This window comes from Corylus avellana, chromosome 9 (assembly GCF_965113065.1).
Source record: "Corylus avellana chromosome 9, dhCorAvel1.hap1.2, whole genome shotgun sequence".
In the NCBI taxonomy this organism is placed as follows: Eukaryota; Viridiplantae; Streptophyta; class Magnoliopsida; order Fagales; family Betulaceae; genus Corylus; species Corylus avellana.
The window spans coordinates 16,655,958-16,725,811 of NC_142498.1; the positions used below are offsets into that span (position 1 = coordinate 16,655,958).

At 34.8% G+C, this 69,854-nt stretch overlaps 3 protein-coding genes across 3 annotated transcripts; all 3 read right to left on the bottom strand.

Moving 5' to 3' along the window:
* Nucleotides 1-20,065: 20,065 nt before the first annotated feature.
* On the bottom strand, nucleotides 20,066-21,099 carry P1R1 (transcription factor). The gene is made up of 2 exons (XM_059605244.2): nucleotides 20,979-21,099; nucleotides 20,066-20,786 (listed from the first exon to the last, which is right to left on the bottom strand). Exon 2 carries the CDS (start codon nucleotides 20,783-20,785, stop codon nucleotides 20,219-20,221), a length of 567 nt encoding a protein of 188 aa, XP_059461227.2. The 5' UTR covers nucleotide 20,786; nucleotides 20,979-21,099; the 3' UTR covers nucleotides 20,066-20,218.
* An 18,444-nt stretch (nucleotides 21,100-39,543) lies between these two features.
* On the bottom strand, nucleotides 39,544-44,888 carry LOC132188996 (uncharacterized). Its single transcript, XM_059603461.2, has 4 exons — nucleotides 44,396-44,888; nucleotides 44,155-44,289; nucleotides 40,314-40,532; nucleotides 39,544-39,760 (listed from the first exon to the last, which is right to left on the bottom strand). Exons 1-4 carry the CDS (start codon nucleotides 44,553-44,555, stop codon nucleotides 39,717-39,719), a joined length of 558 nt encoding a protein of 185 aa, XP_059459444.1. The 5' UTR covers nucleotides 44,556-44,888; the 3' UTR covers nucleotides 39,544-39,716.
* Nucleotides 44,889-51,398: 6,510 nt separating this feature from the next.
* On the bottom strand, nucleotides 51,399-57,048 carry CER3 (Fatty acid hydroxylase superfamily). Its single transcript, XM_059604534.2, has 11 exons — nucleotides 56,507-57,048; nucleotides 56,177-56,409; nucleotides 55,844-56,076; nucleotides 55,544-55,763; nucleotides 55,282-55,409; nucleotides 54,300-54,556; nucleotides 54,083-54,190; nucleotides 52,547-52,753; nucleotides 52,329-52,439; nucleotides 51,951-52,124; nucleotides 51,399-51,854 (listed from the first exon to the last, which is right to left on the bottom strand). The coding sequence occupies exons 1-11, from the start codon at nucleotides 56,555-56,557 to the stop codon at nucleotides 51,681-51,683; spliced, it is 1,896 nt and encodes a 631-aa protein (XP_059460517.1). The 5' UTR covers nucleotides 56,558-57,048; the 3' UTR covers nucleotides 51,399-51,680.
* Between the last annotated feature and the right edge of the window lie 12,806 nt (nucleotides 57,049-69,854).

Sequence of the window (69,854 nt, forward strand, 5' to 3'; positions counted from 1 at the left end):
TACAATCAGTAGTCACGCAAATATAATAATACATTTTGAATATATTATAACATTCCCCTCAAACTCAAGGTGCTAATGTAGATGTTAACGGGATTCGAAACAAGACCATAGAAACATCCCGGTGAATGCGCTTTGGTGAAGACATCAACCATCTGACAAGCAGATGCAATTAATAGGATAAAGGCGGAGAGTTCCCTACAAGAGATGGTAGCGCACAAAATGGTAGCCAATCTCAATGTGTTTGGCGCGTTCATGAAATACATCATCATGTGCAATCTAAACCGTACTCTAATTGTTGTAGAGTATAGGAGAGTTATATGTTTGAGGAACACGTATATTCTGTAAGAGCCAACGTAGCCAGAGTAGCTCAAAGGTCGTGTCAACAAGGGCACAATACTTACCTTTAGTGCTATAGTAGGCAATAATAGACTATTTCTTGCTAGATCAATAGATGAGGGAGTCACCCAATAAAAAACAATACCCCATGGTGGAATGGTGGTCAGTGGGATCACTTGTTTAATTAACACCCAAATGTATATGTAAGTCTAAAGATGTGAAAAGAGAAATGCAAATTGTGAAACAATGGAGCTGAATTTGGCAAACCAAGTACGCGGTGCCTATTTCATCCCAAACAACGCATGGCAGAGCCGACAAACTTTATGTGGAGGAGTGTACCAAGGAGGAAGCTACATATAAACTTCTTCATTAAAATCACAATTGAGAAATGCATCTTTCACATCCATCTGAAATAGATTCCAACGACGTACAAAGACAATTGTAAGGAGCGATCAAATAGAGGTAAGCTAAGCCACCAATGCAAAAGTCCTTATAAGTAATTCTACACACTTGAGTTAACTCCTTAGCTACAAGATGTGGCTTGTATTGCTCACATTACTCATCATATTTGGTAGTAATCTTATAGACCAATTGCACCCCACAACATTTTTTTCTGAAGGTAAATTCACTAAGTCCCAAGTGTGAGTTTTGATAAGAACATTAATTTCTTCAAACATAGCTTTCTATCAAAGAAGGTCAGTACGAGTCTCATGGCAGGAGTAAGGTTCGTGTAAAGTAGCAATAGCAAAATAACAATGATAACCATGAATATGAGTAATAAGGAGGAGAGAGGTCAAGCCATGAGAGGTAGTAGGTGGTGTTAGTGAAGTCTCTGCAGTTCAAGAATATTCCTTGGATGATTCCTTGAATAATCCAGCAAAGTGGAGATATTAAGGATCTCGTAAATGAAGAAGATAGAGATGCTATTGATTGTCTTGCCAAAGTGAGTAGTGATACTTTACTATCCAAATACAATGAACAGCTTCAGCCAGCAATTCCTAGTCTTGTGCTACGTTTGCCTTATTGGGATTTATTTAAATCCCTTTACTTGTATAAACTAGGAGTAATATTCTTTCCATACAGACTTTTATGTTAGTTGTACATGTTAGGGGTATGATCTTTTTTTTTTCCTTTGTTGATCCATGTAATTAGTGTTTTTCCTTTATTTGATCTCTGTAAACAAACTACAAATAGAAATACAATTGCTCTGTTTTGGCATCAAGTAACCAAAAACAGTTTTCCCACTTTCCATTTCATGGTATCAGAGCCTCAATAGGCTAACGCCTCTTTTCTTCTCTGCAAATTCAATTCAATTCTCACCTACTTCCATCTCTATGGCTTCCTCAAGTTCTAGCTCCAACCCTACCTTTACTCTTCCAACTCTACAGTTCAATGGAGTCAAACTTGAAGGCCCCAATTACTCAGTGTGGCTTTCTCAGGTTTTACCTGTTCTAAAATGTCATGATCTTATAGGCCTTGCTGATGGATCTGAGCCATGCCCTCAGAAGATCTTGAAAGATAAGAGTGGTAAGGAGGTTCCAAATCCAGAATACACAATCTGGAATAAAAAGGACCAATTCTTGCTAAGTTGGATCAACATCACTCTCTCTGAGAAAGTGCTTTCCACAATTTATGGATTGCACTCTTCAAAGCAATTCTGGAGAACCTTGGCCAGTCAATTTGCTTCACAATCTCGTTCCCATATCTCTCACTTGAAGCACCAAATTCAAAGCTTGCAGCAGGGATCCAAAACCTGCACAGAATACCTTCAATTTGCTAAGACTTTTGCTAATTAGTTGGTTGTGGCAGGTAAGCCACTTGATGATGAAGATCTTATTTCATTCATCATCAGTGGACTCAATTCCTCATTCAACACCTTTGTTACATTATTCTCTTTTGCTATTAGAGAAAAGGCACTAACCTTTGAAGATTTTCAAGATGAACTCTTAAGCCATGAGATGTTACTCAACCAGCAGCAAGCAGCCATACCTGATGCAAACAGTTTTGCACTTTTCACTTAGCGACAAAGCAATAGGAATTTTACTCCTAACATTGCTCGCAAAGGCAAAAATCAGCAAATCTCCAAAAGCCAGCATTACACCAAATTTTCTCCAAAGACAGGAAATTCAAAACCTGCAACTACAGGGCTTCTGGGACCACAACCTGCACTATCTACTGGATTTCAAGCACAACAGCAAATGAATCGTCCAAATCAGTCAGCTCCAACCAATGCCTTTCGTGCTCCTTGCCAAATATGTGGAAAGAGCAGTCATCAAGCTCTTGACTGTTTCCACAGAATGGACTATGGATATCAGGGTAGGCACCCTTTCACTCAATTGGCAGCCATGGTTGCCCAAGCAAATGTAGAAATTGAAGAACAACAATGGTATGCCGACAATGGTGCCAATGCACATATTACAAATGAGCTCAAAACTTGCAACTCCAACAGCCTTTCCAGGGTACAGATGCAGTAGCTGTGGGTAATGGAGGAGGTCATACCATTGAAAACATTGGTTCTGTTACCTTACACTCACCTATTTCAAATTTTCATCTTAGAAAAGTCCTTCATTGTCCAAAAGCTACTACTAATCTTTTATCCATCCAAAGGTTTTATCTTGACAATAATTGCTATTTTATACTCACACACTCTCATTTTTTTGCGAAGGATATGCAGACCCATACACTGCTGCTGGAAGGCATTAGTGAGAACAAACTTTATCCATTAAAGTTTCAACAAAATTCTCTTAAGAATAACTGCCAATTTACTGCTTTGTTTGGAATAAGGACCAATCTCTTCGGTTGGCATTCTAGATTAGGCCATTCATCTCATGTCATTGTATCTCGTATTATTCAAAAACATCATTTGCCCATTGAAAGTGGTGATTTCAATAATAAAGCTATTTGTGACTCTTGTCAATTATGTAAAATCACATGTTTACCCTTTTCTGCTTCAAATAGAAACTCCACTCATCCCCTTGAACTTCTCCATAGTGATGTTTGGGTATCTCCTGTTACTTCTATAAGTGGATGCAAATACCATGTTATTTTTGTAGACGATTACTCACGTTATACATGGTTATATCCCCTTCGATCTAAAGTTGAAGTTTATGACTACTTTGTCAAATTTAAAACTCTAGCTGAAAATCAATTCTCTCAAAACATCAAACAGTTGCAGACAAATGGTGGTGGGGAGTATAACTTGATGTGGTATTTTTGTGTCCAAAAATATCAATAATAAAAATAACCACTCGCAATAGGACGATCTTTGTAGGATACGGCTACAGAGAGGGTGTCGAACCTCAAGGACTGCAGGGGTTTAATTATCAAAATTCGAAAGATTAAAATTAACTTAATTAAAAGAGAATGAGTTGTTTGTGTGAATTTAAAGTGCATAAAATAAACGGAAATAAAAAGAGTAAATAGATGAGAGAGAGAGTAGGGTATTGACTTCACCTCTATCCGCACAACAATGGCTAATCATAATTAATCCCAGAAATTCATTTTATGCATGTTATAAATAAACAAGAAACTACCTTATTAAAGAATAAGCATAATCTATCTTCGGTTGGCACGGATCGTCCACCTAACCACTAAGATGCGGTACGACCCGTCTTCCCTAGGTATAAATTATCAAATTCTTTAACAGGATACACACAATCAATGAATAAGCATAACCCATCTTCGGTTGGCACAAACTGTCTACCTAAATTACACTAAACTAGGGTGTAGTACAATCCGTCTTCCCTAGGCATGGCCTATCAAATCCTATTGATCATATGTCAATTAAACCCATTGTATAACCATCATCCTCATAATCACAGAAAACAAGAATGATTTGATTTCAATAAAAGTAAAATACTTTCTAAGACAAGAGAAGAATTTCACAAATATTGATATTGGAATTTAAGAACAATTGCATTTAATAATTAAGAACATAAATCAATTGTAGCAATCCTCATAGTTATACAATCAACATGCATAAATTGAAAATCTAGAAAGTAAATACAATCAAACCATTGTGCTTGGATAGGGCTACATCAACACCCTATTACAGAATTAGCCACTCATCGGGGTGCTAAAATGGCCTCCTGCCATGGATTATCTCCTCTTCAACTTGTCAAGCCTCCAAGAAGATTTTTGTATCTAAAACTAAGCACACCTTCTCTTGAAGGTAAGGGTCTATTTATAGGGAGCAAGCCAGTCCTAGAAGCCCTAGGAAACCTAGAAATTTCGGAGATTTAAGTCCAAGTCCAATTAGGATAAAGAAAACCTAAGTCCAAATCGGAATAGGCTTCGCCCAGAATTGCGTTCCTATCTTGCGGGGCGATTTTGGTATTGCGGCACTCAGAATTAGGAAAATTATATTTCATAATGATTTGTAGAAATTTGAGTTAGCTTTCCAGTGCCGCTTGAATCACCTCAATCGGATATTTGAGCCGAAAGTTATGGCCAAAATACCGAGACATATGCAGAATCCAAAATTGAATCCAATCCGATTTTGACTCCAATTTGAGAAATTCCGAATTAATCCTTTTCTTTATTTGATTTAAACTTAACCATGATTGGTTAAGTTTAACCATATCTTCTAGGTCTTCTAAAAGTGTGCTTTTAAGCCCAAAATCAATGGAATTAATTGCATCTTGATTTATAACCTGAAAACACAAAAACAAAACAAAATCAAACAAATAACAATGCTAAGGAATTAACATATGTAAATTAAGGGGCTTGAACGTGCAACATTCGACGCTTATCACACCCCCAAAACTTACATATTGCTAGTCCCTTAGCAATACAAAACAGAAAATAAACTGAAAAACAAAAAGATAAGTCCATCTTTCGTGGGATGTACGATTGCATTTAGCGTATGCAACAAGCCTTTTAAACCCCTAGGCATTCCCTAGAGGACGAGTGAAGTCTCGTGAAGGTTTTCCAGGAATGATACCCACAAACATTGTCATCATTATGTCATTCAAAAGGATAAAGTATCACAAAAATAATGGTTCTCATTCATTAGCAAGCTTAAAATTATAAACTTCATCTTCAAAATTCCAAGGAATTTACAAGTCAAATCACTTACAAATGGCAGATTGAGATACATAAATTTCAACTAGTGCAAAGTGAACTAACACATAATCATGAGGCTCCAAAATAATTCCAGTATGAATGAATCAACATCTCAGAATTTATTGGGCTTCATATCAAATGAAACAACCAAGGCATACATTTTTTTTCTTTTTTTCTTTTTTCTTTTTTCTTGTTGTAGGCTTTGCAATGCTTAGCTCCCTTAAGCTTTCTAGTTGACCCATGTATCGAGTGTTAGGCCAATGTCTCCCAAACCAAATGGCTTTAGGGCACTAGGTGTAAAGACACCCCTAAGGACTTACTAACTCGAGTAAAAAAGGCTACGAGGCTAAGCTAGCCATTTTATTAATCAATCCAAAAAATTTCATTTTTTAACGCGAACACTCACTGCTTAATGAGGCAAGAGGTTCGGTTACTCAGTGAAAAATTCAAACTTGAATTTTTATTTTTATTTTTTATTTTTTTCTTTTATTTTATACATATATATCATGCCAAAGTTATTCATCCAATATGTCACCCAACAAAATTCAAGACATTGAAAACAAACATAATTGGTCTCAAAATTCATACCTCACAGACATGTGCTAGTGTGCTCAAGATAGATTTAAATTGAAACAAGAAGCATCTCATGTTGCCAAAAGTAAGTAACAAGACTTAAAATCCCTAAGTCATATGATCATGTGTTCATAACTTTAAGCCTATCAATGAAATTTAAACCAAAATCAAAGCTCAACCATATGCTTAAGAATGACATAACAACAAAAATGGACTGTGTTTTGTTTTTCCATACCCCCAAACTTGAATCATACATTGTCCCCAATGTATGTATAGAACTAAAGAATAAGATCAAGAGTACAGAAATATCTGAATGAGCAAATGTGGGCATATCATACCCCCAAACTTGAATGCAAAAACACATGTCCTAAAAATAAAGTGATACTCCAACCAAATACCAATCAAGTGCACACATTGTTTAAAAAGATAAACAAAGAATGAAGCAACAGTGGATAAAATAAACCTGGATGGAGATCATATGCCCTAGTGGAGTGAAGGGTCAAGCGCACAGGGCCTGCACTTGATCGTAGGAAACTGACTCATCTAGTCAAAATATATGGAACAGAATCCACATTCTTTATGCGCGCAGTGTTCTCTGACCCTTAAGTTTAAATTTGAAGCACCAATCTTTTCTTCTCTTGGACCAAAGAGAATAAATTTTACCCACAAATGGGTAATTCCAAATGTCAGCATATCGAGGTAGATCCTTCTCTATGGTCACTTTTTCCTCGTCTAACTGCCCTAACAGACTACCCACCTGGCCTTGAATAGGGGCTCGAGGCTCATATGGCATCTCAGGAATAGGAGGTGATGGTGAAGAAGCCTTAGTGCTCGCTTCTTTGCTTTTTTCCCGATGTAGATCCTGTGGGGCCTCAATTTGCTCCTCCTTTGGCTCCTCCTTCCTTTCTTCCACGTGGTTGCCGACCACCTCTCCACTCCTCAATATGGTGATAGCTTGCTCATGACACAAAGTACTCTCTTCCTCCATGTAGTTTTCATCAGGAATGGCCACCGGGTGACTTTGAAGTTCTTCTTCTTCCATCCTATTGAGGTGGTTGACGATTTGTTCAACATGAGCTTCCATCCTGGCGTCTATCTCGGCGAAGAATTGAGGGGTATAACGTTCCTGTTGAGATTTCACCGTCTGCTTTATCTCACCCGTTAGCTCACTTATCATTTTTAGTATCCGATCCTCAAAATTAGAATCTGAGGGAGGTGGTGCGGCCTGGTATTGTTGTTGTGAAGGCCAGTAGATGGGAGATGGCTCCTCTTGATATTCTTGAAAGTCAGAACCCATCGGAGGAGGTGGTTCGGTTTGGTATATCTGTTGTGGAGTTGCTTGATATGGAGGAGAATAGGATTGATCATTGAATTGAGGATATGCCTGATGGTACAGTTCATGACGTTGTGGAGCATAATTCCCAGGAGCTTGAGTTTGCCACGAGAGATTAAACTGGTTGCTCCACGCCAGGCTATAGGAATCAGAATAATGGCCATTCCCCGGTCTAGAGAACGGTCTGTTCATATGCTCATAAGAATAATTAGAAAATTGTCCCGCTGTAGGACAATCTCTAATATGATGATAAGGACTATAGCAATATGAACATGGTCCATGGGGTGTTGGAATGCCTCCCCACATGAACTAAACTAATATAATTAACATGAAATAACAATAGAAAAATAAAAATAAATAAAAATAAAAACTCACAAACGGCCTTTAGGTGCCCTGGAAATTTGGAAGCCGACTGCTGCTAATGCGTTCGATCGCATGGCAGAGTACGCTCGAGCGTACTGCCGCAGATGGGTGTGAGCACAGGAGTGGAGGGATTGACCGCAAAAGGTGGAGTGCGTACGTGCGCTCGATCGCACACGACCTGCGCTCGATCGCAGTCACAGTGAAGGCAGCTACGGACCTGTTTGCAAATTCTAACATAAAACAAAAACACAAACACAAACAGAATTAAAATTAGCAGAAAAATGAATTATTAAGCTAAAATCAATCCTTAAATTGTGACAATAAAACCGTTAAGCAGTCCCCGGCAACGGCGCCAAAAATTGATGTGGTATTTTTGTGTCCAAAAATATCAATAATAAAAATAACCACTCGCAATAGGACAAATCTTTGTAGGATACGGCTACAGAGAGGGTGTCGAACCTCAAGGACTGCAGGGGTTTAATTATCAAAATTCGAAAGATTAAAATTAACTTAATTAAAAGAGAATGATTTGTTTGTGTGAATTTAAAGTGCATAAAATAAACGGAAATAAAAAGAGTAAATAGATGAGAGAGAGAGTAGGGTATTGACTTCACCTCTATCCGCACAACAATGGCTAATCATAATTAATCCCAGAAATTCATTCTATGCATGTTATAAATAAACAAGAAACTACCTTATTAAAGAATAAGCATAATCTATCTTCGGTTGGCACAGATCGTCCACCTAACCACTAAGATGCGGTACGACCCGTCTTCCCTAGGTATAAATTATCAAATTCTTTAACAGGATACACACAATCAATGAATAAGCATAACCCATCTTCGGTTGGCACAAACTGTCTAGCTAAATTACACTAAACTAGGGTGTAGTACAATCCGTCTTCCCTAGGCATAGCCTATCAAATCCTATTGATCATATGTCAATTAAACCCATTGTATAACCATCATCCTCATAATCACAGAAAACAAGAATGATTTGATTTCAATAAAAGTAAAATACTTTCTAAGACAAGAGAAGAATTTCACAAATATTGATATTGGAATTTAAGAACAATTGCATTTAATAATTAAGAACATAAATCAATTGTAGCAATCCTCATAGTTATACAATCAACATGCATAAATTGAAAATCTAAAAAGTAAATACAATCAAACCATTGTGCTTGGATAGGGCTACATCAACACCCTATTACAGAATTAGCCGCTCATCGGGGTGCTAAAATGGCCTCCTGCCATGGATTATCTCCTCTTCAACTTGTCAAGCCTCCAAGAAGATTTTTGTATCTAAAACTAAGCACACCTTCTCTTGAAGGTTAAGGGTCTATTTATAGGGAGCAAGCCAGTCCTAGAAGCCCTAGGAAACCTAGAAATTTCGGAGATTTAAGTCCAAGTCCAATTAGGATAAAGAAAACCTAAGTCCAAATCGGAATAGGATTCGCCCAGAATTGCGTTCCTATCTTGCGGGGCGATTTTGGTATTGTGACGCTCAGAATTAGGAAAATTATATTTCATAATGATTTGTAGAAATTTGAGTTAGCTTTCCAGTGCCGCTTCAATCACCTCAATCGGATATTTGAACTGAAAGTTATGGCCAAAATACCGAGACATATGCAGAATCCAAAATTGAATCCAATCCGATTTTGACTCCAATTTGAGAAATTCCGAATTAATCATTTTCTTTATTTGATTTAAACTTAACCATGATTGGTTAAGTTTAACCATATCTTCTAGGTCTTCTAAAAGTGTGCTTTTAAGCCCAAAATCAATGGAATTAATTGCATCTTGATTTATAACCTGAAAACACAAAAACAAAACAAAATCAAACAAATAACAATGCTAAGGAATTAACATATGTAAATTAAGGGGCTTGAACGTGCAACATTCGACGCTTATCATAACTCAAATCACTTTCACTCATTTCTCACCAAACATGGCATTCTTCATAGAAAATCTTGCCCACACAACTTACATCAAAATGGTTTAGCTGAACGCAAACTTAGGCATATTCTTGAAACAAGTCTAAGTCTTTTAGCTAAATCTCATTTATCCAACAAATATTGGGTTGATGCCTTCCTCACTGCGGTGTTCATCATTAACAGATTACCAACACATGTGCTTCGTTACTCCACCCCTTACTCAAAGCTCTACAACAAAGATCCTAACTACTCTATGTTATGAATCTTTGGCTGCAAGTGCTATCCATTACTCAGACCCTACACCTCTCACAAACTTGAGTATCGATCCAAGACTTGGATTTTCCTTGGATATAGTCATGTCGGCTATAGATGTTTGGATCCTATTACGGACAAAGTTTATTTATCCAGGTATGTTGTTTTTGATGAAAATTTGTTTCCTGCAATGGAATCTCCTAACTCTCATTTGCCTCCCAAGCTGCACGCAGGTACTGCTACTCCTTTGTCTCTGCCCGAAGACATTAGTCTTTCATTGCTACCTACTAGGCTTGCAATTCCTAATCCAACTACCTCTCAACAGCACATAGGCTCAGCATTTCTTCCCAACACCAATCACAGATGCTACAAACATCATACCTTCTCCCACACTGTCAGTCCAAGCACTTCCTGTGTCTTCAACCCATACTGAGCTTTCCTTAGACCAGTCTATTCAGCAACCAGATTCTACTCATGTCCAGTCAACCTTGGACCAGCCCATCCAGTAATTAGATTCTCCCCATGACCAATCAACTCAGCAATCAGATTCACCCATTGCCCAAGAATCTTCCTTGGACCAGCCTGTTCAGCAACCATATTCTCCTCCTATCTAGTCAACCTTGGATCAGCCTGTCCAGCAATCCGATTCAACTCAGGTCTAGTCTCCACCATTCCTAGAAGAGGTAGTACCACCTATTGAACCAAGTAACACACACACCATGACCACTCGATCCAAAACTGATTCCCTCAAGCCAAAATCCTTCCCTGGTTATCACCTATACTACTCCACCAAACATCCACCCAAAGCCCTCCATGCAATCACTCATGAAATAGAACCTTCTTCTTACTCAAAAGCTACTGTTGATAGTCGTTCAAAGGAAGCTATACCACAAGAGTTTGATGCCCTAATTTCCAATGACACTTGGACTCTCTGTCCCAATCCCCAAAATCAGAATGTAATTCACTACAAATGGGTTTATCGGATCAAGCAAAAATCTAATGGCACCATTGACAGATTTAAAGCAAGGTTAGTAGCAAAGAGTTTTGAACAGCAAAGTGGCATTGACTATACTGAGACATTCAATGCAGTCATAAAACCCTCTACAATTCGCATTCTATTAGCTTTGGCTGTCAATTTTTCCTGGCCCATACATCAATTAGATGTATCAAATGCCTTCTTGCACAGGTCCCTAATGGAGGAAGTCTTCATGGAGCAACCACAGGGATTCAAGGATGCCACTCACCCTCACTATGTGTGCAAATTGCATAAAGCAATCTATGAATTGAAACAAGCCCTTCATGCTTGGTTCAATCGTTTCTCATCTTTCTTACTTGATGTTGGGTTTAAAGCTTCGTTGGTTGATTCATCTTTGTTTTTGTTTCACAATGGTAGAATTCATCTTTTTATGCTCATCTATGTTGATGACATAATAATCACAGGTACTCATCCAACTGCTATCCAATTTGTGATATTGAAACTTCAACATGAATTTCCTATCAAGGACCTTGGGCCATTGAACTTCTTCTTGGGTATCCAAGTTCAACACATTGATCAAGGACTCAACCTCTGTCAAGCAAAATATATATCAGATTTGCTCCACAGAATCAGAATGCTAGGTGCAAAACCTTCAAATCTCCCTGCTCCACTGGTTCCAAATTGTTAAAATTTGATGGTGAATTACTTGAGGACCCAACTGCATATCAGCATATAGTTGGTGCTCTCCAATATTGCACTTTAACAAGGCCAGATATTGCATTCTCAGTGAACCAACTCTGCCAACACATGCACACACCAACTTCATCTCATTGGAGTGCTGCCAAACGAGTATTGAGGTATTTGAAAGGGACCATTGATCACGGTTTAGCCTGTATCAAAGGAAATCTAAACCTTGTGGCATATTGTGACTCAGATTGGGCTGGTAGTCATGATGACCGGAGATCCACATCAGGGCTTGGAGTCTTTCTTGACAATTGTCTAGTCTCTTGCAGTGCAAAGAAACAAGTAGTTGTGGCCAGGTCTAGCATTGAAGCTGAATATCGATCAATGGCCATAGCCACTGTCGAACTCTATTGGCTACGAATGCTCTTCAAAGAATTATGCATTCCTCTCCTCTCAGCTCTAGTCATTTGGTGTGACAATGTAAGAGCTCTTGCTCTAGCCTCAAATCCGGTATATCATGCTAGAATAAAACACATTGAAGTTGACTATCACTTTATTTGCGAAAAAGTTGTCAATAAAGATATTTTGGTCAAGTTCATCTCTATAAAGAATCAAATTGCCAATGTGTTCACCAAAGCTTTACCATCTACACGCTTTGCTGAATTAAAATCCAAGCTCATGGTGTGCCCTCCCCCTATGCGCTTGCGAGGGAGTGTTAGTGAAGTCTCTACAGTCCAAGAATATTCCTTAGATGATCCAGCAGAGTGATATTGAGGATCCCGTAAATGAAGAAGATAGAGATGCTACTGATTGTCCTGCCAAAGTGAGTAGTGATACTTTATAGTCCAAATACAATGAACAGCTTTAGCCAGCAATTCCTAGTCTTCTGCTACGTTTGCTTTATTGGGATTTATTTAAATCCCTTTACTTGTATAGACTAGGAGTAATATTCTTTCCATACAGACTTTCCTGTTAGCTATACATGTTAGGAGTATGATCTTTTCTTTCCTTTGTTAATCCATGTAATTAGTGTTTTTCCTTTATTTGATCTCTGTAAACAGACTACAAATAGAAATACAATTGTTCTGTTTTGGTATCAAGTAACCAAAAATAGTTTTCCCACTTTCCATTTCAGATGGATCAGCAAGTGAGTCATGTGCATTGGAGCCTGCCATCATGACGTAGCGGAAGACTAAGGTAACTAATCAAAGAGCAGCATCTTTGATTCTGCAAGGAGTAGCGTCTTCATCTTCGTCTTCTACCCAAAAAGACAAAGCAAGCCCGCAGGCTAAAAGAAAGATAAAACTTCCCAGAGTATTTGAGAGAGAATTCTCTGATTTGATAATAATTCAATGAGTTCTAGTTTTACATAATAAGCAAGCCTATTTATAGAAGAGAAATACTTGTAGAGAAAGTAAATCTACTTCTAGTAGAGAAAGTAAATCTAATCCTAGTAGGAAAGTAAACATAATCCTAGTAACAATAGTAAACCTAATCCTAATAAAGAAAAGAAAATAATTAAAGCAAATATAACCCTATTAAGGAAATGAAATAAAGTCCTAATAAAATTGACAATCAGCGGGAATCGTGACAATCGTTCCTTTTGTACTTCCATTGTCTGAGAATGGATAAAATTCTGATTAAGCGGCGCTGCTCCGATATTATTTTTGATATTTTCTTTATTTTTCGTTTTTTCCGAAAATAAAGGTAAATATCGTCCTACATCAAACGCCCCCACTTGAAAAAAAACTCATCCCCGAGTTTTCTTTGGGACATGGCACGCGCAACTCCTCCGTAGAAGTATATTTGGAGAAATCTACATAGATTTCACCAAGACACGTTTCCTCCTTTTCGTCCTTTTCCATAAAAATTCCCCCAACGATATCTTCATGGACGTCATCTTCAACTTCACTGTTATCTTCCAAAGGATCACCAATTTTTGTGGTGATCGTGATGAGTTGCACCTGTGGTAGAGGAGGTTACACTTGTAGTGGAGGAGGCAGTAGATGTTCCTCCATTGACGTAGTCGTTGGAATCAATGATGGTGGCTGCACATATGTTTTCTCTGACGGCAACTCCACTTCTTCAACCAACTTAACATCTTCCACAACTTCTTCACCATAATTAAAATTCACTTCATAAGCGAAGGGCCTATTTGAAGAGTTATGAAGATGATTATGGACATAACAAAAGTGGCTTATGTCATCCTCACAGAATTGGTCAACATAAGAATACCAAACGGGTTCCCTTCGGATCCCATAGTCATCTGGTGGTAGGAACCGGGCATTGAGTAACCGCTTCATCTTGGGCCAAGATGTCACGGGCCTTTTCCCTTCCCTGGATCGAAAGAGCTTCAACCATTCCCATCAAGCGGATGCTCCACCTTTGAGCTTATAAGCCACCAACTTCACCTTCTTTTCTTCTGGAATACACATGTACTCAAAGAATCTTTCTACCTCCATTATCCAGTCAAGGTCATCTTCAATGTGAAGATAACCATCAAATGAAGGGAGATCGATATTCATCAGGTACTCCCGGGTGTCTTTGGGATTCCAATGGGCACGCATCTGCTTGCATTCAAACGACTCACACAACTGGCGCACCTCATGTTGCATCATTTGCGTCGTCTGCTGGAGCTCTTGGAACTCGGCTCACAAAGGAGCCTCTGATCGCTTAATGTATCGCTGGTAGTCGGATCTCGAAACAACATCTCTCTCACGAGCGGTGTCGTTATAGAAGTTGATGTTGTTGTAGTATAAGTTGGCCATCGAATCCGAATAATGCCAGCTCGGATACCCCATGAATTTGGCTCTCGAAAGAGTCCCTCCCCTACAAGCGGCGTTGTTGGAGAAGTTTGTCACCGTTGCACTGATTGGCCATGATCAGGATAAAGCCTGCTTTGATACCAACTGACGTAGCGGAAGACTAAGGTAACTAATCAAAGAGCAGCGTCTTTGATTCTGCAAGGAGAAGCGTCTTCGTCTTTTATCTAAAAAGATAAAACAAGCCCGCAGGCTAAAAGAAAGATAAAACTCCACAGAGTATTTGAGAGAGAATTCTTTGATTTGATAATAATTTAATAAGTTCTAGTTTTACATAATAAGCAAACCTATTTATAGAATAGAAATACTTGTAGAGAAGGTAAACCTACTTCTAGTAGAGAAAGTAAATCTAATCCTAGTAAAGAAAGTAAATCTAATCCTAGTAGGAAAGTAAACATAATCCTAGTAACAATAGTAAATCTAATCCTAATAAAGAAAAGAAAATAATTAAAGAAAATCTAACCCTATTAAGGAAATGAAACAAAATCCTAATAAAATTGACAATTAGCGGGAATCGTGACAATCTTTCCTTTTGTACTTCCATTGTCTGAGAATGGATAAAATTCTGATCAAGCGGCGCTGCTCTAATATTATTTTTGATATTTTCTGTATTTTCGTTTTTACCAAAAATAAAGGTAAATATCGTCCTACATCACATCGTGAAGGCGTCAGGAGAGCTTGTCATCCCTGCATTGGTTGCTTATACCACTTGGTGAGATCCTTCATTATTTGTGTTAAAATCCACCTTAAGGTAATCAATTGATGTTGTTATCGAGCAATGTATTTGTTCTTAATGAGTTGGTATTCTATAGAAATTGTTTTACAAAAGATATTCGTAAACCCATTATTGCTGATAGTTGATGATTAACTAGACTAGTACGTCCCATGGTTTTTCCATACATATTGGAGGATTTTCCAATTAATAAAAATTTTGGTGCCTTAACTGTGGGTTGCTTGATTTATTTTTCTGCAATATTTGTGAATTGGTTTGGCTATTTGATTTGCACAAACAATGGTAGAAAACATTTCATTGTGTATGTCATTGATATTAACCTCTAACAATCCTAGCTGGTAGTTTTTAGCGATTACATATATACATAGGGAAAGTTACACGTATCCCTCTCAAATTACCACATCATTGTCAATGTCCTCATTCCCCCTCAAAACTACAAATTGTGTCAATATTTTCCATAAACTATCAAAAAATGTTAATGTCGCCCCCCCCCCCCCCCCCCAAATCCAAAGGCCAGTAAAAAGACAAAAATAATCATAAATATTTTTTGGAAAAAAATTCATTTACCACTCTTGATTTTTTTTTTTTTTTTATCACTTTTGCAATCATACATTTCAACTTTAAAAATTATTAATTTACAGTTGCCATCTTTCAGAAGTCTACAATGTCAACCCTCCTGTCAAAATTCAATGTTAAATCAAACGATTGATAAATGAAATTCTCAAAATACCTTTAAGATATTTATAAAATCATAAAAATACCTTGAATTTGGATGGATGTATTTTGAGTATTTCACTTTCTTTGTTAGGATTTAACGCTGAATTTGGCTGCAAGAAAACCAAATGCTACTTTTAAATACCATCATCATCATCTTCTTCCTTTTCTTCTTTCTCATTTCTGTATTATGACATGCTCATATGTCAAATGCACAAGGTGGGTTTAGTCAATACATGCCTACACTTTTTATGGTGATGCATGTCCTATATACTACATATAACAGAGAAAGTTAATTCAAGTATTATAAATGTTAGAAAAAAAATATATTATAAATGTTAAAAAACAATAATAAATTATTACCTACTGTTGCATTAATATGAGATTTTTTTAATTTTATTTTTCGACTTAAAAAATAATTTTTTATTTTTCAATATTTATTACGACCGAAAATAATAATCAAATCGAATTATTTTTGGTTTAGTAAATTATTTTTTTTTAGTTTTGGAAAATAGTTGTCTTTATAAAATATCGTAAACCTTTTTTCAAATTTGAGTTTCTCTTTTTCAAACCACAGACTTCACCTTAGATTGTCGGAACTTGCTGACCGTTTTCTGTCGTTGTTCATTTTCCGTATGAACTAAAAAATCTTTTTCCGTTAACAAAAATTTTTTTATGTCAAAATAAACAGAACCTAAAATATGATACTGGGCATTAATTGCTTAATCTGGGCTTGCATGCTTAATCTGGGCTTGCATGGATCGTTTATTGGGCGTCACTTTTCTTCTTTTTTTTTTTCCTCTCTTTTATGAACTTTGAAATCGTTTTGCAAGGCTTCGTGTTGTTTTCGAAAATTATTGTCATTGAAATAGAACAAACTGTAATTTTGGTGCATTAATAATAGCCTTTTGATTTGGGGAGAAATAGGCCAGGGGATTTGCACGCATCTCTGGCCCATTTGGATTTAGGCTGGGCCTAGATATTCAAGCCCACATTATCCCAGTATACTTAGTATCTTAAAAAATATTGCTACTATTCATAACAATTTATCACACCCATAGAATAATATATCACACTGCTACGTAATATGTTTTAAGTGTCTTACTATTTAAATAAATAAATAAATAAAAGAGAAAAGTCAACATTTTCTCCTCAAATTACTATCTAATTTACAATTTTTTTCTAAATTTTTAATTGAAACAATATCCCCTAAACTACAAAAAATTGTCAATTTCCCTCAATGATGAAAATACCCTTAATAAAATAATTAAAAAAAACTAAAACTAATATCTTTTATATTTAAATTTTCATTTAAGGCATGAGAAATACTATATTCTGTACCCATTTATTACATTCACGTTGCTGTAAAAAAATTTTACAAATCAGTCTCTAAAAGCAATATGTGTTCTTTAATTAATCTATTAAAAAAGCATATGAAAATACATGCCATTAGAAAAACAATGTACTTATTGCATGCTAAGGATACATGCATGTTACTTTTAAAGGCATGTTTGTAAGAAATTTTTATTATTCATGGCACACCGACTAACATATCGTATCTTAAGTGGTTGATATATATTAACAACAAACTCAAACACACATTTACAATATTTATGTTAGGTCAAAAGACCATTTCAAACGTCCCAAATGAGTAACTCAATTGGCTAGAGACCACGCTTCATGAAGCAAAGGTTACTAAATCGAATCTCCTTCTTCCTTTTTTTTTTATCCTTGTGTGGACATGTAAAATATATATATATATATATATATATATATATCTTCTCAAGCTAGAGAGAGAGAGGATTAGCAGTAGACTCTGATGACATCTGAGTGTTGTTAGGAAATCAACCTGAATTTGAGGGACTAGAAAGGCTTACTAGTGAGACTTGGGCCCCTTCGATATGTCATGTCCATATATATGGGACACATATATAAAATGTCAAGTGCCAACCATGCAGAACAAATCATATAAAGGTTAATACCAATCCAACCTTCATTGGCTAAAGAGAAAAGGGGAAAAGAAAGTTAAGAAACCTTACTTTTTTATGTTTACTGAGCTTTTTCCGGCGACAAAATGGGTTAATTCCCCTATGCTAGCTAGGTACCTACTTTCTCTAGACGGTGGAACCGTCTTATTCATGAGAATTATTATTACGGGAGTCGAGCTCATGCCTTAGTATTTGCCTAATCACATTGGTATTACCTTAAGACGACTAAACCACTATCGATCCTTGATGGTCCCTACTCTTTTACTCTTTGAAGACTGAAAAAGAGGCTTGCTTTTTCTCTTCTTCCTCAAGAAACACTGAGGTACATGGTTGTCAGTGTGTATATATTAAGAGTCTGCATAGGATTGTGTTTAAGAAATAGAGTTTTTAAGTCAAAAAACGCTTTTTGACAAAAACTTCATTTTTAAACTTTTGTCAAAAGTGCGTTTTGGCCATTTTTTGGCTTTTTGAACCCTTAACAGCGTTTTCAATTTTTTTTACCAAACGGGTACTTTTTTCTTCAAATAAATTTTTTGAATATTAAACGCACTTTTATACCCCTCAAACGCACGCCCAAACATGTCCTAAGCCTCATTGCCTCAATCTTTTTCTTATCTATCATAAAGTGGGGGGAGAAAAAAATTTGAAAAACAAAAGGGGCTATATATTATATTTATTATATTTCTAAATTTATGCCAAACAAAAGAATAACCCCAAGGTTCATAGCTCTCAAAACTCGTATAAGAAAGATTAAGAAAGGAAAGAAAGAGTACCAACGTACAAGTAAGAATCATTAATTAGAAATCTGCTTCTACTTAAAGATTACTCAAGGGCATGTTTTTGATATATATTAATCTAATAACTATCTCTATATATAGTTACTTTACTAAAACCTACTCCTCAAAGTAGAATTGTATTAAATTAATAACAACCACCAGAATTAATCTACTTCTATTAAACGATAGCTTTAAGTAGGTTAATGTTTTTTTAACAAAATTGTAATTTCAATTAACTCGTTTTCTCTGACCTCTTTGGATTGGAGGTAAATCGCAAACAATCTTGTGGTCCAAATTGGTAATTACTGTGAGAAAGCCTCTATGAAATATACATCTTCGAGTAGGTGGCTAAGTAGCCTAAAATCTATTTGAGTAGCTGAGTTTCATATGAACTCTCTCACAATTGTAACCTAACCACTTATTTGGCATTTTGGGATCCAATTTCTCACAATTTAAGCAGAAAATTGCAAGAGAGGACAATCACTTTGGAGTTTGTAGTGAAGTAGTACCTCTCTACTCTTTAAGAGGGTGGTCTTGGGCCTAACCTTAAATAGAAATGGGAAGAGAAATGAGGAAAAGTCTTCCTATCATTTAAGAATTTAAAAATAACAAAAAATAAAAATAAAAAAATAAAAGAAAAGAAAAAAGAAGGATCTTTGGTTGCTTGATGTATATATAAAATCGATTAGCAGCAATATGAGAATATCGTCTATCTTTTGATGCTGGTTAGACACTGAAGTTAGAGTTATATCTTTCACTGGCAGCCCTAATTCTGACAACCTTTTCAATCCAACTTATAATTTGCTGAAAAGGGTGGCCGAATGTGTAGCCTAGCCTGCAGTGCTAACTGTGAGCATTCCAGTACGACAAATCCAGTTGCACTGACTGCCTTTTCCATCATGAATTTGAAATGATTATGTAAACGGACACTTTCTAGCACAACTTTAAGAGTGTGAATTTGATAAAAATATGCCACTCAGTGCACATCTAGAGATGAGCAGAAGTTGATGTACACAAACTTTTATCAGAATTTGAGATCAGCTTATGCAGGCAATCAATAAGATTGGCCTACTTATTTCTTTTTCAATCTCTTCAAAAACCCATCAAGAACCATTGAAATAATAAGCAACAATATTGGAATAAAAAGTAGCAAAAACCCATCAAGAACCACTGAGATTAAAGTTAATCATGTCTAATTGCATCTTGCTCTCTTACATGGCTCAATAATGCTAAATCCACATCAGTTAATATTTTCTTGCTCAAAAATGGAGATCGAGTAGAAAAACACAGCCTGTGTAAGAAATACCACAATTGGTATACATTAAATTGTATAACCTAAGGAAATAATTTGCTGAAATTATTGTTAATTTTGTATTCGAGAAACAAAAAAAAAAAAAAAGTCGACCCTTTTGTTTGGCATTGTAAATACCATTGAATCCCCCATGAAAAAACAAATTAAGCAATAATACATGCAATAATAGACAAATAGGAGAAGAGGGAAAGGAAAGCTTTGGATATATCGATTGACTTACATATGATAATTCATCTGTATATACATTGTCTTTTACTATCTATACCAGCTTCTTTTCTCCTTCATGATATCTAGTCTTTGCGAAAATGAAAAATAGAAGAAAAATTAAATAATTAAATTATATAACAACAAAAAAGTTACTCGCTATTAAGCGCCATAAGGTGGGGAGAAGTTGCAATACATCGCATTACATCAACCTGAGCTCGGAGATATGCAATATAATCTAGGGTTTCTTCAATCAAAGATATCTCATCCATAAACTCTCCCCCGGGAACAAGACTCTTGAGAATATGTGTTCTTTTTTGAACTAATCTCTTTGCAATGGAGCTGGCAAGAACCTTTTGAGGCACGCTAGTTGTTCTTCTTCGGCTCCTTTTCAGGATCTTCTTGCTTCTTATAATCCTCCTGTTGCGTATCACAGCTGACATGTTTGAAACTTTCTTCAGCAACATTTCTGACTCCTGGCCCTGCAAGATTTTCTCAGCAAGCAATCTCTTGTCACTCTCTCTTGCAGCATTGGCAATGACGGCTCGGCTCCAAGAAGTTCTCCCGTTTCTCGCAGCAGCCATGGCTAGGTCTGCTGACAGCTTTATAGCCTTCTTTCTCTCCAAGATGCTCATATTTTTATTTGAAGAAGTGCATCTTTGGAGACCCATTATCCATTTCTTGAGGAATTCTTGCTTCAATGAGCTAGAGCTGCGCATTCTGTAGAATGAAAGAATAACATCATATTTTGGCAAGATTTTAACCAAGATTATTAAGGTTTCTGATGATCATCATGAGGCCGAACCACCTTATTCCTTGTTCTTATATCTCTTCCCTAAATTATAAGCTCTAATAATGCTAGGGTTTTTGCGGAAAGAAAAATTAACACAAGAGAGAAAAAAGCAAACTTACTTGCTGAAATTCTTCTATTGGATGAGAGGAGAGAAAATCATAACAAGTAAATGAGGGACAAGTTTTGCAGGGTGATGCAGTTGTAGAGATCCCAGAAAGCGTATCAGAAACACATAGAGAAAAAGAGAAGAGTGGAATGAGAAAAAGAAGAATGTCAAGAAATCCAATTTATGTTCTCCAGGAAGGGGAGTGGTGGGCCTTTGAGAGAAAGACACAGCACATGCATGCACATGGTGTCAATGGCCCACCATCCCAACTCTAGAGAATAATAAAAATAAAAATAATTATTATGTATTTTTAGTATAAAGAATAAAGGTTCCCTTAATGTAATGCAAACCTAACATCGAATACAAACAAAAAAAAAAAAAAAAAAAAGAGTCAAATTTATGGAAAAAGAAAAACAAAATTTCATACAATTTTGGCTCACTCAAATTTTTTTACAGATATTATCTTTAAATCTCTAATTAGTAATAAGGATGTACAAGTGATTACGGGTATCGGTTATTACGTCTGACCGCTAATTACACCACATTAGGTAGTTAGAAGTTTTGAAATAACCGTCGGTTTTGCAATTAGTGTTTATTAACCGCTTCCGCCTATTCCTGAAACTACTAACCGCACCACCCTAAGCGACTATATGGTTTTTGCCAACCGCCCATTAAAGCGGTTATGTAGTTATTAGTAGTTGATACATAGAAAATAAGGGAAGCAAGTTTTGGAAAAGAGAGAAAAGAGAAATGACAATATCATGAGTTTGTTTGACCTCAGATGCCATTTCTTTTATATTTGTTGATAATAAGGTCATTCCTTGCATATTTGTTGGCTATGAAGATGCCGAATTTGGCTACACGCTATTGGATTTGGAAAATCGGAAGAAAATCAAAACTAGAGATGTAGTATAATGACGTGGAAAAAAATACTAGTCATATCTGCACTATCACTCCAAAATGACTAGTCAATTTGGAGCTTTCTTAGAATTTCTTATAAAGCCCAATTTCACCAAATAATTATGCAATGTTGAACTTAGCACTCATCACCCATTATATGTGGGCTACTCCTCATCTTCTCAATATGAGACTAGGGTATTACAATGGATGATGATCCTTAAAGTAAGGGAAAAAGGTTCATGGCACTAGCACAAACAAGTCCCTAGAGTGGGGGCAAAGGTGCATGGCACAAGCAAATCCACATAGTACATGAGTGATCCTAAAGAAAGCCCATAAAATTGATAAAGCTTCATTTTAAGGGAAAGTGTAACAATGTGGTAATGGACGCACACGTGAGAGAATATTTTTGAGTATACACTTGTGAGTATAAAAGATTAAGTCTCACATTGAAAATGACAAAATGTGTCATATGTATGAGTAGTTAATATAGCATGGTTTGGCCCGAACCCATTGGCTTAAATTTGAATGGTGTACCAATGAATAATATTATGATCTCACTAAAAGACTCCACAATGCGTTAATCTCCTTACCACAAATTCCATAATATTTCAATATCCACATAATTTATATACCAAAAGGCCTTTGGATTTAGTCGAAGGTATAAGACATCTCTACTATTTTAAACAACCATATATGTACAATAACATAACCATTGATGACTTCTAGGATGGAGAAATATGGTGCTAGATTTAAAACGTCTACAGAAAATAGAATACTCAAACAAGAACAAATATTGAGCTCGACATATATTTAATGGAAAGAGAAAAGTTTGAAATTTGTTTTGAAGTAACTAATTTTCTAGTGCTATAAACTTATATATATACGAGTATGCATGGCTTGTTTAATAATCGAGCTTAATTTTGTTATTACGGTCGACACATTTATTAAATGAATTGAGCCGAGTCGAGTTTATCCAAGCTGAATCCAAACTCATTTATGAGCGATTCAATGTGTTTACCGCCTTAAGTATGTTCATTAATTAATTTGATCGATATTAGGGTCGCGGGTGATTAAAAAAAAAAAAAAGTTTTATAATTTGAGTGATAAAGTAGGGTTTAGGGTTGCAAGTGTGTGATGGAAGATTGAGGAGATTGGGTTAAATTAAGGGATCGAGGAGGGAAATTGGGTGGATCCGGAAAAAATGCTGATGCTGATGCTGATGCTGAGTTGCCAAAGGGGTCCCATAAGAAGAAAAATTCTAGGGCCGCATGCATGAGGCTTTGGCTTTGGGTTTTGCAAAAGAGTAAAAAGCCCCCACATGGCTTCCACATGGGAGTTTTTAAATATCACATTTGTGAAGGCTCTTCAAGGACACAGAGAGAGACAGAGAGAGATTTCATTGAAGGAGAAAGAAAAAATGAAAGAGGTTTTCAAAGTAGCTGAGATTGTAAGAGAGATGATCCAATCCAATCCAGAGAATCATAGCCGTACAAAGATGGGTAGCTAGCTAGCTTGAGGGTAGGGCAGGATCGGATGGGATGGATATTTAACTAACTTTTTTATTATTATTATTATTATTAATTATATTAATAAGGGAGTGTTTACAAAAATCATGTGGGACTAACACCCTGCATGCGTCCCAATTTCATTTGACATTTATCTTCTTGGTTTTTGAGATTTCCTCTTTTTGAATCAGTCGTACCATAATTTGTGGCATTTTTCTATCATGTGGACTGGTGGGACCTTTTTGTCAACGACTAAAATTTTGTTCCCTCTCCCTTTCTCTTTCCCTTTCTCTTTCTCAATTTCATCTTTCCCACTCCATATATCTTACTTACCACCATTTAGGGTGGCAGTATAGTGCCCTTAAGGTTAAGGCAATTTTTTTTTGTGATTAAATAAATATTAAAGTCATGAGTTTGACTCTAATAATAAGATTTTTTATATTTAATTAGTGTAAATCATAAATTCAAGTCTTACTAATATCTTGATAATCCTGAGATTAGACTGTATGACATAACTGGACTTGAAAGAGCACTTATCGTTCTCACCATTTAGACATTTTTTGTCATTAATTCTTAATTGAGTACAAATGCTACTATGGTTACCCTCAAATTGTCTTCTCTGGCCTTTTTCACTCCCATGAAGAAATCTACATACAATTATACGAACATTCATCCCCAAAAATTAAAGATGTTCAATAAAATTATTACACCTCTTCGGGCTTTTACAAATCTTTTCCCTTAAAATTTTGTGGGTAACATTTTCACCTCAATCATATTAGTAACAAAAAAAACAGAATCCATTAGTATGAAACATTTTATTTTCCGAGTAAAATCACAAAAGAACGAAGCGGGGATAAAAGGAAGAGGCAAAGAAAATTACACACTTAGATGGTGATTCTTTAGAAATAATAATTTTTTTTTTTTTGATATGTCCGCACAAGAGGGGGAAGGGGGATTCGAACTAGTGACTTCCGCTTATCTAGGCGTGGTCTCAACCAATTGAGTTACCTCTTGAGGACTTTAGAAATAATAACTGGTATTACTAAAAATATAAGAAGAAGTTACTATTCATGCTCTTTCTTAAAAAAAAAAAAAAAAAAAAAAAAAAAAACTAATTACTTATTTTGTTTTAAAATAGAGGATTTCATTTGAAATGACATGATTATTAAAAAGAATAAAAATGTGATAATCTCTTTTTAAATGTATTTTAAATGTCTAAAATGTTTTAATATAAGTATAGTAATCAAACCTCCTTAATTTGATTACAATCTCAATATTTGATGATTACAATCAATCCATAAATAAATAATATTTAATATCAGCAAAATTATAAAATATACTAAAAATATAATATATTTTTCATATATTCTAACACCCCGTTAGAGGCTACAAGATCCAAAATGAGATTCTTAATTGTTGTTTGAAAATATATATATATATATATATATATATATATATATATATATATTCACTTTTCACATGTTGTTCTTCTTTTGGAACAATTTCAAAACAAAAATGAATTATATTTAAGATTAAAAAAATAATAATAAATAATATGATTGAAAATGAAACATATGAAATTAAAGGTCCAAAAAGTATATGTGAACAAGGCAGTCCGCCCCCCCCGTGATTTACGGCTAACCTTACAATTGACCCGCTGTCAGTAGCAGTACAACATGGAACTGGATTTTGTGACTGAAATATCTTTGGGTCCACCTCTCCATCTGTCCTTACAAACTATCCCACGCGCCTTAAGAGGCGGTTGAAGCATTGCCAGGAATATATTAAACACTAGCTCGTGAATTGAAATGATTTGATTGTCTTTCTTTCCCTGCATTTCTCTTTTTCTCTTTAATCTTTTTCTTTTTCTTTTTTTTTTTATATGAGAAAAAAATAGTAATTAAAGTAGATAATTATGCTTTTTGAATAGTAAATCAATATATACAATGTTGCTATAAATTAATCAATATTGCAGTAAGTAGCCAATATTATTAATGTACACACTTTGACACCCAAATCTTTTTTCTTTACTCTACAATTCTTTCGTATAAATATATAAGTTTTACCGTTCTAACATAATTTTTGTAAGTACTGAGTCTATACCGAGCAGATCTATTCTATAAGCTAAAAATTAGGCATGGGTTAGCAAACATAGAGAACATAGGATTTCAATGTAAGATTTGTTTGTTTTTAACCTCTGTGTCATGTAACCCTTTAACTTCGTCTATGAATTTTAGAGCTTTATAATGTTCTATAATTGTAAGAACTTTTATACTCTTAATTATTCACCAATGAAATTAGAAATGAATTTCTCTTAAAAAGAAAAAAAAAATTGTAAGCATTAATAGTGATTTGATCCTAATTAAATGGGTTGGCTTGTTAAGTTTTGAGTTTTTAAAAGAGGGGTTTAAAAAAAAAAAAAATGGTGAAAATTGAGAATTGTTTTCAATGAGCTACATTTAAAAAAAAAAAACCTTTAATATGTGGAGACGTCCATAAAAAAAAAATAATAATAATAGTTTTGTAAATTTTTTTTTAAAGTTTTATGTTCTTGAACAACGAACTTTCTTAGTTCTATGTGTTGATGACTCATTGAAATGATGTGGGAGTATTAGCAGCGGTCAAGATATTATTGTCTAACCAGTTAGATATATATATGTAAGACTTTTACGAGAAGCAATCTACGTCTTAGTGATCAAGCTTTGGCGAGATTGAAAAAAAATAGGATGTTAGGCTTATTCAAAACCACATGTATAAACAAATTTTTGTAATGAATTGATTCCCTTCAGGCACGGAGCTCCTCTTTAAAAAGAACCGCGTCCTACAACACGTCCAGATGAGATTGGTTCCTAATGCTTTAACAACTTCATTAGGTAGCGGTAAAGCATATACTCAAATAACTTTGGAGAAGGGCGAATTATATATGTTTGTCTAGTATCGCTTGATCCGGGGACATAATTTTGGTTATGGTTGAACCGATTAATTAGTGGGATGATAGTTAGTGTGGGCACGCGTGTGGAGAGTTGAGAGTAGGGAAAGGCACAGCATGAGCGCATGAGATTGAGTGCGGACAAGAGGCATTGATTAAGTTGCCGTGCTTGTGCACGCACGTACACACGGACCATACGCATGTGCACACATGGATGGGACCCACAGTGTCCTAACAAAGGTTTACAGCCGTGTCAGTGTGTAACCACAAAAACCCCCTCCTTTCATAGCTCCTATATATGCTACAAGTCTACAACTCACTACTAGCCCTCGTTGTCAAACAAACCAACCCTTCTGATGGCCCCTACTCCAACCCTTTAAGCAAAATTAAAAAAATAAAAAAAAATAAAAAATAAAAAAAAGTGGTGAATTTATTATTTACTAAGCCCATTCCCTTATTCCCTTAACGCATTTAAAAGGGTAAAATTGTCTAAATGTTTTTGAGGTTAAAATATTTAGACAATACTATCCTTCTAAATACACTTACCGAAAAAAATAGATGAGATTTAAAATGAAGAGAATCATTTTTCTCATGTTTCATGCCTGTCTAGCTAATTGGATAGTATTAAATTTATGTTCAATATTTAAAATTCGTGTATTTAACTGTTTACATAATATTATATTTAACATTTAGATGTACTACTATTCAAGTCCTAATGAGGATTTTTTATTTTTTATTTTTTGACATGTCTGCGCAAGAAGAAGAAAATTACAAAATGTCGCAGGTCGGAGGCACTCAATTAGGCGTAATTTTGAGCAAATTGAGCTACTCATTTTGGCACAAGAAATGGATACTATAACTAATGAGAATTTCGTTCCACCCAATTGAGTGCCTCCGGCCTACGACATTTTGTAATTTTTGTTAGTGTTAAAATGGTAACCTCTGACTTTATTAGTATTATATTATTTGAAAATTTTTAAACAACGTGACAATAGATTTATTTATCATTTGGCATCGTATATACAATTAGATTTATAAATTTTAAAATTGATTGTTCATTTTGCTCTTAATTGAAATGGAAGGGATTAAGAATTGATCCTGCTAATCATCTAAGACTTCAATTATCTATTTTTGGGATCTTACCATGAAGGGATAATATATATATATATATATATATATATATATGAGTACACATATAATAAAACATCATTAGGCATGTGTAGTAATTAATTAGCAGGAGTAGCAGAGTCAATGCATGCCCTAGTTTTTGTTTATTTATTGTTCAAATTAACTTTACAGCTAGAAGTCCAATAAGGCTCCAATTTGATTGGCAATATAAGTGATACCTTTTCTACTTATATATTATGCCCTGAAATCAAGGGTTTTGGTCGCTTCCACCGCACTCTTAGTACAACTTCTTCTTGATCAAGCAATTAATTATGATAAACTGTGATTAAAGTATATCAATAAACTTGGGCAACTGAGATTGCAGATATTCCCATGTAGGAGATGGCAAGTATGCTAAAAGGAAAATGCCACCACCTCACTTTAAAATATGATATTTTTGATTAATTTACATTTAATTTAGATGTGAATTTGATCACTCATCATAGGGGTCCGATTAATCAAAGATTTAATGGTTTTACATTCTAGTTAATTATTCTTCAATTTCTTAAAAATTTATGTATAATCTAGTAGTTTGGTATTCACTCATATCGATCCTATTTCACTCTTATACTTCTCGATCGGTTTGTGTAGTAATGCCCATTAGCTCTTAAATTTTTTATTTTTTAATAAAAATAGATTCAGTGGTTGATGAGCATTGCCCCTTCAACTCAGTGATTAAAAAAAAGAATTAAAAAAATAAAAAAGAAAAGTGTAATATATTAGGACTATCAACTTTTGACATGACCTGCGAACTCCACATAAACTCAACACAAAATTAAAGGGTTAAGGTTGAGGAGTCTAACCAATTTAATTAAATAGATCTGGTTAGAGTTGACCCATATAGTATTATACATATAACTCGACACGACCTGAACTGACACGTGACATAATTGTTAGCAAATTTTGACATGACACATCATGCTTATAAAACTTTAATTTCGGTGCAGTAATGGAATAATTATAACACAAATCCGGTGCAGTAATGGAATAATTATAATATTAATGGCGGTCCATTGTGGCTAAAGTTTGAGGAGCAAACTTGTTTAATAGTGTGTGTTAATCTGGTGTAATGATTATATATAAACCCGTAATTAGATGGTTACACGTCATTGTCTAAATAGATTAGAAGTTTCAAACCATCAAAATATACTTTTAAAGGACAGACGACAAGGAGAGCTACATTTTGATTGCCATCTTGGTGGAGGACCATATTACCTCCGGATTCTCAGGGTCTAACTTTAGCTGTTCGTCAACTCTCATAAATAATTCAATCAAGTTTTTATGGACTGGTTGATAGCTAGGTTAATTGCATGTGCAAAGAAAATTAAGGGGCTATATATTGGGAGGACCATATTACCGACCGGCCTCTAAGACATGACTACTAAGAAATTCACGGAGCCCCGAAAAGATGTCCATACCGGCGACAAAAACCGACGCCCCAACCTAGCTAGTAGGCTTAGACCCAAGTACACCATCACTCAGGCGCAACGCTCTTGTAGTCTATTTACCAATTGCTAGCTCACTAAAAACTATTGGTGGGAGTCCATAAAAACCAAGAAAACAATGGCGAGAGCAACATAGCTATAAAAAGAGAGAATTCTTCCTTGATTACTAGGTATGCACATAAATAGTCTTACCGAGGCCATTTTTACTTATCATTACTTCTTGAACGAGGTTTTATTAACTCGGGGGTCGGAATGCCTTTGATTTTCACGAATTGACATTCTTTTTACGACCACGACCACTTTCTTGTTTTACAGGAGAAAGCTTTATCATCGGCCCAATTGTCCGCAAACCTGCCCGATGCCTTGTAATCTTTCACAAGGTCTTTGAAATATATATATATATATATATATATATATATATATATATATATATACTAGGAGCTGCCTGTGAAGGGTTTTAGCCGTTGGCTCTGGGCAGAATTTCCAGTACTATGATATATAACTAGCTCATAACTCGCGCTATGCGCAAGATTCTTCGTTATAATTTAATTTTAAAATTTAAATGTATCTTTATTAATAAAAGAAGACATATAAAAATATATCTCACATGTGATAATTAAAAAGGACATATAAAAATATTTGTAAATATTGCACGTTCATTACAGGTTAAAAAAGATATATAAAAATATATCTCACATCTTTAAATAAATAAATAAATAAAACATTTAAATTTATACACTAGTATGTATATCACTAAACATAGTGGCACAAAATTACACAAAACATTGCATGAATGTGTAAATAACAATATATATATATATATATATATATATATATATATCATAAAACACTTAATTTTATTTTAATTCATAAAAATTAAAACATATTAAAATATTTGTTCCCATATGTGTAATTTATAATGAAAAGAAGTATAAAGAAAAAAATAGCAAGAAGGAAATTTGAATTATCATTATTAAAACATGAATAGAAAATTAGAAGAAATTTGTTATGATATTTTTATGATACCTATTTATTTCAATACAAATAAAACTCATATAATTATGAACATTTAAAAAATTAATACATAGCAAAATAACAATTTATTTATTTATTTTTTATTATTATTATTATTTTTTTATAAAATAAAACAGAATCTTTCACTCAATATTTAATGCAATCAAATAAATCATTTCGCGTCATGTTTAATGCTTAATTATCTCTTTCGTGTTTTGAAAGCGTTTTTATTCCTTTTCTTTTTTTGAACGGAAATCTGAGGATTTCATTCATTAAAGATCACCAGCATAAAGCTCTTATAAAGCAGAGCAAAAAGTTCTTACAGCACAAAACATAAAGCTCTGCAAAAATCATATCCACATGCTATGAGGTTACAAAGTCCTAGATACAAACAAAAATTCTTACACTTAGGTGCTATAGATACAAACAAAAATTCTTACACTCAGGTGCTATCTATGACTTCAATCTTCTGCTAACCCATGTATAGATACAGTTAAAAAGCAAATCTGCTCCGAGCAGACTAGATCTAAGACATGAGTAGTCAAATTTCCTAACAAAATTTATTTAAACCGTTTGTGAGAGATAATTCTTTACACCTAATTATCTAGGACGTGAGAAATGACCCTTCACACCTAATTATTCATCCTCACTCATGAGGGCATATCTAGAGAGAAAAACATCTTATTCAAGACCAAAAAAAAAAAAAAAAAACCACAAACAAACAACCAACAAACAACAGCAGTGGCCGGGGAGGAGATGAACGGCACAATACGATGGAAGATGAACAAACGCATAACGGAAAGGCCGAAGTTGCTGATATAATTGGAGAACACCTACAAACATAAAGAAAAAAAGAAAACGAAAACCAGAAGGGGAGGGGGAGGGTAGGAGTGGGGAGTAGAAGCGGAAGGGTATGCTCCCTCCTCCTCTCAAAACTGTTTTCCGAGAAGAAGGGCCGAGAGATGGCTTCTATGTTTTTACTCCTTTTCTAGACAACAATCAAATACATTTTTGTCTTATTTTGCTTTCAAAAGCAAAAAATTCCAAAAAATGTTCAAGTAAATCATACAAATGAAAAAATGAATTCCCTAAATGATAAAACCATTCAAATGAATTAAAAAATAAGACTCCAAATTTTAATTTATTCCATATAAATTAAAAAAATGTTAAAATATTTGTTCTATATTTCAATAAAAATTAAAATTCATATAATTCTAAACATTCTAAAAAAATACAAAGCAAACTAAACAAAATATTTTTTTATGAATACAAAATAAAACAAAATCTTTCACTAAACCTTTAACGCAATCAAATCAATCCTCACATAAGGTGCAATGCTTAACATTTCTTTGGTGTTTCTAAAGTATTTATGTTCGATTTATGCTTATTAATCAGATAAATGTTTGCCTTGTTTTGATTTCAAAAGCATAAAAACACTTTCAAAAATGGTCGAAAATCGACTAAATCACATAAACAAAACAAAAAATTACGTAAAACATAAGAGCCTTTATTTTAGTTTAATTCATATATCTTAAAACATGATTAAATTTTTGTTCGTATAAGTATATATGATTTAAAATGAAAAAGTCTAAAAATAAAAAATAAAAAAAGGCAAGAAAAATACATGAATTATAATATAAAAAATTAGTATGAATATTTAATATTTTTAGTGTGATATCCATTGAAAAAAACATATGAGCACTTTGGTAATCTATTTCCAATTTCCTAGGACCAAATCCTATATATGGTGAAAATTAAAAAAAATCCTATGTATGGTTATATATATATAAAGCAATTAAGAAGAAGACATGGATTATAATATAGAAAATTAGCAAAAATTTAGTGTGACATCTATAATATTTCAATACAAATCAAACACATATAATTTTGAACATTTGAAAAAAAAAAAAAATACTGAGAAAAAAAACCAATTTTGTTTTTTAATAAAAAATTGTTCCTATAGCTATACATGGTTTAAAATGAAAAGTACAAAGGAAAAAAAAAAAAAAAGCCTTTTAAAAAAATGGGCTATAAGGCCGATATATATATATATATATATATATATATATATATATATATATATTTGGCGATTATGAGTACTTAATTAATGTAGTATGTTTTTAAATTCCAAATGTTGTCTTTATATAGTTTTGGAAAGCAACTATAAGGAAAATTATTGAATTATAATTAAATCTTCTTAATTAAACTAATTTAATGATCAGTGTGTGTGTGTGTGTGAGAGAGAGAGAGAGAGAGAGAGAGAGATTTGAAAGTCTAGGTTCCTTATCCAAAATGGTACGACATGAATGTCAAGGGCTACTCACAAAAATGGCCTAATTTTGGAGGGGTGGGGGAGCTACTATACTGTTCCTGATGGGATTCACTCCAAACAGACTCCACTCCAGGCATTGTTTGGATATAATTGGATATGTTTGGCAATGAAATGAAAAAGGTGAGTGCAATAGTACTGTAGCAGATTTGATTGATATAAAAAAAAAAAGTAAAAATGTTTTGTATAAAAAAGTGAAGAAATTTGTTTTGTAATAATTTTTTAATTTGAATAATAATAAAAAGTGATTAATGTGATGTAAAAATAAGAATGTTGGGATTGATTTTAAGATAAATTTTTTGAATTTTTGGGTCCTGTCCGACCCTTTCCCAAACACAGCCATTGAGTTGTTCTTGTTTTAGATAAGACCATCTTTTCTATTTCAACTAATATTGTTTAACAATTTTATTCTTCTACTTGTTATAATTTTAAACAACAAATATGAAAAAAAAAAAAAAAAAAAAATACCCGAATGATTTCGAACACCCACCCACCTGCTCATTAGAACAATAAACTACGTAAAAATTTTCTCACATATTTTTTACATGAATTATTAACAATTAGAACAAAATTGGTGAAAATCTGAAGTAGTTATTACAAGAGACATACATGGATGTGATTCTTATCCGGAGGACCACTATCAAATCAGCAATTGGCTTTTGCGTGATGGCTTGCAATGCATGCGTACGAATGGCGGAAAATACATTGATTTGATTGTACCTTTCTAACGTGCTTTTGACTTTGTTTTTCTATAAATAAATAAATAATATTGGATGAGCTTTGTCGAAACCCCACATCATTTTTACATACCATAAATAATATATAAAATATGTGCTTCCCACAATTTCATTTTATTTAATAGTTAGACGTAAAACATGAAATACAAATAAAAATAATACACCAAATAACTGCGTTCCCATTGCCCTCAACCTTGCACTACATTTTGAACAAGTTGAGGAATTGTTTTGAATTGCATGTGTCTCCTTAATTAGACGCCATGTAAAATGGATAGATTCTTGAGAATATCCACTTTGACTTGTAGGAAGAGAATGTAAATTGCAATCCTCGGATACAAGGTTTCGAGGTCCATTTCATGGCAGCTGGGAATCATCCTCTGAAGCTGCCTGAGCTTCCTTTGAATCGAAGTTTCCATGGCCTTTCTGTTTTCGGCCAAAGGAAGCCTAAGCCTTTTCTTCCTTGCCCCCATACGCCTGGCCCTTCTTCTCCACTGCAAAGAACACCTCATTGGGAGATAGAGAGAGAAAGAGATGGATTGATAAGGGGGAGAGGTGAATGTTTATATAGGCACAAGAGATAGGAGGGTACCCTATCTCTGTCACACGCAAATTTTTCACACTTTCTCCGTGTGAGAGAGAGAGAGAGAGAGAGAGGGAGATGGGTTGATAAGGGGAGAGGTGAATGTTTATATAGGCACAAGAGATCGGGTACCCTATCTTTGTCACAGGCAAATTTTTCACACTTTCTCCATGTGTGTGTGAGAGAGAGAAGTTCATAATAATTGGTTGGGTGATTCCTACCGAAAGGCTAAAAGATTTTGTACTGCCTGCTTCTCTAAGCCCTACTCAACTCTAAAAAAATGGTTGGAAAATAATTTTTGGCATTTAGCTTATATAAAAAAATCATCGATTATGAAGAGTTGCGAGAAAGATATATTAGGAGTGTTTGTTAAACACTCTCTCATTTCATAAAGTCATATTGAAAAATGAAAAAAAAAAATTGTTTTGTAGTAATTCTTTTATTTGAATAGTTGTAAAAAGTGAATTATGTAATATAAAAGTGAAAATGTTTTAATGTCGATTTTTTTTTTTTTGGAAAATGAATGGAATAGTATTGAGGGGAGGTCGTTAACAAACAACCCCAACATGAAAACAAAAGGCCTTTAATCAATAGTGAGATTGATAGCGGCTAGGAATCTTACTCAGTTTGGTACTGTGGAACCGATTGCGGGAGAGGTTAATTATGGCAACTTGTTACGCAGTCAGCCTGTGCTAAGACATAGGAGGGCATGCCATCTACTTCGAGGGAGATGCACTCCCAGTGATGAATGCAATGAATTCGGCAGAGCCAAATTGGAGTCGCTTTGGGCACCTTGTAGCCGACTTGCGGATGGTACTGCAATCTTTTCCCCAGTGGCGGTGCTGTGATCATGTGACTAGAGCTGTAAATAATGCAGCTCACAAATTGGCTAAGGTGGCCATCCACCAAGTCCCTGATCATACATGGAGGGAAGCAATTCTTGATAGAACAAATTGCTCTATCTCTTGATTGATTAATACAAGTTATAACTTTTTTCTTCAAAAAAAAAAAGAAAAAAGGAGATTGATATTCAGTGCAATTGCTTCTTATATTGTTTGCAATTTGGGTAGACAATTATGAGAGGGTTCTTTGAATACTAAGAACAACTTCCCCTAGATTTATCTTAAATTTAGGAAACTAAATTATATTTTATTTTTATATTCAAATAAACTCCATAATAACTTTCCTTATCATTTGTATATACTATTTAAATATTCTTTAAATTAAATAGTACCAAAAGGAGAGAAAAAAAATCATTTAAATATTTTTTCAAATAAATATTAGAGGAAAGAGGGAAGAAATAAAAAGCCTTTCTATATTAATTACCCTACTTGGAGTCTAGGAGAACACTAGCGGTGAAGTATAGCATATACAAACGAGAAATGTAAGCCATTTCAAAAAAATATTTTACACTGCAATAAACGAGGCCAAAAATGCTTTGGATACATGCATGAATTATTATCCAAATCTTCTGCCCAATCTTTCCAAATTAATAGACCGATCGAATTTTGTCTTCAACATAAATTGATATATAAGTTAAGATCCTGATAATCTTCCAGTTCAAAGTATAGGTGTGGGACAGATTGACTAGTGGTCTTAACATGATGTCAGTTTCCCCGTGTGACTAATTATCGTGATTGGAGGAGCTCCTTTAAAGGACAAGGATGGGGGCCTAACCCTTTTAATGTAGCCATACACGAAATCGGATTTTTCTTTTCAAATTCTAAAATTGCTAATTATATCACTCTAAGCAGTTAACAGTTTTTTTTGTCTTCAAAAGTGGTTAAGCAATTAGCGATTAGAGGGAAGTTAATTGTGGAAATGGCCGGTAGTCAATTTATAAGTATGAGTGAAAGTCTTGAGCTAACTTTTGGGTTAAGGGAAGTCTAAGACCACCAAATATCGGTATCAGAGCCTAGGTTCAACTAACATGTCTCGGCTCAATAGTCTACGAGAGAAATGAGTTGTCTCTGTTCCGACCTAAGACTCGATGTATGAGAGAGAGATTGTTGAAATTATTCCACATCGGTTGTAAAAGAAGCTGGTTCTCGGTTTATAAGTGTGAGAGAAGGCCTAATCATTTCTTGAGTTAACTTTTGAGGATGAGATAGACTCAAGACCACCCAACAGGTATTAGCCGCCTACTATTTTAACCCTGTCTTTTAAGGTTTCTCTTGTAAGGGTAATTTGCCTTGTAGTCTTAATTAGAAATCCCTAGGATCCTCTCCAATTATTCATGCATCATGTATGGTGGTGCATAGTAAGTGTAGTAGGGCCAATGGTGGCTTGCTTGACTTCCTCTTGCTCCTGAGCAGTGACAGTTTTCGTAAAATGCTGTGCATGTCTGTATATCGACACTTGAGGTCTTTTTCTAACGTGGGGTTGTATTTAAAAGAGGCCAAGAAAACCAGCCTAGCCCAGAGAAAGACTGAAGTGATATGTGAGAGAAAGAGAGAGAGAGAAAGAGAGAAAAGTCTTTTTCTTTTCTTGTAGAGGGGTCTAAATTGAATGCCACACACGTGCACGGCTTAATGGGATTCTTAGTACTACACTGACATCTTCATCTTCATGGGTATAGACTGTTGCATCATTGCATACCATTGGGGAGTTCAAAAGAGTTGTCTTTGATTGGAAATATGTGGTCGTGCTTTCTCCCTTTGGTCCCATCTGCTGCACACTTGCATTATTATACCACAAAAATTGGATGTCTTGGATTCTCTCTCCCTTCCTTTCCCGTAAATAAAGGGTTAGAGAGACTTTTTATTTAATTATTTCATGTCGGGGTCGGAGATCATGTTAAAAATTGCCGGAGAGCGTTCTAGTATACACCTATTACTAATTCAAACCATAGTTGGAAGATATATTTAAACAATTTTGATGTATACACAAATAGATGAGGACCATTAAAATTGATGGGAGACAAAGGAAAAGTTTGATATGTTATTCTCCTATGTATGTACTCATCAGTTTCTAAATAAGAAAATTAAGTTAACATGTCAAAACATGAAACATAGTTAAAATACAAATAACATGTGGTCCAAAATGACACTTTAAATCCAATTAAGTCAATCATGATCACTTTGGAGACATGGGTGCCCAACCGTGGAAAAGTTGAAAATGTTGTGAAATTCTTATTAGACGACTCAAACAAGTTACGAGGCGTTGAATTTTCTGTATATGCCAGTATATATCATCAGCACCACCACCGACCGACCGACACAGTGACCAGTCTTCAAACCAATTACTTATGAGTCAAGTGTGGTTGAAAATGAGCTTTCAAAGTTTGCTTCAACTCCCACTCACTTAATCTAATCTAATCAAATAATATCCCAATATAAAATTAATGGAAACTAATTAATTTCTTTAAAAAAAAAAAGAAAAGAGAAATTAATAACGGGAATGTTTTAGGGAGAAATTAGCCAATGAAGAGATGTTGTATAGGGTGTTTTAACCAAATTACACATTCAAATTGATACACATGTCCACATGTGATGAATCAAATATTTCTAAGTTTTCAGCCAAATTTGGGTACGAAATATATTATATGTGTAATTAAATCTGAATCATTGAAAAAAAATATAATAAATTTCACGTAAACTTTTTTTTTTTTTTTTTTAAAGCCAAATCCTACTTACATTAACCTCCCATGGTAATAGAATTTTTATGGGAGATGTCTCTTTACCATGAACAAATATAATTCTTAGAAGAGTTACACTTTTTGTGAAGAGACATCATTGCAAATTTTATAGATGCATTAATGGTGGTGAGTCTAAACACAGTTTTGTTTCGCTCAACAGGTTGTCCCTCGAGATTTGGAAAAAATGATCATCTCCATTTCATTTCCATTTAGTGCATTTAGGAAGATAATATTGTCCTTGTTTTTTTAGAGGCAAATTTTTTGGACAAATTTGTCCGAGGATCCATTTCCCCGGGAGATTTGCACCCTCATGGGAGATATATCACCATCTTCAAAATTCAAAAATGCTATCAAAGCTAGGGTTTGGTGTCTAAGGAAAGAGAAACAAGTGTGAAAAACATGTGTGCCGGCCAACTCCACGGGTTTGATGGTTTTTGAGGAGTTAGACCCTGGCTTGGGGCATCGATATCACATGTAGTTTGAGTTTGAGGGACATCGATCTTAATGAATTCATAGAGGTTTTGTTTTTAGTACACTATGTACATTTGTGTCGTACGGATGTATAAGATTGGTTATTTATAATAGGCCTGAATGAATCAGATGATTAGATTCTATTATGCTTTTGAGACAATTATTTTCCCTTACCAGTTATCCTAAAAGCTTAAGTTGGTAGGAAGAGATATATTTAATCACTTAATCATTAGTTTAACAGATACTTGAGTGTGCTACTTAGTTAATTAATTTCGATAGCTTTACAAAACTTATTTGTTAAGAGACTTTTTAGTGCCATTGCTAGTAGCGTTGATTGTTAAAACATTAATTTAAAAGATCTTCAACAACAACATTTTTTGTTGTTAAAACTCAAATATTTCTACTTTAGCGGCGGCTATGTTGGTCGTTAAAAAATTCACTTGTATGAACTTTCAACATCGCTATTGTGACAAATCTTATTATTATTACTCTTTCCGCTTCTTACATCCATGTGGCAGGAAATATTCTCACCAGTGTATGAGAGTTTTGGCGACGACATTTTTGTTTTCAGAAAAAAGAAATATAACTAACCTTTTTTTTTTTTTTTTTTTTTTTTGATAAAAAAGGAGGGAAGGGGTGACATAATTTCCCCTCTTAGGCGTGACCATCGGGGTTCTCACTGGCTGTGGAATGTTTGGTTTGAACCATAGCTACTGCCTGAGAATGCGAATTCATCACCACAGCCCCACCAAATTAAGTGCAAGTTAGTAAAACCCCTTCGCGATAACATGTTTTATCACGCTAACAATTCCATCATTGTTAGGAAATAAGTTTCGTTATTTCTCCTCCGGAAGGAGTCTTCGAGTCTCACGAGATGGAAAAGTAAAGAAACGGTTTAAGAGATTTTCTCTCAAGAATTTAGAGATTGGTTGATGAGTTTTAACTTTACTCGACTCATTTGCTTCTACATCTTCCCCAATGCATCAAAACCTCAAACATTGATTTTAATAATATGGCCCAAACCTTACACGCAACGTAAGAAATGTCAATTCTTGACATGACCCACAAAACAAAATTAGCTAGCGAAAAATATGACCTGTTTAATTACAGGTTACATTCTCGTGTCATTTCAACGTCTATTAATGGTGGAGTTCTGTATCAAAGCACTACACATGGTTCTGACAGACAAAGAAGGCAATCAGTACCCATTGATGACTCCCTTCAGTCGAGGCAAGGGCATAATCAGCCCCTAATCCACGTCACCCTGTCGTTCATTCTAATCATTATAGACATCATTTAAGCACAAAAAGAACATACATTCATTTTCTGTCTTAGGCTCCAATGCATGATCGATGTCTCGCCGCTAAGTTCAATCATTCAAAGAAACACACTTAAAATCTGTAGTTGCCAAAAAGTATGAACAATCCCTGAAATTTTTGTTTTTTTTTCCCTTCCCCTTTCACTTTCCTATTCACTGTTTCAGCATAGCTAATTCAATCATAAACTGCTATAATTGTGCCGCAACGTCCAATTTGGAAGTGATTTCAATAGCAAATTGACTCAACAGCAAGACCATGTTTCTAGAAGGCATTCAATAATGTTCCAATCTGAACACCCTCAATGGAGATGAATCTAAAATGGGGATGGATCTAGGACTCTGACGACTAACACCTACGATGCAATGAGTAATGTTATACATCACTTCCGTCCTCTCAAAGCTTATGTGGCATAATTTTCCCAAAAAAAAAAAAATTATATGCTAACTCATATAGGAGACCACGCTGCATAAGCTTTTGAGGAGATGGGAGTAATTATAGCATTTGCTGGTGCAACTCGTCTTCAAGTTGAAAGAGAGCAAACAATGACTAAAGCTTGCCAAGTTCAAATATAAAAAACATTATGCTTCAAAATTAAGAAACTATACAAACTCATGAACACCACATCAGCATATGTTTTAGCTACAGCTTTCATTATCCCACTTGCAACAGAATACAACTAATAACTATGATGTATATTTCTCATTGATGTACCAACTTTTCAGTCGACAACTTTCCTTAGCCGTGAGTTGAGCCTCTCCTTTCCTGCAACACAAAACAAAACCAGTTCCTCAATCAGAGCTCTTTGCAACATTAAAAGAAACAAAGCTGTACAAAAGGCCAAGTTCCTGTAAAATTTTAACGAACCCCATATCACAAAAAAAAAAAAAAAAATCATTTTAGCAACCAATTTGTTTCCAACAAAAGTAGAGACATATTAAACACCATGAACGCTAAGGTCAAATGAATTGCTTATAAGAAATCAATGCCGCATGCATTTTGTTGCAACACCACATATTTAATCAGCAATTTTGTGAATTACTACAAATGTTCCATAAATTTGGTGAAGTTATATTTAAGTAATTGAGAAGTCTGTCTTGACTGTCATCACGAGATGCACAAGCATCAAATTGACTGCTGTAGCCACAGTCTTCTTATGCTCTTTGCCAATAAGACTCGTCACAAATAAACAAATACAGCACTGACAGTTGAAAAAGCACCAAACGGCAGCTCCAAGTTACACATATTGCAGTACAAGGAATCAAATAATGAGCCAAAGGAAAGACAACAAAGCATGTCATGTGCTAAAGAATGTGACCTGATACAGATATAGAACGACAGTTTCGGAAAACCATGCGCTTCACAGTTTCTCTGTGAAAATTGTGTTCTTCAGAAATTCTTGTTTTGTGAAGAAAGCTCTTGGCCATTTGATCCTCTGCTACTTCATCAGTCGAATGATCCGTTGGTTCATTCTCTACCATAGTCACTCTCCTTTTGAAAACGGCCATTGTGACCCTATTCATGCACTGTGAAGGTCCTGGAATTGAATAGAACAAATACTTAAATAATGACATGTTTTTTAAAGAAAGTTAATGACGCGGAACAAGTTTCTATGGATTTTTTTAGAGCTGACAGATAGGCAAAAGGCCAAACGCTCCATCCAATAATAGGGTTTAGTTTTAGGGCAAAACTTCAAACAAGCATAACTCCTGATTGGCGAGGGTCTACAAGGCCTATGACCTGTCAAAATGACCATCTCAATGAGTACAACAACACGCTCCCTTTCAGACCTGATTTACATCTCCCCTATTTTCACTCTCTCTGGACTGTTCTTCAGCCCAATGTCATTTTTATGTCTTTTATTTCAGTTCCCTACTTTCAGCTGTCTATTAGACTTTTATTACGACAAGTGTCATATGCGATATTCCTTTATTTCTAATCTCTGAACTTTATTTTCTATTTAAGTTTCTAGACCCTATAAATATGTAACATGCAAACTCATTCAGCAGTGTATTATTAGTTATATGTAGTCTGTTCAATATATCTTATATCATATTCCTAATCCCTTGCTTGAGGTCAACATGTTGTGAAGGATAGTCATGAACTTCCCTTGCTTCCACTATCACACTACGTCAAGTAACTTCAAAGAATATGAAAATTTACAATCATAACTCCTCATAATTCGATTACGCTCCCAATACAATGAAGAATACCAGTGTTGGAAGAAGTAAGGAAGAGGAAAGTGAAGGAGAAAACAAAAGAAGGGATAAGAAAAGGATATGATATCTATTCAAATATGTAATGTTAAGCCACTATATGATTTTCGACTTTTGTAGTTGGAGGATCCTATGTGATTTTCCTCTATTTCTAGATCTCCAGAATTAAATTTTCTATCCCCTACAAATATGTAATGTTCAGACTGATTCAACAGTCAATTATCAATTGACATTTCATATCATCATTGTCTCTCATAGTGTGTCCCAATCCCAAACCTTGTTGTGGATTTAAAAGCGTAGTTAGCATCAGACGTGTACTTGCCCCGCGTCTGCTGTCATGGTACTGTCAAGTAACTTCAAAGAAATATAAAAATTCATCACCATCTTTTTCCCATGATTCAGATAAGCCATGTATCTGTTTAATTGGAATTGTAAATATCACCTCACTTCATGGAGACTTGGTCAACTATGCACATCAGCATGGACTACCTTTTTTCCCCTTCTGTTAATTATCAAAGATGAAAAAGCTCTCCGCATTTCTTAGTGGTATCAAGAAAGCCATATTCATAAATTTGTAGAAGATTAATTCTGGAATGGGACTTTATGCATTTTGTGAAACAGGAAAGTAATGTTTTCATCATCCATGGAACTATTTACATGTCAGCAAGTCTCAAAACTTACAGAATCTTTAACATTTACGACAAATGCAATGTAGAGTTTCTAGTTGCAGCCGCATCTAATCCATCTTAGCTGTTCTCTTAACATGCTTCTCCTTTTCAAATTGATACTCTACTCCCTTCCAATCGTGACATTGTTCTCATCCTTTTTGAAAAGTTAATAGGTTACTAAGAAGGGAAAAAAAACTGAACAAATATAATTTTCAATTTAGGCAAGTTTCAACCTCAGATAAAAAAAACATTTATTATCATCAATAGAATCTCATAGTGAGGTCACTTTCTACAAAGCAGTCTCATTAGGTGAAGTGCTAAAGTTAGGTTTCAAGATAGTATGAAATTCAATAACATGACAGAACAAGAACCATGCTCCATTACAAAACTAAGTAGACTTGCATGGCCAGAAGCTCTGGATAATTTGGCTGAATCCTAGGTGCCCTGTGGAATATATTTCCTACCGTTCATCAGATATGGGTGAGATTTTTTTTCAGATTTGGCTGAATCCTAGGTACCCCAGGTGCTGGGGTTACAGTTACTTTTCTTACATTATTTTCCTAAGATTGTATACCGACAAAGATATAGCACAAGCTAATGGCAGCACCCAAAATCCCACCAAATTTAGTATTCTGACAAATAATATCTTGTTTCCCTTTCACTCTCGACTGCCATGCTCACCCTCCCTCTCAAACCAAATATAGGTTCTCTTGTTGGTATAGCTGGGGTTACAATTGGTTTCTAACAGTATTTTCCTTCTTGCAGAAAGTGTCTTGTTCCCTTTTCATTCTTGACTGCCATTTAACAGAGATTTCCTGAGTTCCATTATTCTTCTTATTTTTCATTTGCTTGTTTGATATCATGCCTCAAATAACACAAATCCTACTATTTAAGAGTAGCACTTCCACTTATATCAGAGACCAAGTCTTTTTGCCTTGACAATCATAGGTTTTACTAACATATGTTAAGCTTAACATTCAATATTGCTTAATCCTTCTCAAGTTTAGCCATTAATTCAAAATAATCATCTGCAATCTCGTTTTCAGAAATCTGAAACTGGGTTCATTATTTCAAAATTAACACTGCATTGCCCTGTATATAGTTTTTAACATAACCCCAAAATTTTGGGCATCACTCTCTTCCTCTCTAAGCTTTAATGACTCATTTTGTTAAGCATTCTATCAGGTTCTTACAAAAAAAGGTGGGAAGCCAATAACTCTGAGTGCAAAGAAAAGAAATAAAAGAGTCATAAAGATGGTGAACATTTTTTTTTTTTTTTTTTTTATATAATGGAATTAAAACAAGAATAGAGCAAGTAACTTGGGATGATTTATTTATTTAATAAGTAATCAAGATATTATTAAGAAGCGTAAGGAGCACACAGAAAGTATTCAAAAGAAAAAACCTAACTAGAAGAAAAAAGAATAAAGAAATCATAATAACTAAGCACCAAATATTGAAGAAAAAAAGACAAGCTCCTCCAACATCCTCTCGCAAGTCGTGTCCTCAAACTTCTATCATTCATTTCCCTCCAACTTGGAATGATTTATTCATGAGTAAATCAGAAAGCAGAAGCTATATGGTTTAAATGGAAGTACAATAAGAACAGTGAGAATGCCAGAAAAATGGAACACAATTAAATAAATATAAAAAATTCTAATCATGGTTGTGACAAGAAAATTGGGGAAGAAAGAGTCAACTAAAGAGGTGGCACCATTTAGGCTAGAAAGAATCGTAACTTATTTAGCTGACCCAAATAGTTAAAAAGTGAGGGCTCTTTTGATAGAGAGTCGTTATGCAAAACCATTTTTTAGTATCATTAATGACATCTTCCACATTTCTTTTATCAATACAAAATGGCCATAATGTAAGCATTTTGTTTCCCAATGACTTCACCTAAAAAAACAAGAGGTTCCTCTTAACGTAACGAAATAGTATCATGACTAAAAGACAATCCACCCACAACCCCCTCCACAGCCCTAAGAGATACTTCTAAATAAGTCAATCACACTAGAAAATCCACAAATACAAGCATTTCAAGTTGTCCAAATCCAATTTCACTCCAAACTAAGATTCTTAGAATTCATAGAGAGTTGGAAAGTATGACACAGAAGAAAATGACAGAAATTTGTGCACTTGTAGCATAAGAATACCCAAAACAAAAGAATGTGATTCTTCACGAAACATTCGAAACTCATGAATAAATATTTGCAACTTACTCATAATTCAAACTAAAACCAAAAGAAACAATAAAAGGAATCGGAAGTAAAAGTACCTATAGGAGGACTAATTGATTGAGAAGAAGCAACCAAGGAAGCATACATGTAAGAATCAGACTTCAGATACTCCCCAATCTTCTTGAGCAACCTGTTGTTGTTGGGTTCCTTGATGGGTTCTTTTACTTCCACTCCTACGAGAACAAATTCCACTCCATTAAAGCAGATAAGGAAAAACCCACCAGCAAAAACATTAGAAAACAAAATTTTGATTAAAAAAAAAAAAACAATATTAATTACCTATAGCAGAAGAACGAAAAGTCTTAGATCGGGGAGAGACGAGAGGAGCAAACATGTAAGAATCCGATCTGAGATAGTCTACTACTCTCTTAAGCAACTTCTTCTTGCTACGCTTAATGGGCTTTCTCCTCTGTACCCCCAGAGACGCTCTCTTCTCCATTTTCCGCTTCGTCTTTGATTGCGTTTTGACAACACTGAGTGGGAAAATGGCCTTCGGAAACGCACGTCTTTGTGAGAAAGTTGTGGCGGTTGGAACGTTAGGAACAGGTGTCCGTTGCTAAGAGAATTTTGCGTCGTGCGTGTCGTTTTGGCTTTTAAGGTTTCAAAGACACTGCGACATGTGGCGAGAGGAAACCCAATGGCTAAATTGAAAATCTAATAACGGGGTGAACACTTGGGTCATGGCGGCCGGACCACCACCACCACCACCCCACTTGGGGCCTGTCGTTACAACGAACCTGCGACAGGGTCACAGGGGGGTGACCACTTGGACCATTGTAAACTTTTCTGCGCGCGATGTGGCGTGAAAGTGGCACACAAGTGTGACGCGACGTGGTATTGGTGGGGGTGTGATTGGTAACTTGTCCATGTAGCATCCGGACCGTTGATTACTTGGACAGCAAGTTGACAGAACCAATTTAAAAAACAAGGAAGACTTAAAGAACTTAGTTATTAAAATTGAAAATCTAATGGCTCAATTGAAATCTTAAGAAAACCAAAAGTTCTTTTAATAATTTTTTTTTATATTTGTCGGGAATAATCCGCCCACCAGAAGATTAAGAAGCTCCAATATCAACATTGGCCCACGAAGAACTACCTATCCAAGGCCCATAAAGGCAGAAACCAAGGCCCTGAGATTGGTATATGCCAGGAGGACTCGAAGAACGATCACTCTCAGGAATGGAATTATCTCGGGAGAACATGACAAGTAATGGATAGATTGGGTCTCGGGATTAGATATATTCCAGGACCAAAGTTCATCTGCCACGTACCAAGCTCGGGCTGGTATTGTAATAGCCAACAAAACATCCGTTTTAAAAGGTTATAGATTTGGTTAATGATTTTATTTTATTTTTTATTTTTATTTTTTACATGTTCACATAAGAGGAGAGGAAAATTCAAACTAGTGACCTCCGCTTCATTAGGCGTGGCCTTAGCCAATTGAGCTATCTCTTGTGAACGTTAATGATTTTATTAAACAAGGCTCCTTTAAACCAAAAGACCTAAACATTTTTCATATAACCCAACTCCTTGAAACTTTTGGAAGCAAAAACCCAAAATCACCCTCACTGGGTGAGTGCGTGCTAGGGACCACCGAGCGTATGCTCTTGGCCTAGGTGCAAGCACACGTTATGGGACCACACGAGCGCTCGCTAACCAGTCTTCAAACCATTGGGCAATACCGAAACATACATATGAACCTTTTTACCCATTGTGTAATAGTACCTGAACGCTCGCCCAACAGTACCTGAGCGCTTCCTAACATTTCTGAAAAACAATTTTAACCCATGCTCCACTTTTTCAGACCAAAGCACGCCCCATACTCTTATATAAGCCATGCCCTTCGACTTCAGCCTCTTCTTACACCAAGAAATCTTAACCTTAGAGTGAGGAGTGATTTTTGAGAGAGAAGGAGGAAGCCTTGGTGGAGTCTTGCCATCCTCAAGGTGATTTATAGTTTATTTCTTATTCTTCATGCTATTATTATTGCTTTCTTAGTGTGACACATTTTTAAGAATGTCTTGGCAAACTCTTGCGCACCCATTTTCTTACAAAACCAAGAATGATTTTGAAAAGTTTTCAACTCACCTTTGTTTTCTTTAAAGTTGCATGATAGTATGTTTTGTATCTAAATGTGTCTATTTAGAGCCTAGGGAGAGATGTACCAACCCATAGTTCTAGATAGAAGCCTAAAACACAGTTCGGAGTTTTTGGCCGAGAGCCTTCACTCGCCCTCAAGAGCGTGAGCTCGCCCAGAGAGCAAGGCAAACGCCCCTTAGCCCAAATATGTGACACTGGGGTTTCTAGTAGCTCTTTTCGTTAAATGAAACCTCGTAGAGTTCTCTAGTATTGCTTACAACGATGGGTCATATTTCATTATAGTAGGGATTCATGATATCGGAGGACTCAAGCAAGCACACAAGGTAAGTAGACACTTACGTACACTTTCCTTAAAACGTGTGATATGTCAACTAACTGAGCAAGCGTATGATATGAGCATGCCTATATTTTGTACAACTTGGTAACTGCTTTAATAACTAGTTGATAAGATGCATTGTATGATATAGTACACCGGTATGTGTGGTATAATGGTCATGGGTTTACTATATAGACTTGAATCAGTTGAATGTATGGTCAAACTGTGTGTGGATGTGTTATGAGGGTCTTGGATCCAATGGTTATTTTGTGACTAGCGCAGCCTTAACGAGCAGGTCACTATAAGACGTACATCATTAGTAACGTAGGCCACCCGAGGTCGGATTTAGTCGGGCTACTAGTATTATGGGCATTAGCGTACAATGGTCGGAGCACCGACATTGTATTACAGGTCCATCGGGACAACGTCAACCTTGCTGAAAATGGGTAATATTTCAGGTAGACCATATATGATAGCTATAACCTATAAAACATTAGTTTTCTGCATTAAAACACCTAGGCTATTGCCGCCGGAAGTACACCACATTTTATTAACTAAACAATACTTTTACGGTGTATTAACAGAGACAACACATCTTCAAACGTTTACAAAAAATTGCACGTTTATTCCTGCTTAATGATAACTAGCTCATGTCATACTCCATTATGAGGTGTACTTACTAAATTGTTAGACTTACGCGGTTATTACTCTGTAGGGAACCAGTTCTTAGAACCAAAGAGTGGCATGGCAGCCACCACAGACCTTGCCTAAGAAAGCTCTTCACATTGTTATCAGGTCTGCTTAAGTTATTATTAGTTGCTTTGTGTCTATGTATTGAGGTTTATACTTGTTCCATTGATGATGAATATACTTCTCAGACTTATTTCATATTCCTATGCATTAACTCTGGTGATGCTTTGAGGGACGATTTCTCATTTAGTTACCAGTTAGCTAAACTTGCCAGTAACCCTACCCGACTGGTCAATGCCAATTTTGAGAGCGTTACAGGTATCTCTCTGGGAGTTAGACAACCACTCTGTCACGGAAGGAATAAAGGATTGTGCAGTTGGGTCTCATCCCCTAAATATTGGGGACCAATCTTATTCCATAAAATCCGAATTAGATATCAATTCCAAGCTGAATTGGAATAGGAGTCTCAATCGGGGTCCAATTAGGTCTCATTGAAGAATCCGGCCAATGGTCTAACTCTTCACTGAATTAGAGGTAGACCTCGGGTCCAAATCAAACTCTCAACAGTCTCATCCTATTCGAAGTAGACGACCTAGTCCAGGTCTAATTACGCCTCATAGGCCTATAAATAGGCATGGACCTCAGGTATAACTTTAGACTGAATTGTTGTGTATTCAACATATATTACTCAGAGATATTGATTTAGGCATCGAAGGAAGACCCCGCCTGCACCCGCTTTAATTGTTGTTGTTTTGCAGGAATTAGAATCAAGGGAACGTAAGAACGCATCAGAGAACGTGATTAAAGATTTACTTTGCCTTGGAGAACGTGTTGATCATACCAGTCGAAAATTGTTCTAACAACATTAAATATGAAGTATGGATAAAAAAAATAATAAATCATTTGTTTTAATATTTCTTGTGATATATTAGATTGAAAATAGGATTGAATCAATTTCAATTTTAAAACTTCTTTCTAGAGAAGTCATTGTTGTGAGTATTGTCAATGATATTCTGATACTTGATGATAAATTATTAACACTATCTCAAAGAATATATATATATATAAACATTGCAGAAAAATAAATTAGGGAATAAGTAAGTAAAATAGGAGAATTAGAGTTGTAAAATTAAGAAGACAAAACTTTTTTCAAAATAGAGTTATAAATAACCTAGAATGTTGGAGATAAAAATCCAATCTTTATGAGCCATTAGATGTATTACTGAATACGTCGTGAACTCCAACCAAGTTTGTTGGAAGAGCAACCTTTTCTACCATGTCAAATGGTTTGACAAACTGAGAATATCACTTTCTTTTCTTGCCAAATTGGACAACGCCCTTTATGGACGAGACCTTCAAGAGCACTTTATTGCTCGCTTCGAATTCAAACTCCCAATGGCGTTCGTCCACATAGCTATTCTGTCTACTCTCAACTACCAACATCATCTATCGAATAAGGGCTACCTTCTCCCATGTTTCTTGTACCAAATTTGGTCTCACTTGTTGCTGCTCACCAATCTCATCCTAGTATAAGGGTGGTGAGTGACACTTGCCTACATACAAGGTGGAATATTATGGAACCTTAAGTTTGAAATCTGAAATGAAGACGGCGGTGGCAGAGGCCTGGAATGAGCCGTAGATGGTGATGACTACCAAAGGAGATAGAGGCTGCGGGGCGGCAAATGATGGCAACAAGTGGCTGGTGAATGCAGATTCAAAAAAGGGCCGACAACTGGCCAGGCCGACAACGAGCTAAACTTCAAAATGGGCCGACAGCGAGCCAGGACTGACAATGAGTCAAACTTCAAAATGGGCCGACGATGGGCCAAAATCCAAAAGGGGCCGACAATGGGCCAAGGCTGACAATGAGCCAAAAATAAAAGGGGGCTGACAATGAGTCAAACTTCAAAAGAGGCCAATGACAGGCCAAAATCCAAAAGGGGGCAATAATGGGCTAGGGTTGACAATGAGCCAAAAATAAAATGGGCCGACTTTAGCCAAATATAAAAGGATATTGAGCCCATTTGGGCGATTATCATATCGGCGCACCAAACCTAACCGGCGCATGGCGCGCGTGATGTGGTCCACTTGGACCGATTCTTCTTCTTCTTTTTTTTTGTTTTTTTTTTTTTTCTTCTTCTTCTTCTCCCTTCTTTTTTTTTTTTTCAACAAATATCTCGTTCCCAGATTACATAAACTGGGATAAGAAATACCTTAATCCCGTTACCAAACACATCTAAACCAGGATAACATATTCCTAAAACTAGAATAGGAATAGCTACACAATCGAATAAGGGTAAAGAAATCTCATAACCAAACACACATCTTCTTCTCCACAAAACAAATCGTGGAAATCTGGCGTGAGATGAAAATCTGGCAACATCTGTATCGGGGTTGTGGTGGTGGATTGGTGGTTGACGGTGTGATGGGCTAGACTTAGTGAGTCAGTGAAGACCGGATGGAGGTGGGTCTGCTGTAGATCGATAGTGACGAAGCAAGATCTGAGCGGTGGACGGCCAGTGATGGCTTGGAGCCGTTGTATTGTGGACAGACAAGCCCGCTGAGAACAACGGAGCTTGGGAGGCTGGAAGCCAATGGACGGAGGACGGAGGAGGTTTGGTGTTAGACACCTACGTCCACCACTCGGAATACCTCTAAGGATTACATTGTGCTCATTAACTTCTTTTTTTTTTTGTCCACAATACAAAGGTCCATATTTATACGGTAGTGTCTACATACAAGTTTAGTAATCAAATCTCCTTGATTTGATTACAATCAACCCATAAATAGGTAATATTTCAATATCAACTTAATTATGGAATATACGAAAAATATTATATTTTCTGTATATTTAACAGCCTACATACAATGCTTTTGTACAGTGCTATCCCACTAGTTTCTTGAAAACTATTGTTATAAGCGAACTTGATCAAGGACAAGAATTGAATTTAGCTTCCCTTGAATCAAGTACGTACACACATCCTCCGCATGTTTTCCAATATTTTGATGGAACTCCTCGGCTGACCATCAGTTTGTGAGCAGTAGGCCGTACTAAAATTCAACTTTGTCTCCATTGATTTCTACAAGCTCATCCAAAACGACAAGCTGAAGGGAGGGTCTCCATCGGAGACTATGGCAGCAGGTATCGCATGTAGTTTAACAACCTCTTTGATGTACAAGTCCGCTAGATTTTGCATCGAATTCATGATCTTGATAAGAATAAAGTGGCCACTCTTTGCTAGCCTATCAATTACTACCCATATGGAGTCTTGTTTGGTCGGCACCTTTGGCAGACCTACCATGAAATGGCTAAAGAGGCCCCTGCTAACTGTTGATGTTTAGCCATCACTTGCTAACAAATAGAGCATCGTTCCGCTTACTTCGGAATCTCCCTCTTCTTCATGTTATTCCACCAATAGCGCTCCTTCATGTCCTAGTACATTTTAGTACTTTATGTGTTGTTGATGAAAGATGGGCGACAAGGAAAGCTAATCCAACTTCAACTCAGAAAGGAAAAATAAAACTACTTAGACTTGGAAAAGAAAATTAAGCATACTAAAGTGTAAACTGGAATGTAGACATCACATATACTCTACTACGTCAGAATCCTCTCGACAAGATCTTTGGTTGCCTTATTGAAGGAGTCCTCCTGACAAGGTCTTTGGTTGCCTTGCCAAAGGATTATCACATATGTCACCAAACTGTTAGAATAATTAACCGCGTGCCAGGATATCGATCAAAAATGCTTGCAAAGAGAGAAGAAATTAGCAAAAGGGCATTCCGAAGTAAAGGATATATCCGATGCTTAAGTTAGTATGAATCAAAGGGAATATATAATAGTAGGAAAAGGAAAATAGGGTCTAAAGGAAGGAGATGAAAGTCCCTCTCTACATAATGTTTGCGGCCTCTCTTCCTAACAGATTTTTCTGCCCACATGTTACACCTTCATTGGAGATTTTCCTAGCTATTGTAAATATTCCCTACACCCAACAACACCATCATGCATATTGCCTCATGCCGATCGAGAATCATGGGAACAGTCACTGATGTGGCTGAGGAAGAGATTTAAAGTAGAGCTGTTTAAAGGTTCTCGGGTTGATTGGTTAATTGACAAACCGGACATCGACTCCACAAGTCCAACAACAATAACAACAAATACATTAAGTACCATATGCATCGAGAAAAAGTAATCAATCAGATCACCATCATGTTCAAATAACTTGATCGCTTTTGGACTATCACTTAGTGATGATATTATCACAAATATACATAGAGTGGCAACAATATAATTGGACAATTGGACGCGAATATGATTGTGCTATATATATATATTAAGTTATTATTCTTCCACAAAGGAAAGAAACAATTCGCTCGATCTACTCTTTTATGTATGAACTAGTGAAAGAGAAAAATAACGACAACCACATTTTGTTGATCCTTCTTTCCCGGCCGGCAACCTCAAACTTTGTTTGGTGATGTCACTGGCTTAAGACCATGTCTTAATGCTGCTTCCCAAACAAGGTCGATCCTGTCAACGTCAATCGCTCCGACCTCGTGGTGGCTCCAACCTTCTAGGAGATGAACCACGCCCCCGGCATGGCATGCATGAACAACTCCTCTATCCATCGTATACTGTTTCATTAATAATTAACCCATAATTAATATCTAATTAAATAATTACTCCTGCATGTGTGGTTGAAGAGCAGGAAGAAGATCTAATGGTCTCACCTCACAGCATCCAAGCCCTTCGACGTCATCTGGTAATCTCATGGCTGCAAGATCACCATATGTGCAGTCTCTTCTGAAGGACAAGATTGAGGGTACCACGAATTGATGGAAATGTGTTCCTGATGGAGCCCAACTTTGTTCTCTTGGTGTGATCCATTTCCCAACAATCCATGTCTACACATTCACCATTAAGCATATAACTTAATTCTTGTATTACCACTATAGATGGCATCACAATAATAATAATAATAGTAATCATTTTCGCGCCTATTTCATATTGGTCGACCTTAGTTTCTCTTTCGTTTCTTTTTTTAAGGGGTTGACATAAAAACAACTTAAAAACACGTCACCCAATGAGAGGTGAAAACATGATGATACCTTACAGTTGCGTGCTGCTTGGTATTTTGTCACCTGGACTAGATAGCTCTGACAATCCACCGGTGCCTCCTTCTGAATCTTTTGAAATCTTTCTGCTGATAGAGTTAGCATCTGCAATTTTTCCCATCCAATATTCAACACAATGTTTTCGAATTTTCGGTGTCAACCATTTAGAATTTAGTGAAAACAAGAAAAAGGACAAGAGAAAGAACACATACCAGGACTCTTACTCTCTTCCGGCAAAGGTAGAGTGCTATGGCTCGGCCCAGCTTGGAAGTAGCCCCAGACAGAAAAACCTCGTCAACATCCTTTGGCAGGTCGTTCAGAATAACTGCGGTGGTTAAAGTGTTCCCATGGACAACTCGAACTTTAAGGTTGGGGAGTTTGTTAACAAACAGTGTTCCACCCCCATTCAAAGCTTCATTCTGCACACAATAATTTTGTATTTTTTAGAGAGAATATTTAAGGTCTTTTCCAAGTTAAAATAATGAAAAATATATATATATATATATATACTAAAACTTTTAACCTTTCAATATATAGTGACTTGTTTGTTTGCCATTTCACTGATGAATCAAATCCAATATTATTGATGGTATTGTGATATAGACAATGAGACTGATTTTGCCACACGAGCCCAGAAGAGATGTATAATGTTCGTTTTATAAGAGAAGCAATTAATGGGACCTTTTTGAGTTTTTTCAGCTGCATACTCCCTTGATGAATTGCTGATTATTTCTTCTTTACGTTCACGACACGTTTTCAAACCTGGCAGTTTCGTCTATGCCTTTACCTTTTGTTAGCCATTAATGATTATTATTATTATTATTATTTTTCCTCGTAGCAAATAACTCGGCAGTCGGCAGCATATTCACCACGTGCCATGTGCCGTTAAATACAGCAAAATAAAATCGTTTTCCCGTGTGGAAATGGCCTGCGGCAAAGGGCCGTTTGGCAAACTGGGTAAGAGTGCAATAATTTTTTTTTAATTGTGTTAACTTGCTTTCCATGGACCTTTTTTTTTTTTTTTTTTTTTTGAATCATTCATGGACTTTAAATGTACATTAATTCAAGGAAAAGGAAATTCGTTTCTAGCCATACTGTGCAATTGCAAACATCTCCTTTAGACACTTAAATATTGATCCTATATAGAGGCATGATAAAGGCATAATTTTTTGGCCCAACTTTTCTTTTTTTTGAAAAAATAAATAAAAAAATTCCTGAAGCAATAACATCCTATGTGGTTTTTTTTTTTTTTTTTTTTTTTGGTAATTTAAAAAAATGGTCATTATTATGAAGAAAAATACCATTTTTTAATAAAAAATACCAAATAAAAAAATTACCACATAGGATGTTATTGCTTAAGAATTTTTTTTTTTATTATTTTGTTTAAAAAAAAAAACTACATAAAGAAAAAGTTGGACCAAAGTTGTGCTTTTATGATTTCTCTTACAGAAATGAGACTTTTTTATATTTAACCATTTATTTTAAGTTTATTTGTTTAAATTTTACTATAAATTGTTGCACATCTTTCTTTATTTGTATGTCATGAAATGCATACTACCAAAATTTATTTTGCTGCCTGGCCTTTAAGCCAGCCCTGAAGTACTATACCTTTCAACCATTAATTCCTCTACCTACCATGATCAGAAATGACCAGAGCTCAATTAAAGCTCTGATTTTAGCAAGAAAGAAAAAGAAAAATCCAAGTTTTTATTATTTAAAATAGTAAAATAATAAACATAGGTACCCACCTTATTTAGTGCAGCAAGGCTAATGACTTTAACCCCAAGTTTATCAGCCCTGAGAATGGCCTCTTCAATGTGCTTGTTGATGCCCTCTGCAGCAAATGGTAAGAAATACTGCAAAACATTTAAAAAAACAACAAAGGCAATGGATAAATGAGATTAATTTGAATTTTGAACACAAATCTTACACAAATTATAAAGTGTTTGATTAATGTAAGCAGACCTGAAAGCCACATCGAGGCACAGCCCATGTTTGATGCAGCCGGCCCCTGAGCTTGTAGAAAGTGTAAAGAAAGGTTTTGGACGATGCCCACATCACAATCAACACCAAAAAGGTGAAGGGCCATAGCGGCAGCAAGAAGAGCCTCGTCGAAAATGGCAGCGACGAAAACGACCGAAAAACGAACGGTGCGTGCATAGCAGCGGAGACATCCACTACATGGGCTAGGAAAACAAAATCCGGCACCCTTCCATGTTTTTCTGCATATATATTTGCAAGTATAAAGTCAAAGCTTATCTTTCACCTAAAAAAACAAGTTAATTTAGAGTTTTTTTAGAATCACTTATAACGTGGGACATTGTAGTCAGCTTTTATATAAAGTGGTATAGGTTGGGGAGAAAATATCTTCCCATAGGGCCCCACCTACTTATATTTATTTACCATATGTTATCACCCGCTCACAAGTTGACACATTTCACCTTTGTTGCACCAAGGAATAAAAGGAGAAAGGAAAGCCTTTCTCGAGGATTTTTTTCCCTCCCGAGAGAGAGAGAGAGAGAGAGAACCTTTCTAAGAGGATTTCTCTTCTTCCTCCCTCTCACAGGAATTCACATCTCTCACATTCACATACATCCGTTCATTAGAACTTATTTTTCCATTGCTTTTCTTATTTTATAAGTAAAGATGCTAACTTAAATATCGGACAGTTTTTTGCCCCTGCCTTTGTTTTGAAGGACAATCAATGGCGTACAAAAATTCTCACATGGTGCAACCATGAAGAAAAATAGCCGAGAGAGCGGATCCTTGGACAAAAAAAGCACCAACAGTATACAAGTGTGACAATCTTTTATCAATGAAGCATTTACTTTGAGACTAGCTTTTATGATTTCAACCATCCAAGAATTCTTGATCATAAAATTAGATCTCAACCAACACATGAATGATAATTGCTTAAATTTGATGGCATTAATTGAGCTGGACCCACCTAGACTTGAACTTATTTGCTTCTGCAATTCCCATGAGTTGCCATTGAGTGTTTTCCCTAATGCATCAAAGAGAGGCATAAAGAGGCAGAAATTGGTCCCCATCTCTGTGTGATGTAAGCTATGATATCTGCACATCATGAAGAAGAAGTAAATTGTTGGTAAAACTCAGCACATGAAAAAAGGTTGTCTAAATTAGATGGTAACTGCCTTCAACATGAAGAAATCATTTTGTTAGATTTAGGGAGATTTTGAGTTGCTTACGTTGGTGTATAGAGAAGATATCTAGCAAAGGGAATGGCCTCGAAGATTTGATACGGAACAACTTCCACATTGCAGTGCCCCAAGCATCTCAGAAAATCAAAGATTAAAACATAGGCATAGATCATGCTTATTGACCCATATCCCATTACAGAAGCCCCCAGCATAGGAATTCCAATCACAACAGACAACATAAGATGCTCCAAAAACGTTGCATATCCAGCTGCAGTGAAATAATGAATCATATTAAGATTAAAAAATAAAAATAAAATATTAGAGATGGGTTTTTTTAATTAATGAAACCTGTGAAGGGATGGGGTACTGGAGATGAATGGTGAAGTGAATGGTAATGAGTAAAAAGTGGGCTCCCATGGACAAATCTATGCACCCAATAATACAGAGGCTCTGAAACAGCCATATGGAGTGTCAGAACAGCAATAAATCCTTTTGCGTTCCAGAGGGGAAGATTTTCAAGGAAAGGAAACATATAAGACGCCATGGAGGCAATCAATGCTTGAAGAATTATGAAATTGTCCCTGTAAATTAACACGACATTAATTTAATTTAAAGCAAACTCATTTTATAAACCACAAGATCAAATCATTTCGATGCTTCAAAACAGGAAAGCATATATACCAATCCCACTCGCTGTCAATCTGCTTGAAACCAACAGCTTGCTGGAGAATCCTTCGATTTCGCGTCAGGAAAAGCATGTTATTGTAGGAGCTCCATAGCTGATGAATCAAACCTCGAAGTGCACATACTATCAGAAGATGCAGGCACCAGCTGCTATCCTCATGGGATTGATCTTCCTGATCATGAAATCTTGAATACAAAACTTTCGCAACAAAAGGTCCGTACAGCAGATACTTCCCACATATAAAGATAGCATTTTTAAACCCATATCAGTACATAAAAACCAATCAAAAAACGAAAAACATGAAATTGTTAGCAGTTAATTCATACCTTAAAGACGCCCAAGTTCTCCCAAGGCCAAGCTGACAAAGGAGCAACCATTTTACCGACAAGACAGGAAAAATCTTGCCCTTTTTTAAATATTATAACAATATTTATTTATATCCCCTGTTCCTGAATGCTTCCTCTTGTATAATCTAATAATAAAAAGTAGCCCAAAAGAGCAAGTGGGAAGAACCTATATAATTGAAAAGAGTGAACAAGAGATCCCAGATGTAAGGAATCTGCAACTCTGGTAAGAGAGAGAGAGAGAGAGAGAGAGAGAGAGAGAGAGTTGCGTTTTGTAATTTGCTTTGTATATATGTCGTGTTACTCTGCAACTCCGGGAGGCCTCAACTTATAAGAGAAGATTACAAGTACAGTGGTTAGCTCTTGCTGTGGACATGGGCGGTCGCCAATCATGAAAGCTGTATTTATGCGTGAATTTTCAACGCGTTCTAAGCTTTCAGGCTCTCTCTCTCTCTCTCTCTCTCTCTCTTTCTCTTCAAAAATGAACAGCTGTACGGATGGCCTAAATTTATGTGAAGCATTTCCTTCCCATCCCCCGCAAAGAAATTTATAATTAATGCCTCGTATGGTTGGGGGTGGGGTGTTTGGCAGTTGGGGTGGAATAGCATAAATAGTTTCTTAATTCTACAGGAGTTTACGGGGTTGGTTGCCTCTCATTAAGATGGCGGCTTCTTCTTCGAGTCATCCCTGAAGCATTCCTACAAAGGCTCAGCAACAGATTGGTTTGGTTATTCATTGTACATAAACACTTGTAAATAAGCACCTAGGTGGCCGGGTTGGGCAACTATGTTCATTGATGACACTTTTCCCTAAGCTAGTTTCCTTTTTAAGAGGTAGACTTCAAAAATTAATTTCCTCGATCTCCAATAGAGTTTTTCTTTTAACTAGGTTTGAGGAATTTTTTTTTGATCTAATTTTTTAAAATGACATATGTCTCTTAAACATGTAAAAAATAAATGTTTTTTTCATTGACTTATGTGGGGTCAACATAAATTCACAAATCTAATAATTGATTTGTAAGAGGAGATATGTCAAATATAGAGAAAATATTGACTTCTAGCATTTTTTTTTTTTAATAGCAGGGACAATATTGTAATAAATCGTATTAAGAACTCATGTACATCTCGCATGCTATTAAAAAATAGACGCGTAATTTTTCTAAATTAAGTTTGAAGAATAGCCTTCAACCAAGTTTAGAGGAAAACTCTAACCTTTTCTTTTATCCTCTTTTTTTTCAGGATTTTTTTTTTTTTTTTTTAATTCCCTTGAACTTTCATCACTTTTGTAATTACTCTTCAAAGTTCAAAAACTCTCAATTTAGTGTATCGAACTTCTCATTTTTTGCAACATCACAATTCCTTTAGGTTTTTCCGTTAAATCCTAACGTATGTGTGTCAAAATTACCAAAATATTTCATTTAAAAAAACAATTTGTAGAGATTTAAGCATTGGTTAGGATCTTACGAAATTTGCAAAAAATTCACGCTTGAATCTTTGCAATCTTGATTTAATTCATTTTATTATATATATATATATATATATTGAGAATTTTGACCCGATTTAAATGAAAAATTTAACGAATGGATGACATTGCAAAAAATTAAAAATTTGGTACACTAAATTAGGAGTTTTTGAATTTTGAAGGGTTATTACAAAAATAATTGAAGTTAAGTTGAGGGTTTTTTTTTTTTTTTTTAAGTTTTATAATTTACTCTCCTGGCAACTAAAATTCCCTAGGTAGAGATTCCCTTCTTCGAGTTTATGGCTGTGTTTGGCAATGGAGTGGGCCGGACCAAACCGGACCCAAAATTTAAAAAAATTCTTCTAAAAATCAACCTCAACATTATTACTTTTTACATCACATCAATCACTTTTTATTATTATTCAAATAAAAAAATTACTACAAAACGAAAATTTTCACTTTCTTATACAAAATATTCTTCTTTCTTTTTTTTTCTCTCATATTAATCAAATCTGTTATAATTTCGGCTCACTTCTTAAATTCACTCATTTGCCAAACATAGCCAATGTTAAAAGGAGTAGACTACCTCAAGTCAAATCCAAATTTCAAAGTACATTAATCTAAAAGGACGAGATGTAGTTGATGGCTACACCTTCCTCTAACAGTAGTAGTATTAGCAATTTTTTTTTTTTTTTAATAAAAAGAAATCTAAAAAGTGCTAATATATTCAAATAAATTGTACAATAGCTTCCATTATTCTTTTCCTATACCATTTAAATAGTTTTTCAAATAAATAATAGAATTTCTTTCAATTACCACCTTATGTTAATATTTTTCATTCATTTTTGTCAAAATGCCCAAAATACAGATTTTTAAAAAAAAAATTAGAAAAAAATAATTGTAAGGATGTTGCAAAAATATTGTAAAGATGTTTTTTTTAAAAAAAAAAAATTTAAATTAAATTAAATGCCTAAATCTTTAAAAACTTATTTATTTTTTATAATTAAAAACATAGGTATTTTGAAAATTTTGACAAGATTTAATAGAAAATTCTAACGAAAGACAGTAATTGAAAGAAATTGAAAGTTCGATACCCTTATTACAAATCCTTGTTTAGAACGCTTTATTACAAATCTTCTATTCAGCCTCCTCTGCAACCTATAACTTTTGTAGCTTGAAGGTTTAAGAACTTGTGTGGTTTAATCAAACTCTAAAAGCACACAATGGCTTAACCATTTCTTATTTTCATCTAAAATATATAAGCAAAATACTAAAAAACCATCTACATCGGATTATGCATCTCAAATGCAAAATACATTTTTAGAGGTGCACTGTTCACATATCATTCTTACTAATATACTATTTCTCTCTCCACATCTCTCTTTTACCAAAATTTTCTCCTACAATTTCTCTTTGACATTTCTCTTTTTCCAAAATTTTCTTATACTATTTTTCTCTCCACATCTCTTTTTTTTCCAAAAGTTGAAAAATAAGTTCTTTAAGAAAAATACAATTCTTAAAAAAAATAAAAAAATTAAAAAAATTAAATGATATAGATAAAAAAAAATATATAAAAATATAAAAAAAGAAAAGAAAAAAAGATAAATTGTGTTTAAAACTCATTAACTAAACTAGATAAAGTAGGTTTTAATTAACCATTTTATATAAAAATATACATAAACCAATATTAATGCTATAAAGAAAAGTTGCATATGTATTGAAGGATAAGGGTGCAATAAGGCCTTGTTTGTTAAGTGAAAGCATGTTCCCCCACATCCACGGCACTGTTTCTCGATTGAAAAAGTCTGACCATGTTGCAGTTACACACCTGCAAATCGTGTGTATTGGAGAAGCCAATTTCGTTTGAAGGACAAATATGCCCTTATGAAAAATAAAAAACCAATGTTCATCATTGGTTTGAAGGGGCAAACTAGGAATTATCTACAATGTTAATTTTCAAATCGAGCCTGTTAGCCATCATCCGTCTATTTATTTTTCAAATTGTACTTGATCTTTTGGCACCCTACCAAAGGTCTACAGTGCCGTGGGGTTTGTCTACAATGAAACACCCTCTTAAATTCTAGCTTACAAAATAATGGGCCCAGGATCTTTTGAAAATCGTGTACTAAAGGACTTACACAATACCGAAAAAAAAAGACATTTTAATGCAAGTCAATCTTCCTAAAAAAACAGCTTTTTGGTTGTGTCTCGATGAGTAATTGACGAATAATTTTAAATGGCATATTTGTGTTTTATTTGTGTCTTATTAAGAATGATATGACTATTAAAATTATTTTTGGATCAAAACTTAATAATGATCAATCACAAGCTATTTGTGATTTTAATAGTCACATCATTCTTAATAGAATACAAATAAAATAGAAATAGACCTCCTAAAATTACTTAGTAAATGACTCGTTCAAATATGGCTCAAGTTTCGAGAATTTTCTTCTGATGATGTTCAAAAAACTTTTTGACTAAAGCTTGCAAATGAGCCTTTGCCAAGTTGCGGTTGTTAGCTCGTCGTAACTAGCTAACATTAATTTACTTTGCTTGGGTGAGTCCAAGGCATTTTTAATTTTTAATTTATTATTTGAATCTTCACCTTGTTTTATTGCTCTTACCTCATATGATATTAATTGTTCAATTTTGCTTCACTTGAAAACCAACGTCACGAAACCACCTATTCTTTATTAATGTAAACGTTGCAAGATGAGCTCACAACTATTTTTTATCGCCTTTCCAACTTACATGAACATTTTTAAACTTGTATGGGTTGATGTTAATGGAATTCGTACAATTTTCAGTGATTAGTTGGACGTTGGGAGATGGGGATCATGTCATGTCATGTCATGGGCGGCTCAAATGCTTCCTTCAAAAATAAAATATCTTAATAAATAGTATTAAAAAGGCCCCTTCAAATTTTTTTTTTATTTTTTATTTTTTATTTTTTATTGGTTTACCTCTTAAACATTTATTGATAGAATCAGTTACTATATCACATCAGCATGAATCATGCAAGGAAAAGGAAATGGCCAAACCACTCTCATTTTGCATATCAACTGATTTTATCAATTTTTTTTTAACAAGAACTAATTTTTTCTTTTTTGCTTATCACAAAAAGTGATTAACCACTGGGGAGCTATTTGTTTAAAATCTAAATCATGGGGACCAAAAATGTATCTCTTCTTCTTCTTCTTTTTCTTTTTTTTTTTTTTAAAAAAAAATAATAATTTTGCTTTCTTCTACGAAGTTACGCGCATTTTGCAAACACCTCTCAATATTCAAAGTCTCTCACTTTGGAGTAATGTTAAATATCATCTTTTTATCTTCCTAAAGCTGATATGACTTTCAAAATCGCCATTAAATTTTAGATGAATCATACTTGAATTTTGATCCAATTGTGATTTTGAAAGTCACATCAGTTATAAGAAGATTTTAAGAAAATAAAAAGATACTACCTAGCATTACTCTTCACTTTAGTATATCGAACTTTGATTTCCTTCCATTTTCTTCCTTCTGTTACATATTGCAGTTAAATTAAATGGTGGAATGAGTAATTTCGGTAAGTATATTTTAATAATTTCACACATTTTCGTTAAAATTTAACAAAAAATCCTAATAGAATGGCAAAAGTAGAAGGAAAATAAAGTTCAATACATCAAAGTGAGAAACTTTGAATATTGAGAGGGTGTTTGCAAATGCACGTAACTTTATGGGGTAAGTAAAATTACCAAAAAAAAAAAAAAAAATTGATCTTTAAAGGATTCAAATCACGGAGTTTTTTTATACAATAGAATTAAATTTGGTTGAGTATATTTACCTTTGGATTATCTATGGCCAAAATTAATATATCGAAGATTTTGCAGTCCATTATATATCATCATCATTCATGCCTTTGTTTGGCACGTCTCTATGAGGCTCAGAATGACGTGGAGGATCCTCTTCACCTCTCGTGCGTTTACGTGTTTCACCGGCACTTATCAATGGTGTGTCTGCCATTGCTTTCATGCTTTTGGGCATTATATATATATATATATATATATATATATATATATGTATGTGTGTGTGTGTACGTCCTTGTTAAGGATATAAGGATATAAATCATTTTGATTAATGAGGATTTGGTTTGTAATTATTATTGATTTGATTTGTTATTAATTATTTTTAATTCAAGAGATTTGTTTTGTATTTGAAATTGAGTAATGCTAGATACCATCTTTTTATCGTCCTAAAGCTAATGTAGCTTTTAAAATCACTATTTGATCAAAATTCAAGTATAATTCATATTGTGGCGCATTAACTTTAGGAAGATAAAATGATGATACCTAGCATTACTCTTTGAAATTATGTCAAAGGTCTATAAATAGAGTTATGTACTCAAATCAACAATAATCACAAATCAAATCCTTATTAATCAAAATGATTTATATCCTTAACAGTCCTATATATTATTCTATTATTATACTCTCTCCCTCTCCCTCTCTTCAATATGGAATAATCCATTCAATTGCCCATAATTTCAAGGGAAAATGTATAATAAGTTCCTGAGTTAACCCTCTAAAATTTAAAACTCCCTAAGTTTTTTTTTTTTTTTTTTTTCGAAAATTTACTCCCTCGGTAATTTGAAATGACAATAAAATCCTTACCGTGAAAATTTTTTAATAGCCATTAGAGCCACTCAAAACGCATTGTTTTACCTAATTAAAATATTAATTTAATTTAAAAAAATAATAAAAACAAAAATTTGAAAGGTGGCCTGACCACCCCCCAACTCCTATGGGGTGGCCGCAAGCCACCCCCAGGTGGTTTGGGGTGGCTTGCGGCCACCCCTAACCACCCATGAGGTGGCTCGCGACCACCCCATTGGGAGTTTGGGGTGGCCTGGGGTGGCCGTGAGCCAACCCAAACCACCTGGAGGTGGCCGCAAGCCACCCAGGGGTGGCCAAACCACCCCTGAGGTGGCTCGCAGCCACCCCATTGGGGGTTTGGGGAGGCTCGCACGCCACCCTTCCACCCATGGGGTGGCTCGCGGCCAACCCATTGAGGGTTTGTGCCATCCTTGGCCACCCTTCAATTTTTTTTTTTTTAATTTTTAATTTTTTTTTAGATTTAATTTTTAAAATTAAATTAATATTTTAATTAAGTAAAATTGTGCATTTTGAGTAGCCCTAATGGCTGTTAAAAAATCTTGATGGCAGAGATTTTATTGTCATTTCAATTGACACATGAAATAAATTTTCAAAAAAAAAAAAAAAAAAAAAAACTTGGGGAGTTTTAAATTTTGGAGGGCTGACTTAGGGACTTTTTATACATTTTTCCTAATTTCAAATTTGGATTTACTTTTTGCATATAATGTGATGATAGAGAAAAAAATGGTTTTTATATTTCTGCTTTATATTATCTCAAATGATATTATATATATATATATATATATAACTAGTAATTTCTCTATGTCCTTACAAATGATATAAGAGGAGAGCCACCTAATAACATTATGTGATCCAAGAGCACCCATGCCGTGGTCCAACAAGGATGCTAGTAGTGGCGGCTATAAAGGGAGCAACAAAAGAGAAGTGATTTTTTTTTAAAAAAATTATTATTTTTAGGAAGAGTGAAACTAAAATAATAATTTTTTTTTAAAAAATTATTATTTTAGTTTCACTCTTCCTAATACCAAGTGCTAATTAAGCCTAATTTGGTCCCATCAAAATATTAATAAAACCCAATACAATTAATATGTCCCAAAGCCTTTCTTGAGATTTCTGAATCAGCACCACGGTCATGATTACCGACTGATTTAATGGTATTAAGTAGTTAACCGACCCCCCTTTAACCTTTTCCCCTTTTCAATTAAAAAAAAAAAAGAAAAAAAAAGAAAAGAAAAGAAAGTAGTTAACCGACCTTTAATTGCAACAGAACCAAAATTGAAAGAATACATTAACAATTGTAACAAATTGACGTGTGATTATTTCCACGTTCCAACTCCAAACTGACTTGCGTACACATCTTCATAAATGAATAATTATTACCAATTGACTTGTGCAATTTTAACTAGAGTAGCATGGACAAATTGAATAATGCTACGTCTATGCTTTAGTTGAAAATTAGATATATTTTCATGGGTCCATACTCTATATGTAGTAAAGAAAAAGCCTTTTGAGAAGAAATATTTTTTTTAGTTACTTTCATAACACGTCATATTTTTAATATGTAGTATTTTTTTAAATGTTTTGATGCTTAAAAATAACAAATTACGTAATTTATGAAAAAATATCCTTAGCCGACTCTCTAGTACTCGCGAAACATTTGCACCGAAAAGGCATGGGTTCCTATGGCACTTGAATGAATGAGTTAGAAAGAGACTGAGTCCGTGTGTATTGTGTGTGGGATGGGGATGGGTATGGGTATGGGCCCAACAACCCACCTATGAGCTTTAATTACGCTCTGCGTAACAGCCCAATATTGACTTCAAACTAGGGGTGTGCACAGTGCACATCAATAGAGTGCCGCCTATTTGGCCGCCACCGAATCTCGACCCGGCATCTAGCAATAAGAAAAACCGATATCAATGGCTGTGTTTGGCAATGGAATGAAAAAAATGGAGTGGAACGATATTGTTGCAGATTTGATAAATATGAGAGAAAAAAATAAGAATATTTTATATAAAAAAGTGAAAAAAATTTGTTTTTTAGTAATTTTTTTTATTTGAATAGTAATAAAAAGTGATTGATGTGATGTAAAAAATAAGAATGTTAGGGTTAATTTTGAGAAGAATTTTTTGGGTTTTTGGGTCTGGTTCGGTCCGGCCCTTTGCCAAATACAGCCGATAATTTTCGGTGTTGTATGTAGTAGGAACTTTTCAAATTTGATATCGACTCTAACCGAAAAGTGTAAAATTAAAGCAACAAAAGAGAAGTGAGCCCTCCGACTCCAACATATAATCTAAATGATCATTTAGAGTTAAATATAGTTATTATGGGCTATTTCAATTTTTTCAACTTTATAACAATTTTACTTTTTATATCACATAAATCACTTTTTATTATTATTTAAATAAAAAATTCATTACTAAACAAAATTTTATTTTCCTTTTCCATAAAAAAGAATTAAAATTTCTATTTCAAAGTCATTTCCAATTTAAAAATGATAATTGTTGGGGAGAAAATATCTCCTAGTGGGCCCTATTTTTCACACTTATTTACAACATTGCCCTTATTACTCATTGGATGACACATGTACACACTGGACCGGGTACCAACTGGGAAACCGGTTGGAAAAAACCGGTAATCGAGTACCCGGTTACAACCGGATAACCAGGTAATTGGGTATATATATAAAATATTTTTTTTTTTTAATTTTTAATTTTTTAAGTCATTTTTAAACATTGAATTTTTATGGCATTTGTAAACATTAGATTTTTAGGGCATTTTTAAACAATGAAGTGTTATGACATTTTTAAACATTGAATTTTTATGGCATTTGTAAACATTAGATTTTTAGGGCATTTTTAAACAATGAAGTGTTATGACATTTTTAAACATTGGATTTTTATTTCTTTTAGACCCAAAAAGCCAAAAACAATGATTTTTTAGGATTTTTTTTTTTTTTTTTGTGAATAATCACAACAAAGCCCAATTTTTTTTTAGGATGTTAATTGTGTTTTTTTAAAAATGGGCAAAATGTTGTTAAATTAAGCACAAAAATTAGACCCAATACCTTAAATAAGCTCAAAAATTAGGCATAATACTTAAAATAAGCCCAAAATGAATTTTTTAAAAGAAAAAACGGTTACCCGGTTCAGATAACCGAGTACCAACCAGAACTGGCCGGTTATTGTATAACCGGGTAACTGGGTACCCAATTCTGTTTTCAGTTTTTTAAAATTTTAAAACCGAATACTCCAGTTTTGGTTCCCGGTTTTAGCCAATAACTGGGAACTAGGATCGGGTTGACACCCCTAGTATACACCACTTTTGCACTTAAGGATAAAAGGAGATAAGAGAGAAGGAGAAGGGGTGCTTCTCCTTCCTCCACGAAAGAGCTACACACACTCTCTCTCTCTCTCTCTCTCTCTCTCTTGCATATCTCTAGCGTTAACGACTCTCTCTTCTTATTTCTTGTATGTTCACTCAACACACACTAATTCATAGATATTAGAGACAATTTTTTATTATATTTTTTTTATTCACAAATAAAGATGTTAACTTAAGCATCAAAAAGTTTTCAGCCACAAGCGAAGATCCTTTGACCCTGTTTTTGTCTTGTAGAGGTCTCATTGCCATACAAGGGGTTCTTCACAGTTCAGACATCAAGAAAATCACTAGGTAGCAAATTCTTGGACCAAAAAAGGCACAACAATAATCAAAATAATTAACAGTTTAAAAGATAGAGAAGGTGTCTTAAAATCAGTATCCCTTTGAGATACTCAAAGTTCATTTCTACTATATAATGATCTAATGCTTTTAAATTAAGAAAACAAACATTTAAATCAATTTCGTATTTTATTTTGAAGAAATAAGTGACTCAGAAGGTGAAATAAACATATTTTATATATATATCCATCATTTCTTCTAATTCTGGTTCAGGTATATATAATTTTTGTGAAAAGAATTGGGGATAAATACCAAATCAATTTTTGTAGTTGGCCTAAATTACAAATCGCTTCAGGCGATATAAAAAATTATCCAGAGGTCATCAAGGTAAGCCAAAATAACAATTTAGTATTTGCAGTCAAATTCCGTCAAAACACTTAACGGATTCTGTGTCACGTTAACACCAATGAAATGATGACATATGTCATTTTGAATTTTTTTTATATCGTAGGAAGCAATTTTTCTAATTTAAGCCAACCACAAAGATTAATTTTGCATTTATCCAAAAACATTATGGTAATTCATGTTCCACATATACTAAACATGTCTTCCGGCCACGTGATTTGCACTTATTTCTCTGGAGTTTTCATGACCAAATTAAGCCTCTTATGTAATTATTATAGGCGTTCATTGCTACCTTAACAAAATGTTTCATCATATATTCTTAAATATGTCCTGCGCGCAGAACCTTAATATCTAAGAAATGTTATTTAAGTAGTGTTTGATGGAATAGAAAAATAAATAAATAAAGTAGTGTTTGATTGCTTTATATTTAAGGGTCACCTTTATATTTCAGAGTCCGGATATTTGAGTACAATAAATTTTTATTTTAAGTTGTTTAGGTAAATAGTACACCGAAACTACCGAAATTAGCACAGATGAATCGGATTTAAATTCAATGCAAATACCCTACCGGGTGCAATGGTCCTTATTTGTGAAAAAGGAAAAAAAAAAAAAAAAACAAAAACATCGTAGGAGTGGCGTGCAAGCAACGTGAGTGGTTCGGAGTGACTGGACCATTCGTTTTAATCATAGATGGTGCCTTAGCTATCTCAATAATCGTTTTCAAGGAGTAGTTCAATCGACTAGACGATCATGCCTCATGAAACGGAAGTCAGTAGTTCGAATTCTCCTCTCCTGACCTATTCATTTTCAGAGTTATTGCATTGATAATACTCTGAATCTCAATCTCCATAAAGCCATCAATTAGTTTGAAAAAATTATTCCAATCCAATGCGTTTAATTTATATCGGTGTCAGAACACTAAAGCATCTCCTTCAAAGACTCCTTAATTGTGATATCCCATAGAATAATGACATGCATCGCCTTTAATTTCATTCCTCTAAAGTCCTCCATAGCATCCAGTGCTTAAAGATGCACTCACCAAAGCATTTTATGACACCTATCAATATAAGTCGTGGAATGCCATGGCATTCATCAAAGGCAAGTCATGGCACTCACTAAGACAAGTTGATTTTTTGATTTGAGAACTACATCATATAGGCTTTAAAATGACGAGGACTAAAGAGATTATGAGAGGTGATGTATAGCATTACTCTATTCCATATGGTTATATACTTATATAAACTTCATGATTGACACTCAAAAAAAAAAAAAAAAAAAAACCTCAAAAAAAAGGAAAACAAAACTATTTAAATGAAAAAATTAAGCTATTATTTACGTTTAAACACAAACATATTTTCTTCCCACCCTCAACTTTCAGTTCCAAATCACATGTTATATCTTGTTCAGAAGTTCCACATGCACTTTCTACAATTAGGGTTAGCCGTTAGCTAGGCATGCCCTTAGGGTGATTGGGGTTTTTTCAAATGAATATATTTCTCTCATTTCTCAATTACGAAGGCTAGCTTGGCATATTATTAATTAATGCAACAGCTAGGTCGTTAACAGTTGTGTCTTCTAATAATCCAAAGGGTTATAATTAAGCAGGTGGCATCTGTTGCTGTCCACCTGCTAACCCTTTGGTTTGGACAACTTTAAAGTTTAATGACAGATGTTATCTTTGGGTTTGGACAACATTAAAGTTTAATGACAGATGTCATCTCAAAGAAGTTTCATGTGCTCAATCTCACTTCTTGTTCTAACTTCTTTGGTCGCACGATTTGATTGGACACTTCACCAAACTTGCTAATGCATATGGCCAAGATCTTAAACCCTAGGGAGATATTCGATTAATGCTTGTGATTTCCACAGAACCCGCACAAAATTGGCACTCAAAAATCATGGCTAAATGGATTAGAGAGAACTCAACATAGAAATAGAAGACCAAAAAAGGGCAAAGTTCACATGGGATGAATGTTCCACCACTCCCTCCACCTAAGATATCTTGGGGGTGGTCACCGGTCGGACTATTTCCAAACATGTTTTTCAAGGTGATTTGATCATATTCCCACTTAGGGTCGGTTTCATAGATTTTTAAGGGGTGCTCAATCGATAGTAGACTACATCTCATGAAGCGGAGATTACTAGTTTGAATCTTCTTTTTCTTGTGCAGACATGTCAAAAAATACAAAAAAAATACAAAAAATAGGGAAAAAAAAAAAAAAAACAAAAACAAAAATAAAAACAAAAACATGGTGGAGACCTCTTTCTCATTCTCTCAAAGTCTTTATATCTTAGGTAATGAATTTTTCCATTTTTCAATTGGTATTCATTGTTTACTATAATTGGAGCCTTAATTAGAAAATATTGAGTACAATTTTTATCATAATTATGGCATTTTCTTTTAAATGAAAGAGGCCTTAATTATAGTATTACTATTTGGGGCCTTATTTTATTGGATGCCTTGGCAATTACCTAATTGGCTTAATGGAGAAGCCAGCATTGCTCTCACCTTCAAATGCTTGTTCGTCACCCCCTCCCTATTTTAGGATGTCGACAACTTCCTTGGAGGCCCGGGCGGCAACCTGATTATAGTTGATAGGGGTGGCTAGCTGGTTTGGGTGTGCCATTTTTTTCTATTTTGTTCAACTAAACTCAAAATTGTGAATATCGATGGCAAAAAATAGTTGAGATTATGTTTGAGTCGTTTGAAGAATATAATATACAATAATAATAAATCAAATTAAAAATTAAACAAAATTTTTTTAAAAAAGGTGCTTTTGAACAACCTCAGAAACTTAGACTGGTAGCGTCGGGGATGGCCAATTCACCCCCCAGGGGGTGGATCGACCACCCTGAGACTCTTAGGGGTGGTCCGGCAACCACCCATAATTTTCTTGATTTTTTTTTTTAAAAAAATTCTTGATTTTTAAATTTTTTTTATTAGTTGGGTTGAAATTTTTTGAGTAAAGTTAAAAAATTTTGAATTGAGTTGAGTTAGTGGTGTCAACTGTCAAATCAACTTAAAAAAAAAAAAAAAAGAGATAAGTTGGGAATGATGGGCGTCCCAAACAAGCCCTCCAAAATAACCTTTTTGGACTTTTTTTAGGTCTTTATTAACGGAGAAATGTTAAGTGTTCTTTTAGTGTTCT

What these genes read in the sequence shown, in the direction of transcription:
- P1R1 (XM_059605244.2), bottom strand. Translation starts at nt 20,785, where the DNA reads ATGCGCAGCTCTAGCTCATTGAAGCAAGAATTCCTCAAGAAATGGATA.
- LOC132188996 (XM_059603461.2), bottom strand. Translation starts at nt 44,555, where the DNA reads ATGGAGAAGAGAGCGTCTCTGGGGGTACAGAGGAGAAAGCCCATTAAG. An exon ending in TTTTCGTTCTTCTGCTATAG is followed by an intron (nt 44,290 to 44,395) that starts GTAATTAATATT and finishes TTGTTCTCGTAG; the next exon opens with GAGTGGAAGTAAAAGAACCC. An exon ending in TCGTTCTATATCTGTATCAG is followed by an intron (nt 39,761 to 40,313) that starts GTCACATTCTTT and finishes TTTGTGTTGCAG; the next exon opens with GAAAGGAGAGGCTCAACTCA.
- CER3 (XM_059604534.2), bottom strand. Translation starts at nt 56,557, where the DNA reads ATGGTTGCTCCTTTGTCAGCTTGGCCTTGGGAGAACTTGGGCGTCTTT. An exon ending in ATTGACAGCGAGTGGGATTG is followed by an intron (nt 56,077 to 56,176) that starts GTATATATGCTT and finishes GTTAATTTACAG; the next exon opens with GGACAATTTCATAATTCTTC. An exon ending in AGTACCCCATCCCTTCACAG is followed by an intron (nt 55,764 to 55,843) that starts GTTTCATTAATT and finishes ATTTCACTGCAG; the next exon opens with CTGGATATGCAACGTTTTTG.